We start from the raw sequence: 69,682 nt of genomic DNA on the forward strand, positions 1-69,682 counted from the left end.
AGATCTTCCCCCTCGTGATGGACGTACTTGTCGTTACGAGAGTTCTTCTTTTTCCCCTTCGGATCTGCGTCTTTCGAGGATGGTCTTGCCGGCTTATGTTTTTGCGATAAGACTTTAGTTTCTTCCTCGACTATGATGTAGTCCGTTGCTTTGTGGAGGGCGTCCTGGATCGTTCGCGGTTTGTCGAGAGTTATCCATTTTCTGAATTTCGACTTGTACCAGAGCGTCTTTCTCAGCGCGTCGATGGCCACTTTGTCGCTTATCCCGCTGACCCTGGACATTATCAGCTTGAACCGACTGATAAACTCGCGGAGGGGTTCGTCTTCCCTCTGGGAGAGACTCCAGAGGTCAACATCGGAGGTTTCCTGTCTATGAATACAGAGTACTGTTTGAGGAATTCCGATGCGAGCTGTCGAAAACTCCCGATGGTGTTGCGACGAAGGCGTGCGAACCATTCGAGCGCTGCTCCTTCGAGATTTTCGACGAACAGGCGGCAATAGCCGGCATCTTTTTCGCCGTCCTTCAGTCTTGCTCTTCCCATCGCGATGTGGAAAGCCTGAAGGTGCGCTTTTGGATCGGCCGTACCATCGTACTTCGGTACTTTGATCTTTCCCGGATCGGACACCCTCATGTCCGAAATGCGACTGGTAAAGGGGGTCTTTCGAGCTCCTTCCAGCAGTCGATCGATCTCGGGGGCAGCACTAGTAGCATGATGGATTTGAGACTTTACGGCTCTCACTTCTGCCGCAGTCTTAGTGATGTAGTCGCGAAGATCGCGGATATCCGATGTCTCGTCAGTGGATTTCCGAGCCTGTCGGCGTTTACTGCGAGTGAGCTCGGTTTGCCTTTCGGCCAGCTCCTCTTGTTCGTTCCAATAGGCGACTTCTTCTTCTTCCGTCATTGGTTTTTCGAACGGGGAGCCTTCCCGAGCGGATCGGCTTCTGGTCCTTCTTGGATGTCTGTCGACATCCTCGTCGGTGTCGTTGGAGACATCGCTAGGATCCAGGTCAATGTGTTCGGCTTCGTTATCCTCCGAGTCCTTTGCAGGGGGCGGAAGATTTTCAGGGTTCCCCTTTTCGACGGGAGATTTCTCGCTAGGGTTTTGACCGGAAGGTCGTTCCCGCGCGAGTCCTGCTCTATCGAGTGGGGTGGCGAAGTCGAGCCTCTTCCCGCGGATTTTGGTGGTTCCGCGGGGACGGATAGCTTGGGTCCTTGCCGTTAAGGTTTCAACCTGTTTGGTCAAGGTATTCACGAGCTTATCCTGTTCTTCCGACCTTTTCTCATAGGTGGCGAACATCTTTTTGAACTCCTCGAGCGTCGCGGCGTTGGCTTGCGCGTTGGCCGCGGATACGTCCGCTACTGGAGTGTGGAGATCGGTGCCGCTGCCTCCATTAAGAGGAGTTTGCACGTTATCCGCGTCGTTGGTTGACATGTCAGATTGTGTGTGGCTTTTGCGGGTTAGATTGATCCGTAAGTCCCCCTCCTTCTAGCGCCAAACTGTGGGAACCGAAATTCACACTGTCGATTTCCGTTTAAATAAGGAAACTAGGAAAACCCTAATTTCCCAGAGGACCCGGATATCTGTTAATTACCACACGTCAAGCAATCAGAACACGAGAATAACAACGATAAAATAAGAAATCGAAAAGAGAGAGAGCAAAGTAGATCTTTATTCCGAATCTGCGTATGAGCGTTACAACAAGGTATAAGCCTGGGCTCGAGAGCTGTCGGCGAGATTCCTAGTTCTAGCAACCCTAAGACGGCTAAACCTAATTGAGTCGCAGCTCGAAATAACAAAAACGGAAAATTGCCTAAATTGCTCTAAGTGCTAAGTTTGCTCTGAAAAAGTTCTCTCCCTTGCTCCTCGCCTAGGACTCCTTATATACTAGCTCCAAGGTCGGTTTACGCTTTTACTCTTCTGCCCTTAAGCCGTCATAGCATAAAAATGGAGATATTCCATTTTTCCCGATCTTCACAATTATCTTCAAAACTTCCGTATTTATCCGCGGAAACTTGACATTTATCCTTCCTCGTGGGCCAAGCGTGAACCATGCTGTGGTTCACGGGCTTTTGGTTAGAAAAAATCGTAGGATGGGCCTCGAATCGTGTTTTAGGTCCCTTTGGGCCGTCTTCCGACTTGACACGTTTACTACGAGTTTTCCGCGGTTTCTAATCCGCGAAGTTTTATCGATGGATTAGAATAGCGGGAAACATGGACTGAGCTTGCTACGGTCTTCGGGAGATAGCATTCGAAGGTTTGACGAGAATGCAAGGACTGGTGTCGTATCGATGTTCGGAAAGGTTCAATCGCTACACAGCGACCAAACTTTGGCTCGAGCCCGGTTGCTACGTAGCGACCGAGCGAGACGAGTGCTCGGTCGCTACGTAGCGACCGAGCTTTGGCTCGAGCTCGGTCGCTACGTAGCGACCGAGCTTCGCTCGGGTTTGGTTGCTGCATAGCGACCGGACGGCGTGTATGCGTGGTGACCGAGCTTGGTTTGTTCGGTTTGAATCCCAAAGGATACTTCTTCGTAAAAACTTCGTATTGGTTATTTTTACGAAAATTACATCTCTTCTTTTACTATCTCTTTCGGAAATACGATCTCCGAGGATTTTTGGGTGGTAATTCCGTCGTAACCGTTTTTGACCCCAACATTAGTCATTTGTTAACCAGAGATCTAGCAGAGACAATACTATGACATCTATACGACGGGGAGTATATGATCTAATCGGTTCCAAGGGTGATGCATTCTTGAAATACCATCCTTTAAAGACGCGAGAGAATAAAGAATGTGGCTTCTCAGTTAAGTGCCAGAAGTTTTTCCCAACATTGCTGTATTAAAATTTGTGATATCTTTAAAACTCAAACCCCCTTCATCCTTAGGATGACATAGTATGTCCCATGATTTCCAATGCATTGCCTGTTGAGTTTCCTCCTGATCCCAACCAAAATTGTGCCACTGGACAAGTTAATTTTTTTGTTACAGCTTTAGGTAACCGATAACAGGACATAACATGATTTGGCATAGCAGTAACCACTGATTTGATGATTACTTACTTGCTTTCCTTTGTAAAACAAAAACTTAAATGTCCAACCATTAACCATGTTATACAGCCGGTCTTGTACAAAACTAAATATTTGAATCTTTGACCCACCCAATCTATATGGAATTCCTAGATACAATCTCATGCCTCGTATGTTTTGAATTCCTAAAATGTCACGGAGCTCTTGCCTGGCTGATTCTTCTATCTTAACACCAAATTGAATAGAGGATTTTTTGTAAAAAAATATTTGACCAGTTACCGCCTCATATTCTTTCAAGATCCTCAGAATGGTAAGACATTCTTCCTTTTTGCCTTACAAAAAAAAAGGTTGTCATCTGTGAACAGCATATGAGATATCGACGGACATGGTCTTGCGATCTTCATTCCTGTCAATTGCTTCTCCCTCTCGGCATTCTTGATATTTGTGATTAGGTCTTCCATACACATGATGAATATCTATGGAGAAAGTGGATCGCCCTAACTCATGCCCCTCTAAGGGATGATGTGCCCTCTTGGGTGACCATTAAAAAAAAAATTGATATTGTACCGAAGATATACATTTCATCATTATCTGGATCCAGTACATATCAAACCCCATTTTGTGAAATAGTTCCTTGATGAATTTTCCTCCACCCTATTATACGCTTTATTCATATCCGTTTTGGTTGTCATGAATTTGTTTTAGCATGACTTGTTTGTCCTCAACCCATAAAACATTTCATACACAATGAGAATAAAAGTTTATTCACCTCGCTTAGGACAACTTAGGAAAGAATAAAAGTAGAGAAAAATTAGGATAATGATCTACTTTTAATCAGGATAAATGTTTATTCACCTCACTCTAGTTTTCATTTATATTTTTCCACCCTTTTCATAATTTTATTTTCACAGTTTTACTCTAATTAACGACAATCACAACCAAGATAAGTAAAAAGATGACCATTTCATTATTTAATTTTCTTTTTATTTGGTAAACCATCTCTAAAATATTTTGCTATTTTTTTTCTATTTTGTAAGAATAGAGGAACTATAATAAAGATTTGCTTTAATGTATTTATCTAAATAAGTAGGTCTAATTGGTGGTGACAAAAGAATGACGAGGAATAATGTATTCCTTAATATTCCTATAAAATTTCACCATTTATAAGGAATGGTTTTTCCTTTATATTCTTTCTCATTCCTTTAATTGTAAAGAAATATAAAACATATTTGTTCCTTACTGAACTTGAATAGGAATAATCATTCCTATAATTTTATTCATATCCTTTATTTTCTTATTCATACCTTGTGTTCCTTTGATGGTTACCGGTTAGACCTGTAATCTCAAATATATAGCAAAATATAAAGGAACATTTATTATGCCTATATAAAATAGAGAACAGTAACCAAATGGTAATAGTGTACTGGTAATAATTTAGGGCTCAGTGTTTATCCACGTTGGTTTTGGGTTAAATTCTCCCTATGAACTAAATTATCACTATTTAGCTAGTTTAAGCATGGACTTCGGCTTATAGGGTTAACATGGTAGAACGTAATGGACAATCAGTCTAGCCGTGACATTTGTTGGAATATATTCCAAACTCGGATTATACAATGTGATATCTAGTCTATTTTGTATTACTAAGTGTATTCTTAACATAATCTACTACAGTAGAACCTCTATAAATTAATAATGTTGAGACTTTGAAATTTTATTAATTTATAATGATATTAATTTACAAAAATTTCCTTATTTAGATTTTTTATTTCAAGATATATTTATTCTAAGATAAAAAAAAATAATTAATTTTAGTGTATATACATTAATTGTTATTTTTTTAAATTTGACATTTATATTAATTTTATTATATTATTTAGTGTATATAATATATATTGCATAGAACTTAAATGTGGTTTTAGATATAATATTACTGAATCTTATCAAAAATATATTAAGTGTTAAGAGAATATAAAGATATTTCCATTGTGAATATAAAATAAACAATATAATAATAGATTCTTACTTATATCTTTTATTTTAATTGGACCATATATTTATATAGAATTTTCTTTAAAAAAATATTATCTTATTATTTTATCGATTTATGTCAAATTTTGAACCGGTCCAAGTAAGGACCAGCGAAATTTATTAATTTATAGAAATTATTAATTTATCGAGTATTAATTTATAGAAGTTCTACTGTATATCAGCTAATAAAGTATATAAAAAAATAAAAGAGAATATAATAATTTTTATATTAGAAGAAGAAGTAAAGCAGGGATGGAATAGTTTTAACTTGAGATGGGTTGGAAAAGCTAACACCTCCATCGTGTTACTTCTCACTTTCTGAGGAAGATTCATACACGAGTGACGAGACGCAAGTGGTCAGGGGCACATCATTACAAAGGAGAAGCTATAGACAACGTTAGATGACATCCTTTCGTGTCGATTCGATCCTCCTTTTTATTTTTTTGCCTTAATACTCGACATTCATTTCAATTGACTTCTTCCCATATTTTCCTATTTACTTGTACAGAATATTATATTTTCAAATCCATGTATCTTTACTTTGTGAAAAAATATAACTGATATGTTATGTTTACCGTATTTGTAGATATTCTGCCTTTTCAAACTTATTTACTTGCTATTAAGTTCTAATGTATCCAATAAAAAACATATATTATTTCCATTTCTAATTTCTCACTATTTAAAAATTAAACTCAATTATCAAAATCTAACAAACATATAAGATTCATTTTAACTTATATTATTGTTGTTGGTAATAAAAGGGTCATAATTAATAAAAGATGGATGGTAAACTATAGTTTGTTGACGTGTAAATGAGCTGGCAGAGAATATTATAATCGTTTTTGGCCAATAAATAAAAATCAAACGCAATTATCCAACCTTTTGTCTCTGAACTTTCCGTTTGCAATTGCCGTCCGAATCAACGAGGTGCGTCCTCCTCCGCTTCGTGGATTATTTTTTTTTCTCACATTTTTTCTTTAATTTATCTTTTGCTGCGGAAAATTTGTGAGAAAAAAGAACAAATTTGGTCGGAGGCAGAAAAAAACGCGATTTGATTGTGATTTGGTTACTGAATTGGATAATTAGTTAAGTTTAATATGTTTTGATCTTATTTCTCGAGAAAATCGCAAGGGAACAAAAAAAGCGAAAATGAATTAGAATTGGGCTATATTGAGGGTTTAATTTTGACTCGGTCAACGGAGTTTCAGGGTTTTGTTTCTGGGTTGTTAACATTTGAACATGTGTTCTGTTCTAAGATTTTATGTAATTCCTTCATTTTAATTGGTCATTATGTTTTTTTTTTTTTTGACATGGTCATTATGTTTTTTGTTGGGGGAACCATTGTGATTTGGATTCGTTTTGAATTGTCATGTAACATTGACATGTGTTTTCATATAGACACAAATGTAAGATGGGTTTTGTTCATCTATGCAGAAGCTTGTAAAGGCATTTAATTGTTTGATGGAACAACCCAGTAACGATATCTCTCAAGAACAAGCTCGTGAGTCTCTAATTGCTATCTCCTACACTTCACCAGAGGAGGTTGAAGACTCTCTAACGCCCTCAGATGTGAAACCTGTCGTCAGTACCACAAACGGAGTCACCAAAACGAACTCTGAAGTCGCGGAAAAGCTCAGATCTGAGCTGATCTCCATCTCCTACGACGAGTCACCGTCCCCCTCACCTGATGTACCTGCTGTTTCTCCGACCTTGCCCAACGGTGTCTGATATAAGATAACTGTACAGATCAAAGTCTGTTCCTTTTCCATGCGTACAACTTTGGTTTGGTCTAAAAAGTAGACCATTGTGATATCTTAACGCTTTCTTTCATGAACTGTATGATAAGTTTTTCTTGTTTGTGTTGTTTAAAGTTAAAAGCTCTCTTGAGTCTTATTTGAATGATCATCTTTCAACCAAATTAGTATTACAGAGATACAAAGCTGAGAGAGATAGGGTACGAAACATAGACAGATGAAACCCTCTAGTGAGCAGCATCTTCCTCTTCGCAGAACTTAGTGTATTCCTTTGGACCCATCAAGGTTTCCAACTCTGCAGGGTTGCTTGGTTTCACCTTTATCATCCAACCATCTTCATAGGGGCTTGAGTTGATCTACGCAACTCAAACATATCAGTTTTGGTACGCGGCACACACTTAGTTTACTGCAAATTGAAAACTTACCAAACCAGGTGAATCGGTTAGCTTTGTGTTAACCTCAATGACTTCACCAGAGATTGGAGATAGAATCTCACTTGTGGCCTTCACACTTTCCACAGCTCCAAAGTTCTTTTCTTTGCTCACTGAGCTTTTCTCTTCTGGCAGCTCCACAAACACAACTTCTCCTAAATGGTCCTGCGCAACATCAACATATGTAGTTTCTCTGTTTTCAGGCAAGTACTTATAAAACTGATCTATACTAGTTCTGATGAGCTATGTTTTTGTTACCTGGGCATGGTCAGTGATGCCAACGGTAGCCACCGAGCCATCATGTTTCACCCACTCGTGTGAAGTTGCATACTTGAGTCCTTCCAACACTTGAAACCCAAAACCACCACCAATAATTTTCAGACAGAGCAATGCAACACACAGGTGGTGTAAAAAAATGATAATAGTTTTAGCTTACCTGAGGAGAAGCATCTGGAGATGGAGAAAGCTGGAAGAAGGTGAGATTTGGAGGCAGAAGAAGAGAGCTTGAGAGCGTTTGCTGTAGAGGAAGCCCACATTCTCAGTGCCATTTTGCTCTGTTGTCTCAAAGGAAAGTGGGAAAATGGTAAAGAGAGAGCTCTCTTAGTGGATTTTTATTAACTTTTGTGTGCTATCTTTAGGACGTATGGCAGAAAACGAAAGCCTCATCTTAATGTTGGCGTGGATAAAAGTGTAACTCAAACGTTGACAAGAAAAAGCGTGACTCAAACCTTCTCTGCGAGTAAGAAGGATTTGGAATTAGTCATTGCGCAGAGGGAAATGTGTTAAAAATTAAAATGAAAAAAAAAAGGTTTGGGTGTCTGTTAGGATCAGCAAAATATCCGTAATTTTTTATTTAATTTGTTATTTGTTGGAGAATTAGACGACATGTACATAGCAAAAAAAAAATTAACTATATAACCATTACAACTTATATGCTACGATATTTTTTATAATTTTATGAACTATTCTAACAATATTCTTTATATGCGTGTGAAAGGTTGAAAGTCGCTTTTTAATCTGGCAGTTAGAAAGTGTGTTTACTTACGAACCTGCTGCATGCGAAACAGAAAATCTTAAGTGAATAGAACGATTGTGTGTTAGAAAGAAAAATGGTTGACTCAGTGAATAACGATTGTTCAGAGCGACATCAATTGGCTCTTCAAAGTCACGGTTACAAAGTATCTTCCATTTTCAAAGCAGCGTGAGCGACTGCAGAGCACAAGTCAAGAAATCAAAGTAATTCCTAGATGATTTTATAGCATAAAGGACTAGAATTATAGGGTCAAGCAACAATTTCATTGACAGTAAGGTGAAATTACAGTATAGTATGATACATTTCTCTTTCTCTTCTTTTACAAATTGTATCTCTTACTCTACTTCCTAATTTTTTTGTCACTACTTGATAAATTGCATTGTTTTTTCCACAAAAATCGCCGGCACTCATCATCTCATCTTCTTCTCTTCTTCTATTCTATTTTATAAGCACATATGCTTAACATGGGCAGTTGGCTAGTTACGAACCAACCAGACGGGCGAAAAATAATCAACAATTACTTCAATTTAGGATGGATAGAGATCATAAAATTAGCTCTTTCAGATGCTCAGCATGGGCAGTTGGCTGAGTCGCAGCTAAAGACAAATTATGCTAATGGGATCCCATATTTTTTCAGTCATATTTGTACACCAGCTGTGTCCCGTCAGTTGGTTATTTGTATCAACATTTTATGTACTATCTTCTTGTTCACTATTTATGTATTCTTGTATTATATACTAGTTGTGTCATTTCTATTCTACTATCTTTGATATGGAATAACTTTCAACTGCTTACGCAACAACTAGCGTATATTGTGGGAACCGAAATTTGCACTATCGATTTCCGTTTAAATAAGAAAAGTAGGAGAATCCTAATTTCTCAGAGGTCCCGGAGATCTGTTAATACCACACGCCAAGCAATCAGAACACGAAATTAAGACGAGAAAAATAAGAAATCGAAAAAGAGCAAAGTAGATCTTATTTCGAATCTGTGTATGACAGTTACAACAAGGTAAAAGCCTGGGCTATGAGAGCTGTCGGCGAGATTCCTAGTTCTAAAACCCTAAGACGGCAAAAACCTAATTGAGTCGTAGCTCGAATAACAAAAACAGAAAAATGCCTAAATCGCTCTAAGTGCTAAGTTTGCTCTGAAAAAGTCATTCTCCATGCCTCTCGCCTAGGACTCCTTATATACTCGCTCCTAGGTCGGTTTATGCTTTTCCTCTTCTGCCCTTAAGCCGTCATAGCATAAAAATGGAAATATTCTATTTTCTCTGATCTTCGTAATTATCTTCAAAATTCTGTATTTATCCGCGTAAGCTTGACATTTATCTTTCCTTGCGAACCAAGCGTAAACCGTCATGTGGCTTACGGGCTGTTGGTTAAGAAATCGTAAGTTAGGCCTCGAGTCGTGTCTTAGGTCCCTTTGGGCCGTCTTCTGACTCGAAACGTTTATTACGACTTCTTTTGATAAAGAACGAACTTTCCGCGGTTTTTACCGCAAAGTTTGATTGATTACTTAGAATGGCGGAAAACATGAAATGAGTTCGCTACGGTTTTCGAGAGATAGCATCGAAGGGTAGACGAGAATGCATGGACTAGTGTCGTATTGACGTTTCGAAAGAGCTCGGACGCTACGTAGCGACCGAACTTGGCTCGAGCTCGGCCGCTACGTAGTGACCGAGCGGAACGGACGCTATGTCGCTACGTAGCGACCGAGCGGGACGGACGCTCGGTAGCTACATAGCGACCGCGCTGGAGCCAAGCTCGGTCGCTACGTACGCATCGACCGAGCTTGGCCGAGCTCGGTCGCTGTGTAGCGACCGAGCGAAGCGACCGGATAGCGTGCATGTGCGGTAGTTGCGTAATGACCGAGCTTGGTTTGTCCATGTTCCGATTGTCATACTCGAACCTATCCGTAACTGGTTTGGGTACGTTTCCGACGGCTTATGTTTGATCTAAATAGAATTTGAATGAAACTTCATCTCGAGAACATATGTTGTGATGTTCTCTTGACCGAGCATGATTTATTGCGGAGAGACATACTTGTATTTTGCGGAGATTTGGACGTTAACTGTTTCGTAACCGTTTTCGACCCTAACATATATGTGGGTCTGCTATACTAAATTCCACAATTGTGATCCCCTTACGGTTCGAAGTAGTTTCTTGTGTTTCTTCTGGCGGCGTCATTTACGTACCCTAGTGAATTAAGTAGATAGGATGTTTTGTTTACTTTAGTAGATACTATAATACATACTTTTATAGAATAGTATCGACTAACCTTCTGTTCCGAATGAGGTTATTCTATATCCCAAATTGTGCAACATCATATCTAACTCGCGCATTTTTTTTTTCTTCATTCACCTCGATCCTATTATTGTCACCATTACTATTACTGATTGTTTTGTAGTCGCCGCCATCTTCTCTTCGGCCATTGTCACCACTTGCCATCTCTTCCACGTCCGGTAGGTTCTTTTCCTCCTCCCACCACATATTCTTCTTTGTTACTTTACGTAGCAACAACATCCTTCATCAACCGTTCTTATTTTTATACATTCACTTTTACTGCTATCAATTACAAAATGATTTAAGAAGATAAACTAAATTGTATTTTTTTTTTTCATTCTATTATGATCGGTAGCATAAAAAATTTGGTAAATGTTCTGGTGTGTTTCTGCTTCAACTAACCTATACATTGTATAATCTATAATATTATTGTTGGTGTGGTGTTTTTGTTAACGTTTGTAACATGTTTCTCTTTTCACCATGTATATTTGTATAAGTGCTTCGACTATATTATATGGTTTATAGTATAGTATATTTCAGTCATGTTTACTATACAATGTGACAATTAGACACAAGCCTTGACATTTTTCTCCTTCCACTAGCTCTTATGAATATTGGCCAAATCACTCTTATTTGTTTCAGTTAAACCGAAAAGACTATCTTTACGAAGCAAAAAAAAACATATACAAATATGCGTAAAAAACAAATCAAATCACAAATACTATTTTTTTAGAAATAAATATATGGTCCAATCGATCCATTATATACCTATGTTATATAATTATTGTATGCTATATAAGTTTTCTAAAAAAATCATTTATTAAATTGATTAATTTAGCTATCAAAGTTTGAAAAGTAAATAACTGTTATTTTTAAATAAAAATCATTATTGTTTTGAACAAAAACTATTATTATTTTATATTTTTTAGATTTTTTATTTATTTATTTTTATTTTATTTGCACAAATCGAATCAGATATTTGATCGAAAATATAAATTTTCAAAATATACAAGTAACTATGGATCAATTTAAATTGGATAATTAATTATTCGATGAAACGAATTGAATCAATGAATATTTTCAAAACCTAAATATTCGATGAATCGTACGCGCCCCTATCTATTGTATTAATACTGGAACTTAGTGGGCTATTTAATATAATATATATCGCTGTCTGAAGAATATAATCGATCATACATATGTCTTAGTGACCGCAACAAGTGGCGGGCCAGCCGCACTGTAAGATTTGAGGCCTCAGTAGAGGGGATACGTGGACAAAGCTGGCCCGTGTGACATCTCTATTACTAGTTATCCGTACCAGTAGGATTCAAAGAGAAGACCCAGATTTTTCATATCAGGTGATGCGTCGACGCATTTCCTGAATCTTAATATACGTCTGTGCGACAGTGCAAATAAGACTCGTATTAGCAGCAAATAGGGAATGAAAAAGAGAGCCCGATGAACTGCAAAATAGGGTAGATGACCAGTGTTTGCTTTATATGATAAATTAGGTAGAGAATTGTATCACGTGTTTTGAGATGCCAAGAAAGAGTTAGTGAAGGTTGTTCAAAAAAAAAAAAGAAAAAGAAAGAGTTAGTGAAGATCAAGTGGTCACTGATTTGGACTATTCATAAACATTGTTATTATTTTCTAACACCAAAAAGAAGTTAAATGTAGTGGTAAAGAAAGCTCTTCTAGCAATCTGCCAAAGTTTTCTATACACCCACATCTGTTTCCAGTCTTGACTTCTTAGATCGCAGCTTTACCAGCTCCTTTGGGCATTTTCTTTGATGCATCTGAAATTTTATTTTAACATGGGTTTTGTCGTTAGAGATCGAAAGATTCAATTCTACAAACAACTACAGAGAAATATAAAAAGGTTTTTACCATCTTCAACGTCCTTGCGCTGGTAGTAGTGAGGAGCTAACTCAATCAACCACTCTGGTTTCAACTCCGTTACCTGCAATTTTGGGAGTATTAATTATACAAACAAATGAAACCGAAACAATTGAAAACAAAGATCCAATTATATGATTAAACCTATCAATCATGAAACATAAGAATTACCTGTCGCATATATTCCTTGGAGGTGAGCACTAGTTCATGATATACAACCCATCTTGGCAACACCTACAATAAAGCATTGAGAAGAACTCATCAATATTCAAGATTCTATCAGTACTCGTATATTTTTTTGGTTCATATATAGTGAGAAATAATTGACCTGAGATAAGCCTGAATTGGGATGTATGTGCACTGTCTGGGGATGCTTCACAGTTCGATATGATCCATTCTTCTGCAGCTTCGCAGTGTGCGGGAAGAAACCTGATCAAGGAGATTATTAGCAGAGGTATATACAATACATTGTAAAATCAACAAAAAACGAAAGTGAGAGTACCAGCTACAATGGACTTTCTAACTGAATCCAATTCGTTCATGTTTGAGCTGATTTCTATCTCCACTCTCTCGAGAAGTCCTTCCAACTGGTCACGGATATCTCTGGCTCTTTTCATGCTCCGTACCTGAACATATATGCATGCAACCCAAAACAGATTTCAAACGGATTCACATGTAATCCAATGCAATGATAAGCATAGAGAGCCAGCACCGTACCTGAATGTAGTTCTCATAGCACCACTGTGTAGAGTAGTTTGTTTCCTTCCATGAGCTGTAAACCTTCACAAAGCAACAACAAAAACGATAAACATACAAAGATAATGGAAGGAAAAGAGGAGAGAAAGAGAAGGTTCAGAACCTTTAGCAAAGCAATATGGTCACCGACATTTCCAGTGTGAAAATTCATTCTTGCATTGTCAGCGTGAACCTGTTTGTCCTTGGGACGGTAGAAGATAGACCCTCCAACTGACAACATAGCAGCAATTGATATTATCTCATCTGAGCACTTGTACTTGTCAGAAACAACAATCATCTTCGATAACATCGGATCAAGGGGAAACTCTGCCATCCTTCTACCAGCTTTAGTCAATTCACCGAGCTTATTTAGAGCACCTAGAGCGAAGAGAAGCTCTAAAGCCTTCACAAGTGCTTCAGCAGGTGGAGGGTCCATAAAATCAAAGTTTATGAGATCATGAATTCCAAGACTCTTTAAAGCAAGTACCACACTTGCAAGATTCGTCCTCTGTACTTCTGGCACCGTGTTTTCCTCCAAGTCGTTGTTGTAATTAAACGCTGTGTACAGACGGTAACACTTCCCTGCGCTTGTTCTTCCAGCTCGACCAGCACGTTGAGTTGCTGAAGCCTTGGAGATAGGAGTAATCAGCAAAGACTCCATCCCTGTTCTCGGGTTATATGATTTCATCTTGCTAAATCCAGGATCAACAACATACTTTATACCATCAATCGTCAATGATGTTTCAGCAATGTTTGTCGCTAGGACTACTTTCCGTGCACCTTCTGGAGTTGGCTCAAATATCTTCGCTTGGAGTTCGCTTGGAAGGTTTGCGTAAATCGGGCATATGATTAATTCACGGATCTTTGTACCCAAACCTCTTATCCTTTGCTTCAAGATTTCTTCTGCGGTTTCAATTTCCTCTTGACCAGTTAAGAAGACCAATATATCTCCAAGCGGCTCCCTCACATGGATAGTAAGCACAGTAACTATTGCTGCGTCCATGTAATCAGCTTCAGGTGCACTTGTAAAGTTAATTTCAACTGGATACCTTCTCCCTGGAAAACTAAAAATCGGCGCTGTATCGAAATAATCAGAAAACTTTTCTGCATCCATTGTTGCACTAGATATCAACAACTTCAAATCTGGTCGAAACCGCGCTATATCCTGTCATATAAAGGAATAGCCCAATCAGAATTTATTCAAGGATCTATCTAACCATGATTGCATAAGCAAGAAGATCCACTTGCCTTAACTAATCCAAACAGTATATCGGTTGACAAGGTTCTTTCGTGCGCCTCGTCTACAATAACGACACTGAAAGGTTTTGCAATCAGTAAGCAAAAACGTTTATTTTTCAAAAGTAATTTTTAGAATTGTGAAAGAAAGAATGCCCATTACCTGTAGCTGGCCAGATCTGGTTCCCCAAGCAGCTCACGCAAAAGCATTCCATCAGTCATATACTTCAGAACAGTTTTATCTGAAGTACAATCCTCAAATCGAATGGAATAGCCAACCTGTGACAAGCACCAACCACATTTTAGATTCAAAGATTGAACCCACAGTTGTGTAACGATCAACTTACAAGCAGGCAGCCAAAGGGGGAAAAAGCAAGCATACCTCATGTCCAAGTTTGACACCCATCTCTTGAGCAACACGGGCAGCAACACTCATAGCTGCAACTCTTCGGGGCTGTGTACAACCAACCTGAAACATAATATGAAATCATTATGGTTCTTTACTTGAGAAAGTAACTACTTTGCCAGCCGCTCTATACTTTTGAACCTACTCAACCACAAGGTCATAAACAAAACTAGATCTTTTATAAGGAATCGAACAACTTCGAAGTAAGTTCATTCTCAACAAGCTAACAGCTGTCAACTAAGGACTAACAAGCCATTTTATTAACGAATTTTACATTAACAGTTCACTTTGAAGGAATTATGAGTGTTTAACTATATGCTACAATTACGGGTAAGGAGTAGGTTTGTACCTTTCCGCGCTTTGTGTAACCAGCTTCATGGAGATATTGTGGTATTTGTGTTGTCTTTCCTGAACCAGTGTCTCCCACAATGACAAGAACCTAAAAAATTTAAAGAGGTTGAAAGAAGGTTTCAAATTTAGTTATACACAATTTAACAACAAAAATTTCAATCCACATTTTCCGTTGTACACGACACTGAAATTTGATGCTTGCTATAGTTTATAAGTGTTTTGTTCTCTATTGATCTTGTTTCACTTTCAATAGGGATTGTTAAAATGAGCTTCTCGTAAAAACTGTTATTCGATGTCTTAAAAACTGTAAACATGTTCATTTAAAATCTAGTGTCGCAGTATGTAAACCGACGGCAAAGACATGAGAGCTAGTATCACCTGATGCTCTTCCACGGCCTGAAGCAACTGCTCACGATACCCGTAAATTGGCAGACTTTTTCTGACCTCCTGAATCACAAATAAACAGATGCTAGAACATGTCAGGGTAAGTTTTTTTTCTTTTGCTACGGATATTAATTCAAAGATAACAAACAATCTGAACTTATTCCGAACTGCATCTTAAAAAGAAGATTTGGTTGGTCGAGTTTGAGAAAACAGTCTCAATCGGAAGAAAAAACAGAAAAGTATAGCACCTGAAGTTCTTCTAAAGCTGTTTTTTCAGCCGCATCTTGAGCTTCTTTAGGATGCATATCATCTTCATACTGCATGGCAAAAACAAAAAGTAAGCTACAAGTCCCATATGCCAGGTCTCATCAGGTTTAACAGATATTCATAGGTAATACATTTTCACCAGCCATCACAGATTCCTTTATAAAATTTATTTGGTCCTCGAACACAAACCTACAAAAAGCAAACACTTAGAATCCACAGATCATGGGAATAATCCATGATTAGAAAGCTAACAACGAGTATCCTCAAAGGAAAAAAACAAACCCCAACGTAGTAGAGTAAGAATAAAACAACAAATATGTAACAGGTCTTACTGATAATCGTCTGAGGCTTTTTTGTTCTTTGAGCCAAATTTTAGTCTTGCTTTTCCTGCATAGAAATAACATTTAAATCAGCATAATAAACAGTGTCACTTAAATCAGTGGGAAGCAAAGACAAGACTGGTCAGCTGAAATATAGTTAAAACTTAAAACAGAATTACCAATCTGATGGTCCTCCCAAGCTTCTTGCTCTGCAAATGGATCCATCTTCTCCCTTGAATCCAGATCCCTAAACAAAAAAAGATGATTAAGAATGCTCAAAAGGGTTTTGAAAGATACTAAAGTTAGATATGGGAAGCGCATGCAGATTAGAATGTGTTCTATCTCTAGCAAAGCACTCTTTGTCAACTCACTTGTATCGTTGCACAGCAACAGCAAATCTCTTCTCCTGATCAACACCCCCCTCTTGATCATCATAAGCATCTGGAATTCTATACTGAACTCCGAGAAGGAGGAGTAAGAAGAGTATGGGTTAGATATATAGAAATTTTACAAAACCAGGAGGAAGAAGAGTCCAGCAAGATGCAAACATTACCTCCTCTACGTTATCTTCATCTTGTGTTCTTTTCTTCACCAGATCATAAAGCTCTTTCTTGTATCTATAAAAGAGAAACATGTCAACCGAAGCTCAACTAACCAAAACTAAACATACCTTGTGACATATGAATGCCACCATATAGCTTTTAGAATTGCAAGAAAAAAAAAGAATAAATCATAACTGAAATTTCAATTTTCCTTGTCAAAACAAGCGCACTGCATCAGACAGATTTTGGCAATGGTAACAACAACACTGATGCAAGAAAGATGTAGCAGTTACCTAAACTCACGAAGCTCTGTTTCTGTGAGCTTTTCATCTGCGAAAAGATATTGTTCATCTTCTATCTCATCCCTATGGAAAAGGAGGAAAAGTAGAAACCAATTAACGGGAAGATCGCAATACTAAGAACAAAAAGGTGCAAACATTTACATGTTATGTACCTTAGTTCTTCCAGTTTCTTCTGTTCCCTCTTCCTCAAATATTCTTGTCTTGAAACTTTCCTGCATTAGAACCAACAAATGATATCAAGAGCAAGGACAGCACGAAATAGCCTTCAAAGAGATCATTTCTATCAGTATCATTAGAAAACACTTCAATGGTTATTACACGCTAATGGTTGATAGAGTCAATAATTGGTAACTAATAGTGGCAGGATTAAACATACGAGACACAGGTGATGCTTGGAAACTATACTTCATTACCTTCTATCTTTGTCAAAAAACAATCATCAAAACACATATAAGAAAGAAAAGTTTCATTACCTTAAAGAGTTTAAATCATCCTCCTCCAAAGCGTTCGCTCTTCGAAGAGCCTCCTCTGTTTTCAAATAAAAAATCCAACATGAGACAAATTGTCAGTTGAAAAGACTTATGCCTAGATTACAATGCAAAATAAAAATATAAATGTAGGTTAACGCACAAATTATGACAGAGTGTACCTTGCTCTTTCTTTGACAACTTTTGCTCCGTTAGCTGATCATTAAACAAATGAAAAGAACATGTCACTGACTTTCACATCAACAGAGTACACCGATAAGTGAGCTATGCTAACTACATGTTTCTCATTCTACCAGGGATATAATATAACATATGAATGTGTACTTTATAGCTTAATTCATTTTCCTTAAATGAATCTAGATTTGCCTGTTATGAATCACAAGAAATCTCATTCATTAAGAACTTGCACACAGTCATCGTCAACACTTAGTCCCTGGCCCGCTACAACTACATGACCTACTCGGAGCAGAAAACATAAATCATACCAAGAATGCAATTTTGAGACATACCTTTCGTGTCCGTGCAGTATCACGATCTCTTATATGCTGCTCGAGTTCTTCTTTCTCCTTTTGGTCACGCACTCTTTCCTCTTCTGACTGTGCCAAGTGTAGAAGAACAAAGTAAACTATATTAGCACAGGTGTTATCCACTCCTGTCTATAGTAAATATCCTAGTTACTCCCTTTCTAAAGCAAAAGGCTACGGGGATTATCAGATATACCTCAGAACCATCATCCTCATCTTCAGAAACCTTTCTTCGAACGTGTCTACTGTCCTCTCTAACAGGCACCTATAATGTTGTTCACAGCTTTATCAGACGAGACGCCAGGCTAAATCTTACCATGAAGAAAGAAAAAAAGGCTGGAATTTGGCAATGGGGAAAAGAAACTACACCTCTTCATCACTGTCATCTGACGGCCCACTTTTCTTTCTAAACCTTTTCTTGCCCTTAGATGACTTCTTGGATTCAGAAGCTGAAGGTTTTTTCTCCTTAACCACTTCGTCTTCATCATCATCATCATCATCATCTATAAGAGCATATGTTTGTTGCTTCCTCACTAGCATTGCTGCCTCTGCTTCCCGTTGTTGGTAAAGCTGACAGAGGAGCAGAAAAAAAATCAAGAAACCCAACCAAAACTGCCTTTGCTTACATCCCATCCCATACATACTTCTCTCAGAAAAAGAAAAAAGAAAGTAAACCGCATTTTACTTCAAAGGGAAAACAAAGCAAAGAGCAATATAGTTTAGAGGAACTCACATTCACCGCAGCAGTTTGATGAGGAACTCTAGCAAAAATCTCTTCCGCAAAGGAACGAGTATCACCAGAAGAAGCAAATCCGTTATCCATCAACACTCCAACAAGTTCAGCTGGTGACTTTGATTGCTTAGCTGCACGAAGATAACAACAACCCCACTTGTAAATTATCAAGATAGCAGCAAAAAGAAAGTGGCTGGCTTCATAAGCTCCATAAACTGAAAGCATCAAATTTACCCTTTACAATGACATAGTTAACAAGAGTTATTTGAGAATAGCCAAGCAGCCCCATCAGCTTATCCGAAACCCATGTCTTCAAATCATTGCTCGCCATTCTCACTGCATTGGGTCATAACAAAACTCACATCTTAGTTTATTTATTCAGCTTGAATTCATCAATCAACCGGATACAGCAATCTCTAGATTTATAAGAACAAAGATTCATCCTAACGATCGAGCTAGCGTGATAAGTTACAAACCCTAGATTACCGTAACTAACGTCCAGGTTAGAAACCGAAGCTTACAGAGATATAAAGGATGTCAGTTTTTGCGTAGGCGCGAGAGTAAACGGCGGAATCTATCGAAGTGAGAAGAGTATGCGGTGAGCGTCTCCGACGTCGATGGAGGCTATAGAGATGGAGGAAAGGGGGGCGGCATAAATATCAAAAGTGTTTGTTGTTTTTATCAGATTTTAAATAAAAAGCGTGTGGTTTTTACCTAAATCTCAAATATCATCGTTTTTTAATGCAGTTTTATTGTAATTGACGATATTGAAAAAAACTGCACGCTGTTAAATTCACATAGACGCCAACTGTATGTTGTTTTCTCTAGAATGGGCCAAAACCGAAAAAGATGGGCCTCACATATATGAATCGCAGGAATGACGCGTGAAGACCACGCGATACGTTTGAGGTGATCGTTTGAGTCTTTCAGAGCAAGGACTTGACGTGATTCCTAGCTTGGTCGCGTATTTCCCGATTTGGAAACTTCTCGATCACCTCTGAACCAAAAGAGGAAATGAGAGCTCTTCTTGCAGTCTCCAAGTCGATCCCACGAGCTTGGAAATAGAAGAGCTGGTCTTCTTCAAGATCGCTGATGGCAGCTCCGTGTGAGCACTTGACATCGTCTGCAATGATCTGAAGGTTCGGTTTTATGTTCACGGTGGCTCGAGGTTTCAAAAGAAGGCTTCTTGTTAGTTGTCCCGCGTCTGTCTGTTGAGCATACTTGTTGACTCGGACATTGCCATCAAACACAGCTTGGCCAGAGGAGTGAGCAACAATGCACTTGTGGAGCTGTCGGGAGGAGCCTCGAGGATGGTCTAAGACAATTCTGCTATGGAGATCAAGAGTCTGCTCGTTGACACACATATGAAACGTTGTTAACTCCGTGAGAGTATCGGGTCCGAGCTGCTGCACATGAACATTGTGCCTCCCTAATCTCCCGCCGGTACTCACCTCTACAAGCTCATATTCACTCTCTGCCTCCTACAAAAAGATCAACCACATGGAAATAATTCACTCTCCTGAACAATGCAGCATAAAAACATTCCGGTTTTGAACTCAAATCCATACCCAAACATCCAAAAACTTTAACTAAGCTCTAAACTTTTTTTAACCAAGTCAGAGATGAGAGGCTAAAACTAAACTAAACTGATTCAATCATAAAGATTGCAACTTTTCTCACTCCAGCAGCAACAACTAAAACACTCCCCTGAAAGATTCCTACTTCCCTATTCGATTGATACCAAAACATGTATTTTAGCAACAAGAAGGTGAGCAAAGATACCACTAAATGAAACTAAGCTGGTTTGTCACCAAAGAGACAAGAAGAGAACCTGTCGGACGAAAGTCCACTTGATATGAGCAGCAGCCGTAGACTCTTTCTGCAAGTAGGAATGCTTAACCTTGGCATTCTTCAAGACAACAACTTCCAAAACAGGATTGGTCCAATAAAACCCGTGTTCGTCTCTACCCACAAACTCTTCAACTATACCAACCTCTCCTCCTTCCTCTACCAGCACAAAAACCCTAGGATTCGATACCGGTAACCTTTTCGATTCCCGGTCACCGGTTTGACCAGAAAAGTACCTCAGATGAATCGAATTATCCACCTTACATCCAGCCGGAACGTAAATCACAGTCAAATCCGGGGCTCCCATGCCGTTAATCGACCAGAACAGATCACCGGAATCGAAATCTCCGATGAATTCGGAAACCCGGTTCGTGAGATCATCCGGTAGACCCGAGAAGCTCCCGAAGTAAACGCCATCAGGCAAATCCGATGGGCCAATCGTCAAATTGGAGACGAACCCGTCAATAATCACAGCGTTTGGGAAGTGGGTTTCCGTCAGATTGTCTAGAATCTCCGAGTTACGTTGCTGGGTCGAGACCGGTTCGATTTGGGAGTATCGGATGAAGGATGTGTCGGTGAATCGGAAAGGCTCGTCTCTTCGGGATGGCCATGGAGTAGATAAGAGGGACTCAGCGGAAGAGTCTCGGATTCTCTGGAGAGGTAAAGAAGAAGAAGAGAGAGAGTCTTCGAGAGATTCAGCTAACTCAAGTACGAATGGGTCGGAGAAAGAGGCTTGTGCTCGGACAGAAACAGTTGTTCTTTTGTTTGAAAACGATTTTGGTTTAGAAGATAGGTTCGGTATCAGTGACAAGCGGCTGAGAACGGTAGCAGTCGCCATCTCTTCTTCTCTCTTTTTGCAGCGATCCAACCAGTTTTCTTCACGAATGGTTTCTCTTGTTTGTTCGTTTTGTGTCTATTCTTTCAATCATTGTTTAATTTGGGCTTATTTTATAGACCCGTTTGAAGTTTTACCGGCCCATTTCTCGTTTTGTTTCCTATTATTTCCTTTTCTGAACTCGAGGGACTTTTTCACCTTTTTGTCAGTGTACATAAATAACTATTGAAATTGGAATGTATAGTTTACAATAATCCAGATGAAAAAAAAGGCGGAATACTTGGATATTCCCGCAAACAAAAACCGCGAGAAACAAAATTTTCTGAAAAAAAAAAACAATTTGCAACTACTGTAAAATAAAAACTTCTCCAATCAAGTAACAATAAAAATTACTTAAACTATTATTTTAACCAAAAACAGTGTCATGGAAAGGAATTAAAAAATACAGTCAGACCGAAATTAGAGAGGAAAGCTGAATTTCCTTTTTTTTTTAACTCAGCATTTATGGAAAATTTCTTTTTTTGAAAAACAAGGACGCTAGATACTACAATAAAAAGAGCATTCTCGACTCAAAAAACGAAGAACTCTTACTGAAACTCGAATTAGGAGGTGTTCAAGGATGTTCTTGTAGAAGCAGAACTGAATCCAAGTTCAATCCAAGACTGGCTTTCACTTACACAACAAGGAAACAAGATCGACAATGGAACTCGACGGTCTTATTTATCCATTAAAGTGAAGAAACATCTCTTAGCTCTTGGTTGGGTCTTATCTTACGCTTTTAATGGTAAGAAACGGGAGATGCGCTACAAATCTAACGACGGAAAGTGGTTCCACTCTCTAGTTGATGCTTGTCTAAGTTGTGTCGATGAAGATGTCCCTAGACGACGACAACAACAACAACAAATAGTTCCCAAATCTGACTTGCCTTGCTGTCCAAGAAATCTTGTTGTGTTAAACAAAAAAACAGAAGATGAAGAGAGTGAAGAATTGTTACAGCAAGACTGCGTTTCACAAAGAGAAGACTTGTTCCTTCAAAATCGTACTCAATACTGATGTGTCAAATCAGCAACAGAAGAAGAGAAGGAAGACGACGATGGTTGGATTTGATAGTTCGGCTCCGGGTGAAGATAAGATTGAGATAAGGGCAAGGACATGGAAGTCGCTGAACAAAGTCTTGCAAGTGATGGAGGAGAAGAACAAGAAGTGTGAAAAAGGAGTATGTGAGATTCTGGAGGAAAGACTGTGGTCCGGAGATGAACTATGATGTGTGTTGCTTCTGTCACGGTGATGGGAGTTGTTTCTATGCGACGGTTGTCCATCAGCATTTCACTATACTTGCCTCGGATTATTGAGTCTTCCCAAGGAAAAGCTATGTTTCTATCCTTGTTGCTGCTGCAATGTATGTGGATCAATAGAGACATCAGGAAACAACAAGTTGATGACTTGTGAGCAGTGCCAAAGAAGGTTCCATCTCAAGTGTTTAAAGCAAGATCCCTGTCTTGTTTCATACAGAGGCTGGTTCTGTAGTCGTCAATGCAGCAGAGTCACTTCCGCGCTTCAGAGTCTCGTAGGACGTAAGATTGCAGTTGGCAACGAGGGGGATTTGGTTTGGACACTGATGAGAGCTCCAAATGAGGATGAACACTATGATAATGAACAGGTCTTAAAGCTAGGTTCTGCTGTTAAGATACTTCACCAAGGGTTTGAGCCTACAAAAGATCCTCTCTCCGGGAGAGACCTTGTTGAGGAACTGATATTCAAGAAAGACGGTGTAGGCGTTGGTCGAGGGCTCTACACGGTTATGATCGAGAAGAACAACGAACCAATCACGGTGGCTGCAGTGAGAGTTGAAAAGAATGTAGCTGAGATCTCTTTGGTGGGAGAGGGGGGATGTGTAGAGTGCTAATGGATGAGCTGGAGAAGCAAATGTCTAGAATGGGAGTCTGCATATTGGTATTACCGGCTGCTGCAGACGTTGTGACCACTTGGACTCAGCGGTTTGGGTTCTCAGTAATGGAAAAGTGGTAGAGGTTGGAGCTTGTGAAACATGGGATGCTTCATTTTGCTGGTACTGTCATGTGCCATAAGTCTCTGATGGAGAGAGGACATTCAGGAGAGTCGAGCCTCACAGAATAGGAGTGGAACAAGTCATTTTATTACACTTTTCTAAGACATGTTAGGTCTCAAAAGTATGTGTAATCAATGTTGTATATCTATTAATTGCATAAATAAAGATAAATCTTTATCAAGATTAGTTTAAGGAAGTTTCCATCACAATTGCAATTGTGTGTACAATAAAGATAAACTCAAGTCTAAAAGGCTTTGAGCAAGATGCTAAGCATTTACTTTTTTTTGTACTTCTAAAGTAAAACCTGAAGTTCTGATGATCTCTTTAAAACCAAAAAGAGAAGTTAACTCGTTTTCTTTTTTTCACGAGGTTGCTCCAAATATATGGATTCGCTGCTGAACCAAACTTCTGCAGCATGGACAAGTGACTTTGTTTCCACCATTGTTATTGCCCGAGAAGAAACTATCGCTGCAACTACCACACACGACTTGATGCGCACACGGAAGAAACACCACAGAGACTTCATCTTTCATACAGATTATGCATTCTCGGTCATTGTTTGCTTCACTCTCATAAGAACCTTCAAGCTTACTTGTTCTTCAAGCAGCTTAGTGATGTTCTCTCCTTTCTCGGGTTTCTAAACATTGTTGGGTAAGTGGCTTGATTCAGTATCTGAAGAGGCTTTGAGCCGACAGAGCTCTTGCTCAAGCCTTTGGTGATCGTCTTTGTGTTGTTGGAAGTCTAGTTCGATTTTAAGCGGAGAGTTTCTAGTTTTCTCTTGTTGTGTGCCTCAGCTTCTTCTTTTGAGCAGGTACGTACGGTGGAGGTTGGTTGAAGATGATGTTACGCGGCGTTCAGAACCAGCCTTGTTCTTCCTCCAATTGAGCCAGAGCTTGCTCCTTTTCTTTATGTTTCTACCCCCTTTTCTCCTGCAAATAATATAATAATCTAAATACAACAAAAAAAGAATTAAATAGACTAACTAGAACTAGCACAGGATAAGACAATACCAGTTTGGCAACTAGAAAAATGCCTCAAATGAGTCATTGGTAAATATTTAGAGTAATAAGAGAACGATGCTTCCCACAATTCTAGAGTCAAAAAGTTGTGAGGATCTAGAGATATAAATATAATTAGAGAGAATACACGAACTAATGTACCTCAATTTACTTTTCATCCTGTGTGATCTGAGCTAAAGCATTATAAAGAGCCTTAGTTTTTTCCTTCTCAGCTATAATCTCATCCTGCAACTTCAACTTCTGCTTCTCCCACGCCAACAGCTTCTTTAAACATTTCTTCTCCTTCTTTGATTCTTCCGATATTCTGATGCACTCAATTTGAGACCTTTCCTATTTGCTCGGATTCTGCATTTTGATTCTCAAGCGTTCTTACAATCACATTTGTATGCGTCATACTGACAAGTAGCTTTTATAAGAGTATTTTCCATCTCGGATAGTTTTTCACGGTTAGTTCATCAACATCTAGTTTCCCCTTTGACAACAGCCAGTTCATCGCTGACCTTTTGGGAAACTTGCATTGCCTTCTTCTGAGCCCAATCTTTCCTTTCCTTTAACTTCTTCTCAAGATCCTTGACCTGCTGAACCAGTGTGACTATAAGACCATCCTTATCATCCCCACCCACTGATTCCATAGTATCATCAAGGTTCAGGTCGCGAAACTTCTCCAGCACCGAGCTAACACTCTCTTCTCTCCTACCTGAGATACGTGGCTGCTCACAAGTCTCCACACTTACGCTATCACCACCGGTTTCAGACACAATCTGCTTCACGAAACCAAGCTGCAAAAGCTGCAATTCAGCAAAGACTTCATGGACGGCGAAAGATTAAACCTTCTCCCTGCAATTTCAACTCAACAATGTTCACAAAGACCCTTTTACCAGAAAACCCAGGTCATGCTCCACCATTCCCAAAATCCCAACATCCGTGGAATCTACTCTACACAACGCTGGTGCCATGAAACCAGAAAGATCTATACTACCAACTCCGTCTACATTGTTAGCTTCCTAGCCTTATTCCTCGAAGTTGGAAGATCCATAACTCGCCCTACCAACATGAAGCTCACTCATCAACAAACACATCATTGCATCACCTTTACTCAAACTATGCTTAACTTGTTGCAACAATCTCAGACTGATCCTCACTACCATTCAAATACAATAACAGGTTATTCACAATATTCGACACAACATCAGAATCACCATAACAGTGACCAACTCAACAAGCTTTGTAACAGAGAAGCTGTATAAAGCCTCCAAATCACTTCAAGATGCTCCGCTGTAAACCCCCCCCCCCCCCACATGTTATCCCACTCGTGATTAGGGCTCGAACTGCGGCAGTGACAACACGGTTCCGGGTTCAACCCGGATGGTAAATTAGGTTTTTGAGGCTCGACTCAACGATGGATTTTGAGAAAGCGATTCTGTCGAGTAAACAAGATGGTCGAGGTGGGATTTGAAAGCGGCACGAATCTTACGATTACATGCTTCTCCCTCAAAGTACAACCCATTTTGAAGACTCCTACACAGAAGATATTGAATACACAAAAATGATGTTCTTAACAAAGATCCGAACCGATTGTCAGGAAACGGGATGAGATAATGAGCGGAGATTCGAGGATGGAGACGCATAACTTACTGATCGGCGATGGCTAGCTTGAGAAGACGAGAGTAGGCATGGGCATAAAATCCGAACCCGAACTGAAAAATCTGATCCCTTATGTGTTATTAACCGAACCGAAAAATCCGATCTGTATGTGTTATTAACCAAACCCGAACGGATAACCCGAAACATACGAAATTAATAGTCAATATAAATATTTTGAAATATATATAAGTGTTTGTGGTGATATGATATATAAAAATAAGAACTAAAACTGTAATTAATGCTCTAAGTACACAACTAGTTATAAATAAGTACTTTATAATTTGCTCATTGAAATAACAAGTCTATTCTCTATAAGGTAATGCATATTTTTTACAAATGATGTTTGTTTTCATGTTTAATTTAACATTTTATTATTATTTTATCAATTTTATGTGTGATAGATTAATTTTTATTTAATTAGAGGTTCTTCTTTATGTTTTGTTTTAAATTTTTGTTTTTTTTCCTTTGGTTATATCCGAACCGAACAAATATCACCCGAATCCAAACGATATATGGTTATTTTGCAGATTTTAGGATGCAATACAATTTTGAACCGAATCCGAAGTGTTATTATTCGAACCCGACGTGTGCTAATAACATTTTAGTATGGAATTTAAGAGCGTAAACCTGAAAACTTGAAAATCCGAAAAATCTGATCCGAACCCGAACGGGTATCCAAACATCTAAGCCTAGACGAGAGAGTGAGGGAGAAAGGCTATAAAGGTTACGCGGAGAGAAGCTTTGTTCGGTTTCTACACTTTTGAGAGGTGCCCCAGAATATATTCATGGGCCTTATTCCCATTATATATGCATAATATAATTGACCTAAACATTCGAGACCAAACACTAGCGATTTTGTCTAATTTTTTCCAAAGCACAACAATCCTTCTTTCTATATATTAATACAAATTCACTTAACTAGATTTTGTTTATCTGTGTCATTCATAGCTGAAATTTTATTTTTTTAGGCAAAAGGTGAAATTTAGAATTAATTCTTTTAATTTAATTGGTTGTTGATATTTAAATTTTCATTTATTTAATTAAAGCATTTAAAAAGAAATTAATCATATAATTACTTAATCTAGTCTATGTTACCAAAAAAATAATTAAAAATCTAAAGTATAGATGAATTAACATATTTTATTTATAGAAAAAATTAAATATTATAAATTAAATTATATAAAATTATAATATACATATAAATACATATGATACTATAGAAAAATTATATAAATGATTTTAAATATATATTAATAATAGTGGATATAATAAATCATAGTGATACTCCCTCCGTTTCAAAACGTAAGATGTTTAAGAAAAGTTTTGATGTTTCAAAATATAAAATGTTTTTAATAAGGGCAATTTTTTTAAATAGTCATTTTTAAGTTTTATCACATATATAGCTTTTAAGGAGGAAAATAACCAAAATAGCCCCTTTTTATTTTGAAATTATTAGCTTTTATTTTTTATTTTTAAAAATTTTGAAACCCTATTCTCAGAAACCCACCCCTTAGTTATAAACCGTAACTCTAGATTAGTTAACTCTAGGATATAAATGTATTTTTACCCTTTAATAAAAAAATATTTTGGTCATTTTCTTCCTTGGAGACTATTTTTATGAAAATAAACTAAAAATGGTTATTCTAGAAAATATTTCTTTCAATAATCTAGGTAAATTTTAAATTTATTAAAAATTGTACAACCAATTATATATTGTGGTGTATTTTATAATTGGTTAGTTTAATTTTAATATATTTTTATTGATATTTTGTAGGTAAAATTATTTTTCTTAATATGTGAGTTTTCATCCAAAACATCTTACATTTTAGAACATAGGGTGTATTTCTTAAACTCACTCACTATATATTAATGTTTTCTAAAATGTGTCAAATGTAAAAAAAAAATAAAAGTTCCATTCATTTTTCAATGACAAATAGTTATATTATAGCTGAGTTATCATTTCCAGGAATGATTAAAGTATTTGTATTTGTATAAAAAAAATTAAAAGAGTATTTGTATATTTAAAAATAGAAATTATATGGTAAGTCGTTTAAAATAATATTAATCAATGAAAAAGTTTATTATAATATAAAATTGAAAATTCAAAAATATTATAAAATAATACTCTATTAATATAATTCATAAAAATTTGATTATAATAAAATTAGAATGATTATGTTTAGTAAGAAAAATGAAAAGATACATAAATAAAAAAAAATACGAGTGAAGAATAAGAAATATTTTTATTGTATTCTTGTTTATTTTATATACATATAAATACATAAAACAATTATCTTACGAATTTTAAATATCCTCCTATATATTAAAACGAAGTTACTAAACTGATGTTTCCTTACATGTCGATCATCAATGAAGTTTTGATGACTTTGATAAAGTATTTATTATAATCAAAACGAAAAATGAACAGTAATTCTAGAAGCGATTAATACAAATCACCAAACAACCCAAGTAATGTTACAAATAATGATTTTTTTTTTTACAACAAGACATTTACAGATTCATATTGAGTCTGTAAACCAGATCGGCAACTCCGCATCCATATGAACGACGAAAGATGGTTGTTTCCTAGCACTACGTGCCAAGCTATCCGCCCGTAAGTTTTCCGTTCGGGGTACATAAATGATATTTGAGTTGTGGAAGCTTTTTCGTAAAAGCTTAATATCTTCCAGGTAGCTTTCAAATAATATAATGACTAATTTCATTATGGAAAGAATATATGATGTTTCATCAATGTGTTTATTTTTATCAATTATTTATTTTTAATTATATGTAATAAATCGATATTTTTTATAGAAATAAATATATGAGAAATTTCTTGAAATATGCAAAATACCACTTTTCAAAAGTACACCTAATGAAAAATATCATAACATTTAGGTTTATAGTTTAGTGATTATTATTTAGGTTCTTGTATTTAGGGAGTGGGGTTATTTTATAAACTTCTATAAATAATTATTAAACATTTATAAATGATTTTGGAGAGATAGTAAAAAACATTTCATAATAAATTTGATGTATTTATGAAAATGATTATCATTAAAGGTAAATTTGAAAAGTGGTATCAAATTTGAGGTAAATATCTTTAAACTGAATTAGATTTGTATGTAAGGAATTTTTTATTCTTGCTAAAACTTTTATTAATTATAGTTTTGAAATCATTTATAAAGGCTTATAAATTAATTTATAAGACATAAAAGTTTATAAAATCAAAAGTAAATTATTAAAAAAAAATTCTATATTATTTATAATTTTCTAAATGTATATTTATAACAATTTATAAAAAAAAATTAGAATAATTTACTTATGATTTTATTAAATAATATAGAATTATTTCACACTTATTATTGTATATCAAATACAAAGTCATTTAAATGATTTTGGTTATTACACTTATAGGTGAAATCTTAAAGATTGGCATAACTTTTGATGAGATTTAATATTTTGTCTAATTTATAATTTTTTAAAAACAATTAATTCCAAAAATCAACTATCATTAACTTTTAGATTGAAGTAAATTTAAGATCTAAAAAGATATTTTTGATTGGTGGATTGTATTATTAAGTTAGGTAATAATAAAATTGTAAACAAGGTGAACCACAAATTTTTAATAAATAATTGCTTGTAAAAGTTTATAAATATATTCATAATATCATATTTATAAGGATTTATAAATCATATAAAATAATATTACATTTTTTATTGTATATTAAAATATAAATTATTTAAGTGATATTTGGTTACATGTACGTTCGTAGGTGAAATCTTAAAAAGTATTGCAATTTCAATAGTTGATGATTTGAAAATTTTATTTATTTTTATTAGTACTAAAATAAAAGGTAATTATACGATCAATTATCTATAATTTTTAGATTTGAATACCTTACTAATATCTAAAATTAAAATGTAGTTGTTTTTAACCATATTCTAAACTTTTGTTCTTGCCAAATCCTTAGAAAGAAACCCATAGAAGAACAATTGATTTTTTGTATTATATTTAAAATAAATTCAAAATAATCAAACAAATCAAATAGTCATAAGTAAAATAAATTAGCAAAGCCGACACTGAAGCAATAGAAGCCTCCAGCCATCGTTTTGGAGCTACACAAAAACACATTTTTCTCTCTTAAAGGCTAAATTATTTCTGTTTTTACAAGTATTAAAATAAAATAAAAAGTATTTCTACAACTATTTATAATTTTGCTTCCATGCAAGAAAAATATTTTTAGTGACTTAGATTTATGTCGTTGAACTATCTCAAATCTCACAACTCTTCTAAAAATATATTATAAAGTTTTGATTATCTAACTATTTGACGTTAAAATTTTAAATTTTAATATTTCTAATTATTATTCAAAATTATAACATTAATAACATAAAATCTATTTTTCGTATAATATTACTATCTGTGAAATTGTAAGCAAACACTTAGTGATTTTTTTAACTAGGAAGAGTTTGGATTTTGAACATTAATCTTTCCCATGAATGCACTATTACCAGAACATGGTATAAAATATTCTTTATATCGACTTTTAAAGTTAACAGCACAACAAAACCCACTAATGAAATCAAACCACTGATATACCACATCTTGTGATAGTATAATGACAATAATATTTGTGAAAGTCAAAGATATTAGAAACAAAAACTCAGAGAAAATCTCTCTCTCTCTCTCTCTCTCTCTCTCTCTCTCTCTCTCTCTCTCTCTCTCTCTCTCTCTCTCTCTCTCTCTAACCCGTGAAAACAACGAGAAGGAGAAACCCTAGCTCTGGATGCCGTTGACGGCTCTAGAGGCGAAACCTTCCTCTCCTATCTCGTTTTCTTCTTTTCCTTCACCTCCTATGTTTTAAACTTGGGTCGATATGTGCGTCTCTCTCAGCTGTTGAGATCTCATCCGGAGATTCACGTGGTCGACGGAGACAGTTACCGACTTCTTTTGGAGAGACGGCGAGATTCAAAGAGGCAGACGGTGATGAGGCTCGTCTCTTAGAACCGAGGGTTTTGTCAGATTCATTTTCTCCTTTTTATATCTTTGACGGATCTCTCACGATGACAGCGCATGGCAAGGCGAGACGCCTCCTAATAGCGGACCTACCTTCCCATGGGACCGTGAGACAACAAACGGACTGGTGTACCGGGCGACAGAATGAAGCTTTGTTTCTTAGGTTTTCGGAGACAACGGCTTTGTCATCCGAAGGAGGGTCCTTTACGGGTGAAGCGCGGCGGAGACCTACATTCCCGAACCGTTGACCGTTGAGTGGTTGTGTGCCGGTGGTATTTTCTATGCACTTCTTGAAACGCGATTTATTATCTCTCTCTCTCTCTCTCTCTCTCTCTCTCTCTCTCTCTCTCTCTCCCCTAACCCGTGAAAACAACGAGAAGGAGAAACCCTAGCTCTGGCTGCCGTTGACGGCTCTAGAGGCGAAACCTTCCTCTCCTATCTCGTTTTCTTCTTTTCCCTCACCTCCTATGTTTTAAACTTGGGTCGATATGTGCGGCTCTCTCAGCTGTTGAGATCTCATCCGGAGATTCACGTGGTCAATGGAGACAGTTACCGACTTCTTTTGGAGAGACGGCGAGATTCAAAGAGGCAGACGGTGATGAGGCTCGTCTCTTAGAACCGAGGGTTTTGTCAGATTCATTTTCTCCATTTTATATCTTTGACGGATCTCTCACGATGACAGCGCATGACAAGGCGAGACGCCTCCTAATAGCGGACCTACCTTCCCATGGGACCGTGAGACAACAAACGGACTGGTGTAACGGGCGACAGAATGAAGCTTTGTTTCTTAGGTTTTTGGAGACAACGGCTTTGTCATCCGAAGGAGGGTCCTTTACGGGTGAAGCACGGTGGAGACCTACATTCCTGAACCGGTGACGGTTGAGTGGTCGTGTGCCGGTGGTATGGTCTCTGCACTTCTTGAAATTACGATTTATTATGTCTTGTTCCAGTTGTAGTAGTCAAGGTTCGGTTCTCACTGTATGGTTCTTCTTCTCCTCTGTCTCTTTGTTTCTTGGCTTCGAGTGTTCTCTCGCGCCATCGCCGACCTGATTCATTCTGCCTTGAACTGCTCTTTCCGTATGTCGATTCACGGGATTGGTGGTGGCTGTGACCCGGTTTGTTTTGATGCCAGCGTCCTCCTTGGTTTTGTTTCTTGGAGTTGTATTCCTTGACTGTGATTTGAGGTTTGTTCTCTTTTGGGGGTTGTTAATTCAGTTTCATTTGCTGGATTAGGGATTGTCTAGCTCTTCCTCTGTGCTTGCCTTGTCCTGAGGAGTCTTGTCTAATGCTGCTGATCTTGGTCGAGTACTTGCATGACTAACTATGTATCTTCCTGGGGATGGACATTGGTTTCCTATGCTGGTCTTGGATTTCATATTCTTTTTATCCTTCGCGTTTATGTTGTAGCTTGTGGTTAAGTTTCCGGTCTGTAGTTGTTATGTTGCTTTGTAGCCTTTGTAGTTGGATGATATATTTAGTTTCGTTTCTGTTTAATCCGCTATTTGTCATCTGTGTACTTCTGTTTTTCTTTTTACATCAAACGACTGTTCTATTGCTCAAGTTTTAAGTGTTTTGGGAACCAGACCGGAACATAACAACCAATGTAATACTTGTTCCTATGAAAGGATCTTGCTATCTTAGCTAATGAATGGAAAATTCAATGAATTTACTCTTCAGCTCCATCAGCTCCTTTAACTCTATAGAAATGTTAGGCCATGCTCCGGGGCCTTCAATCATCGAGATTAGATCTTTGCAATTGGTGCCAAAAGCCTGACACGTCAATATCTGAAGCATGCACTCCATCACCCATGAAAGGGCCTCCAGCTCCGAGTGAAGTAGTGAGATTCTTCGCCACTAGTTTCGTGCCCCCAATAGCTGAGTTACTCCTCTAGAATTTTTCCATGGCCATCCATAACCACTAAAGAGTATGTCATGTGTCCTATGATCCATATACCATGCATCTCTCAAAATTTGCTACATGTTCGGGGTTTTGAGATACTTATGGTTCTTCCTGTTTGTGATTTGCTTCAAACCAAGCAAGACACTCTGGCTCAGCATGTTGGACAGTTTCCAATGGGTTTTTGACGGATCTCTTTGAGGGATCTCTTACGATGACAGCGCATGACAAGGCGAGACGCCTCCTAATAGCGGACCTACCTTCCCATGGGACCGTGAGACAACAAACGGACTGGTGTAACGGGTGACAGAATGAAGCTTTGTTTCTTAGGTTTTTGGAGACAACGGCTTTGTCATCCGAAGGAGGGTCTTTTACGGGTGAAGCACGGCGGAGACCTACATTCCTGAACCGGTGACGGTTGAGTGGTCGTGTGCCGGTGGTATGGTCTCTGCACTTCTTGAAATTACGATTTATTATGTCTTGTTCCAGTTGTAGTAGTCAAGGTTCGGTTCTCACTGTATGGTTCTTCTTCTCCTCTGAATCTTTGTTTCTTGGCTTCGAGTGTTCTCTCGCGCCATCGCCGACCTGATTCATTCTGCCTTGAACTGCTCTTTCCGTATGTCGATTCACGGGATTGGTGGTGGTTGTGACCCGGTTTGTTTTGATGCCAGCGTCCTCCTTGGTTTTGTTTCTTGGAGTTGTATTCCTTGACTGTGATTGGAGGTTTGTTCTCTTTGGGGGGGTTGTTAATTCAGTTTCATTTGCTGGATTAGGGATTGTCTAGCTCTTCCTCTGTGCTTGCCTTGTCCTGAGGAGTCTTGTCTAATGCTGCTGATCTTGGTCGAGTACTTGCATGACTAACTATATATCTTCATGGGGATGGACATTGGTTTCCTATGCTGGTCTTGGATTTCATATTCTTTTTACTCCTTCGCGCTTATGTTGTAGCTTGTGGTTAAGTTTCCGGTCTGTAGTTGTTATGTTGCTTTGTAGCCTTTGTAGTTGGATGATATATTTAGTTTCGTTTCTGTTTAATCCGCTATTTGTCATCTGTGTACTTCTGTTTTTCCTTTTACATCAAACCACTGTTCTATTGCTCAAGTTTTAAGTGTTTTGGGAACCAGACCGGAACATAACAACCAATGTAATACTTGTTCCTATGAAAGGATCTTGCTATCTTAGCTAATGAATGGAAAATTCAATGAATTTACTCTTCAGCTCAATCAGCTCCTTTAACTCTATGGAAATGTTAGGCCATGCTCTGGGGCCTTCAATCATCGAGATTAGATCTTTGCAATTGGTGCCAAAAGCCTGACACGTCAATATCTGAAGCATGCACTCCATCACCCATGAAAGGGCCTCCAGCTCCGAGTGAAGTAGTGAGATTCTTCGCCACGGGTTTCGTGCCCCCAATAGCTGAGTCACTCCTCTAGAATTTTTCCATGGCCATCCATAACCACTAAAGAGTATGTCATATGTCCTATGATCCATATACCATGCATCTCTCAGAATTTGCTACATGTTCGGGGTTTTGTGATACTTATGGTTCTTCCTGTTTGTGATTTGCTTCAAACCAAGCAAGACACTCTGGCTCAGCATGTTGGACAGTTTCCAATGGGTTTTTGACGGATCTCTTTGACGGATCTCTTTGACGGATCTCTCACGATGACAGCGCATGACAAGGCGAGACGCCTCTTAATAGCGGACCTACCTTCCCATGGGACCGTGAGACAACAAACGGACTGGTGTAACGGGCGACAGAATGAAGCTTTGTTTCTTAGGTTTTTGGAGACAACGGCTTTGTCATCCGAAGGAGGGTCCTTTACGGGTGAAGCACGGCGGAGACCTACATTCCTGAACCGGTGACGGTTGAGTGGTCGTGTGCCGGTGGTATGGTCTCTGCACTTCTTGAAATTACGATTTATTATGTCTTGTTCCAGTTGTAGTAGTCAAGGTTTGGTTCTCACTGTATGGTTCTTCTTCTCCTCTGTCTCTTTGTTTCTTGGCTTCGAGTGTTCTCTCGCGCCATCGCCGACCTGATTCATTCTGCCTTGAACTGCTCTTTCCGTATGTCGATTCACGGGATTGGTGGTGGCTGTGACCCGGTTTGTTTTGATGCCAGCATCCTCCTTGGTTTTGTTTCTTGGAGTTGTATTCCTTGACTGTGATTGGAGGTTTGTTCTCTTTGGGGGGTTGTTAATTCAGTTTCATTTGCTGGATTAGGGATTGTCTAGCTCTTCCTCTGTGCTTGCCTTGTCCTGAAGAGTCTTGTCTAATGCTGCTGATCTTGGTCGAGTACTTGCATGACTAACTATATATCTTCCTGGGGATGGACATTGGTTTCCTATGCTGGTATTGGATTTCATATTCTTTTTATCCTTCGCGTTTATGTTGTAGCTTGTGGTTAAGTTTCCGGTCTGTAGTTGTTATGTTGCTTTGTAGCCTTTGTAGTTGGATGATATATTTAGTTTCGTTTCTGTTTAATCCGCTATTTGTCATCTGTGTACTTCTGTTTTTCTTTTTACATCAAACGACTGTTCTATTGCTCAAGTTTTAAGTGCTTTGGGAACCAGACCGGAACATAACAACCAATGTAATACTTGTTCCTATGAAAGGATCTTGCTATCTTAGCTAATGAATGGAAAATTCAATGAATTTACTCTTCAGCTCCATCAGCTCCTTTAACTCTATGAAAATGTTAGGCCATGCTCCGGGGCCTTCAATCATCGAGATTAGATCTTTGCAATTGGTACCAAAAGCCTGACACGTCAATATCTGAAGCATGCACTCCATCACCTATGAAAGGGCCTCCAGCTCCGAGTGAAGTAGTGAGATTCTTCGCCACTGGTTTCGTGCCCCCAATAGCTGAGTTACTCCTCTAGAATTTTTCCATGGCCATCCATAACCACTAAAGAGTATGTCATGTGTCCTATGATCCATATACCATGCATCTCTCAGAATTTGCTACATGTTCGGGATTTTGTGATACTTATGGTTTTTCCTGTTTGTGATTTGCTTCAAACCAAGCAAGACACTCTGGCTCAGCATGTTGGACAGTTTCCAATGGGTTTTTGTCTATTCTTCAAAATATTTTATCATTCCTTGCTTTCCAAATGTACCACATAATCTAAGGGTATGGGTCTTTATTCATCTCAGGGTCTTTAATATCGTTCTTTCGCCAAAAAAGATGATCTATGTTTGTGTAATGGCTTGCACTGGGGAACATCAATGGTGGGGTTGGGGTAGCTGCATGTGCACATGTCTCTAGAGCCGGGGGACATTCAAAGATGGTGTGGTTTATAGTTTCATCCTCTGCTCCACATCTAGGGCAATGGTTGTCGCATCGCATATGACAATGTGCTAGGTTGGTTGTTACTGCTAAATTTCCAGAGATCGTTTGACAAATAAAGTGTTTTAGTTTTGGTGGAGCTTGTATCTTCTAAGAAAAGGGTTAGAGTTTTGTAATACTCGGCTACCTGGGCGTTCATCGTATCCCTGTTGAGAAGGTTTCTGACTACCCATTATCCTGACATAATAGTGTACATCCCATTCTTAGTATAGCTCCAACAATACTTATCCCGATGATATCCTTGACTTATGGCTAAAGATTGAATTAGTAGGATATCCTCCGGACTGACATAGTTTTCAAGCATCTCCAAGTTCCATCTCTTTGGACTCCCTATCATTAGATAACGTACTGGCATCATTGGGTGAACCACTAGTGCTATTGGTCTAGTTGGCCTTGCTGGTATCATTGCTGCCATTATACTCGTCCAACCATATGAGGGCCTATCAGCCTTGTTTAGCCGCAAGGGCATGCTACATCTGAAGTATTTTCTCCTTAGAACTCTAGCTATTAATGAATCTAGGGATTGCAGTAAGCGCCATAATTGTTTGCTTAGTAGAGCAAGATTGAATTCATGAATCATCTTGAATCATATCCCTCCTTCTTCTCTTGATTTACATAGCTTTTTCCATTTTACCCAATGTATACTTTTTTTAGGCAGGTTTGAGCTCTACCAGAACTGTGCAATGGCAATAGCTAAATTTTCACATGTCTCTAACGGTAGTAGAAAAGTTGACATTGCATAAGTAGGTAGAGCCAATAGGATAGACTTTATGAGTACTTCCTTTCCTTCCTTTGTTAGCCATCAGCATGTCCAACCATTAACCAGATTTTGCAACCGATCCTTCAACAAAGCGAACAGCTTCTTTTTCGAGCCACTAATGTCCTCATAGATTCCAAGATAAGTTCCCATCCCCCCCCCCATTTGTGATTCCCGTTGAGATTTTGACAGCCTCCTTCACGTTTCTGGGTATCCTCTTACCAAAGAGCAAGGATGATTTTTCAAAATAAATACACTGTCCAGAAGCTTTCCCATATGTCTTAAGAACTTTCATGACTTCATTGCATTCACGGGGTTGCGCCTTACAGAAGAGCATGCTATCATAAGCAAAGAGAAGGTGTGATACCGGAGGGCTAGCGCGTGAGATGCGCATCCCCGTTATCTTACCTTGATTTTCTGTGTGATTGAGAAGGCTAATGAGCTCTTTCGTGCATAAGATAAAGATGAAAGAAGATAAAAGATCTCCTTGAAGCAATCCCCATTCTAGGGTTATATTTACTCTAGGTGGCCATTGAACAGGACATGATATTTCACCTATGTTATGCATCGTATTATCCACTCAATCCATAAGGCTGAGAATCCCATTTTATTCAAAACAGCACCGATAAAATCTATTCTAGCCGATCATAAGCTTTACTCATGTTTGTCTTTATTGTCATCCTCCTATTTCTTCCGCCGGGATCTGTACGAAGAGCATGGAACATCTTCTATGCTATTAGTACATTGTCGGATATTTGTCTTCCAGCAACAAAGGTTGAATGGGTTTCAAATATCCGATCCGGTAGTATTTTCTTTAATCTCTTTCATAAGACTTTGATATTATCTTATAGTTGATATTGCAAAGACTGATGGGTTGAAATTAAGACATTTCATTTGGTTTTTCTTTCTTAGGCATGAGACAGATATTGGCATCATTGAGACCATTAACCATAATTCCGTCGAAGAGAAAATCATTAACCGTATGAGTTAAGCCGTTTGTTTATGTCAAAAACTAAAAGTTTGGTATAATATTTTACAGAAAAACCATATTTTCAAATATATCGATTTGAAACTTATGTTCTTTCTACTGCTGGCTTAAGTTTCTAGGAGTTTCAATACTCGCTAGCTCAGTGTATCAACTTGTTCTTCATCAATGAAATATTTTAGAGGAAAAGAATATGTACTGATGCAATGGTTGATGGCGCTTGTTTTTTTAAAGGCTTTCATATTAATAAGTTGTGCATTGTTACAAAAAAAAAGGTGTGCATTGACCAATGACCACATTACCATATAAAGAAAAAAACTAATTAATAAGGGTTATTGTATGCATCTTCTTCATCTAGGCCATCACTGTTTTAAGTAAGATGTGGACAATTCCATAGCCGCTCTTTAATGGCTATCTAAAATCATCTCCAACCTACCTCTATATTTAACTCTATAATAGCATTTAGAGGTAAAATCATTTCAACTCTACTCTATTTCTTCCTCTAAAATAGATATTGTTATTTTCACCTCTATATTTAGAGGAAGAAATAGCATTCCTCTATAATAGAGACATACTTTTTTATTCATAAAATAATCTTTTAACTTTTTACTTTAACAATTATAACCAAAATAATTATTTTTAGTGAAAATGTACTGTTTATATAAATATATAATTATACTTTTTATTTACATAATAGTTTCTATAAAAATACTCAGCGAAAATAATATCATAGTTGTATGAATGTTAAACTAAATTGGATTGGTTTTTAACTTTCACAAATAAATTGTACTATTTGTAAAATTAGAAAATATATCAAAAATATTCCTTTTTAAAGGAAGAAATAAAGAAATACATTGGAAACAAATTCATCTATATTATATAGTTTTCTTATTTTAGAGGAAAAAATAGGAAAATACACTGGAGATGGTCTAACCGTCTTTAGAGTCTAGACTACAATGTCCAAAATGTTCTAACATGACCCTAGCTTTAGTGTTTTTTTATTTATTTATCAAATCATAGCTTTTGCGTTTTTTATCTACGTTTTATCATTTTATCAAATCATTTGTCCTTTTATTACTTTTCTCCCATTCCTCAAAATCACACATACATGCATACATACATACATACATACATGTGTTGGCTTGGGAGTCATGAATGAGATTGAGAAATCCTCATGTGTGTTTGCTTGCTTCTGGAAATGGCATATTCTGTTGATATGTCTTTTACAATTTCTTGAAAAGGACGTTTGGATTTTCCACTGTGGCTCAGATCTCTTGATCCCTAACAGAATGGACCCTTTTGTCCAATCTCTTCTTAATTAGATACCCATATTTCCTCCTTTTGAATCAGAAAAGTTTGTTCATACTATATATCTTTCTTTTTTTTGACAAAAACATACTATATATCTTTCGTTTTGTAATCTTAGAAATTTCTATTTTACATTCGTTTAACTTCTTTTTAATGTTTCATCGGAAGTCTTAAATTACTAATTTGTTGATTTCTTAACAGTAGTTAATAATGCTATTACTGAATAAGTTAAATTATCAATTTGTAGGTTAAGTTCATTTTTTTTCCTTGAAAATATTATGAATACGTAAATATACATAATATATTTAGAGTATGTACCTCACTTATATAAAAGAAAAAAATTAATAGAGGTGGCATTTTCAAATATACCATCTTGTTCATTTGAAATGTAAAACTTTTTTTTGTGTGTAACACATTGAAATGTAAAACTTATTCAGTAAAAACTGATATACAATCAAATGCATTGTTTATAGGGCTTTTTTTGCTAAATGACCAAAAAAAAAAGAGAAAATAGATTTTGGGAGAGAGAGTAGAGAGAGAGATAGAAAAGAGAAAGTAAGAGAGAGAGGGAAATTTTGGTTAGATTTTTAATTCTGTTTTTTTTTCCTTAGCTACTTGGCCTAATTTCCCTTGTTTATGTTTATACCCTTGTGTATAAAATCAGTATTCTCAAAATTATTAAATATAAACTATTTATCATCAAACTTATCACTGTAGGTCACAATGGATTCATGACAGAGACCAAAATTTTGATTTCCATCAGGAAAAATATTCAAAACCATCAAAATGTTTTAAAATATTCCATATAATTTTGAAATTCTATAAGTTTAGAAATTTTGTTTTATTTTTTTTTAATTTGTTAGATTAAGGAATCTATATTTTTATTAAAAAATTATAAAATATTTATATTTTTGGTATATTTTGTTACATAAAATTAATTTTTAAAAATTTTAGAAAATTAGAAACCTTTTTTATTTATTTTTGGTTAGTTTTTAAAAATTCTTGATGAACTCCTGACAACCAATTCCTAGATTTTTTTGATAAATTTACGACAGTTTGTTTCTAACAAAAGATATCCGGCGACATGTTTTTTATTGAAAATGGTCATTTCGATGGATTCCCAATAAAAACGCCGCTTGGAAATGAGATGTTTTCTTGTAGTGAATGGTTGTATCAAAATTCAAACGAGACCATTTCTTCTTCTTTTCAAATCTTCAGAACTTTCCATTGTTGGTGGTTTATGGTGTTCATATGAAAGATATCACATTTTTATGTTTAAAAGATGTTAGGAATTTGGTCCGCAAACATATATTTCTGGTATTAGGTTTTATGACTATCCGGCTGAATCTTTTATATATGTGTATACGACAATGTACATACAGAACCAGTTATGAGTTATGATAGATCTCAAAATTTACTCGCAAATTAAAGTACATAATTACATAAGGATTCAGCCGGTATTAGGGTATACGACAATCCGGCTGAATCCTTTATATATGTGTATACAACAATGTACATAAAGAATCAGTTGAGAGTTATGATAGATCACAAAATTTACTCGCAAATTAAAGTACATAATTACGATAATATAAGAAGTAATGAAAGCCTTTTCTTTGCTGATGATACCCTTTTGTTCTGTAAGACGGAGCCCCGTGAATGTGAAGAAGTAATGAAAATAGTCAGGAAATATGGTAAAACATCAGGCCACTGTATTAACTTTGATAAATCTTTTTTACTCTTTGGTAAAAAGATTAATGCAACTGTCAAACAAAAGATTAAATATGCACTTGGAATTCAGAATGAAGGAGGGATGGGAACATACTTAGGTATCCCATAAGATATTATTAGATTCAAATGCAAACTCTTTGCCTTTCTCAAAGTTAAGTTAATGCACAGAGTGAATGGATGGATATGTAGATGGCTTTCAAAAGCAGGGAAGGAAGTGTTGATTAAATCCATCTTGCTTGCTCTTCCGACATACATTATGTCTACTTTCATGCTCCTATTGGAGATATGTGAAAACCTTGCAAGTGCCATTGCACAATTCTGGTGGAGCTCAAATCCCACAAAAAGAAGAATTCGCTGGGCGAAATGGGAAAATGTATGTTTATCACGAGAGGAGGGTGGGATTGGTTTCTGTATGATCCATGAGTTCAACCTGACACTATTTGCAAAACAATTATGGAGGCTAGTTCAATATCATTTTTCGTTGGTTGCCCGAGTCTTGAGGAGAAGATACTATAGACTGAGTTCGCCACTAAGAGTAAATTCTGCAAGCAGTCCATCCTATGTGTGGACTAGCATTTTTGCCGCAAGAAAGCTATTACTACTGGGAATCAGATAGAAGATACATTCTGGATACGAAGTCAAGATGTAGGAGGATCCGTGGATTCCTACGACACCTGCTAGACCAGCTACCCCTTTAGCCCCATTTATGCATCCGAACATATGAGTCATCGATCTTATTAATCAGGTATTGAAGGATTGGGACGTTGGTCTACTGGAGAATTTTTGAATCCTGATGATATACCACTCATAAGGAGTTTGGCCATAAGCTCAACTCATCGTCTTGATACATTCTGTTAGAACTACAATAGGAATGACTAGTACACAATTAAATCTGGATATTGGGTACCTCAGAATTTATTAAAGACTAAGGAAGAAAATGAAGTATTGGAGCCAAGTATCACTAAGCTTCAAGCCTTTACTTGGAAGATAAAAGTGCCTAAAAAGATATGCCATCTTATATGGCAATTGATAACCGATCATGTGGAAGTAACGAGAAACTTAGTAGGGCGTAATATGAGGTGTGATAACTATTGCCCAAGATGCGAAGAACAGAAGAATCTGTAACCCATGCTATATTCGAATGCCCACCAGCTTTACAAGTTTGGTCCTTATCAGCAACTCCAACAAGTCCAGGTATATTTTTGGTACAGAGTGTCTACGCAAATATGGATTACATATTATGGAGGAAGAACATCATTAGCAAACCAGAGCTAGACAAGGATCCTTATCCCTGGATAATCTAGTATATTTAGAAAGCTCGGAATGATAAATTTTTCAGGGGGATAGAATGAGTTCCTCTGTAGCTAGTTCGATATACAAAGAGTGAATGTCAAGTCTGGCTTAATGCAAACGAGATGGTACAACCAGTGCTACAAGGTCACAATATTGAGGAACCCCAAGCCATAAGTTTGGGTAATATTTGCATGATAGATGGGTCTTGGATATCTACTGCTCAGTTTAGTGGATATGGATGGGTCTGAATTAATAGCTTTGGGAACATTCAACTTATGGGGATACGGAATATAACTCGACGCGAATCAGCTTTGCATTCAGAAGTAGAAGCACTGCGATGGGCGATGGAGAATATGCTTCAACATTCGACATGCCAGAGTTTTGGGACAGGCTGCAAGGAGCTGATCGCTATGATTAAGGAACCTCATGCTTGGCCAAGCTTTGCAACAGAATTAGAGAGAATAGAAACTCTGCAGATATGCTTTCCGGACTTCAAGATCACTCATGTTCCACGAGCGCATAACCAGATTTTTGATTTTTTAGCTAAAACTGCTAGATCCTTCCATAGGGAGTTATATTTTATTGGTTGTTCTATTCCGGTATAGTTATCCAGACCACCTCAAGTTTGAGTAATAGAATGACCGTTTGTTGTAAAAAAAAAGTAATCTAAATGTAAAAACATTTATATACTAATTTAAGTGGACCTTCAAATATATATTAAAAAATGTGTGAAATAAAAATTGGACTTTTTCCAATTTCACCATGTGCACTTGCTTAGAGTCGGTACTGATTACATATAAGCAAGCAAGTATATGAACTATGTTGATTAACGAGAAAAGCCATTTTCACATCTCTTTTATTCTATTTTCATTCTTCACCATGAACTTGGTTTTCTAATAACCCAAAGATTTAAAAAGTCTAAAAAGGGAAAGACATAAATATTGTCCATCATAATATTAACACACAGCTCCATATTCTTTTTTTTCTACGTTCTTGTAGTGTAGATAATTAAGAGTGCATTTTTCTCTCTTTTTTTATAAATATTTCTTATATATGTTTTATCGGTTGATCTGGTTATTTCTGGTAAGAACGTACTTAGTGTGGACTTAGCTTGAAGATATTATCTCTCTGCCTGTCCGAGTTTGAAAAATCTTATGACGAAGTAGGAATTGGACAATTTGTCTGTTACAACACATCATGTAAATCACTTGGGTCAAAATCCAAGCCGAGACTGGACAAGTACCAATAATTTAGTTCTCAGCAAAAATCGAACTCAGAACTGACGTGGATACATGCTAAAATAAATAGTTTTCATGCATAAAAGATAAAGTTCTAGAACTATCTAACCTATCGACTTGATCACCAAAGTGATAGTGGACTCTTCCTGTTTGTGTGGGTAAAATACTCAATCTAGATTTTTATTTAGATTCCATTTCTATTTGCACCTTAACTGAAATATTCTTATATGTAAACTAAGAATTTACTTTGTGTATTATCCTAAATATATAAATTATTATTATTAGTATTTTATATACAGTCTACAACAAAACAAAAGAAGATTTTACGATGGAGATCGTGACTCAGGAACTCACATGTGAAGTGAAGTTGACATAACAATATGAAAAGTTAATATTGTTATTTTATAAAGAAGCATTAACACAAGTAAATTGGGCCCATCAAATAATTAAATAATGGCAAACCAAATCTAAAGCTGTTCTTGATATGATATGCAACCTAATAAATCAAAATTATTGTTAGTCTTGCCCACTACATTTGATGTCTTTCTTATGTGCACATGCATACAAAAATTTCACTTTTATGAATGAGCATGTAGATGAATTCAATGAGCTGCCAAACAATACATTGTAGGTTTGGTAAAACAAAAAACACAGAAACCAAGTTTCCGGCTTCCGCAACTGATTGGGTAACTGAATTTCCTGTGTGCATGGCCCATGGTAAGTCTTTATTTTGTTTTATAGTCTGGACCAATATAATCTTACCGTATTATAATGCAACATCAGTAGTTTATAATATTTTGTTTTCATTAAACCGTTCATTATAAGAATAATGTGACCAATACAATCATATACGAAGTTTATTCAGGTTATAATACTATATGATAAACTTTCAAAATTAAATATATATATATATATATATATATGTGAGAATCAATATAAAACAATTCATTTTTTTCTTTTGAACACAAAATATAGAACAATTCATCTATTTAAATATATTGATATATTTTTGTCAAGCTAAATAATAATATATCTGATTTTTAATATTTAATTTTAAGAGTTTCCATTTATAAATTAAAAAATAAATTTATATTAATTTGAATATAAATTAACATTCACTTATTTAAAATTTAAAATTGTTTTTATAACTTAAAATTGTGTTTTCTTTGTACAGATAAACTTAAATATAATTTTATAAATTTAAAACATATTTGTTTTATTAAATCATGTATTTTTATCTGCGATTCAATTTGATAATGTAATTATATTTATATAATATATCAATACACAATAATAAAATTTCTTTTTTAATTTAAATTTAAATTTTAATATAATTCTAATTCATAATTAAATTATAATATTATTGAAGAACTTAAGTACCTCTTTAAAGTAGAAAATAAGATATTTATAAGATTTGTTATGAAAAATTATATATATATATATATTTAAAACAAAATGAGAAATATATAAAAATATATTATTTGTTTTTTATAATTAATATATTTTCAGTTAATTAAATGGAATTTTATTTGATATTTTTATCTTCAATGAAAATCACAAAAGATCATAAAGGATAAATCGTTAATAACACGTCAGATAAAATTTAGTTTTAATAAATTTAGTTTTTATCTTTATATGATATTTATATTTTAATAAGTTATATTGTTTCAATTTTCATTTATTCTTTTATGTATTTTCTTTTAATTTTTTTACTTTTTGAAACACTTTCTTTTTAATCACAAAATCTTGGTTGACCTTTTCATACAATTACGCTTCCGCGTATCTTTTTTGATTCCATGTAATATAGGTATTTAGAGTAAAATGTTTTACTCGAATAAACTCTCTGTTTTTACCAATCAAAGCCTGAAACAAATAGATTTTAATTTTCTTTCATATTCTCTCTATTTAAATGATAAAATGCAAGTTGCAAGAGAGGTGTGTGTTTGCCCCACTCCTCGCATAATAAAACAATCTTCAAACGTTTCACAATTCACATCTCTCTTTTCGAATTTCCGGATACATACACACAAACGTTATGTAACTGCAAAAATACATCAAAACGAGATTCCACTATTAGCTATGTACTAGTCAAAGAGCGTCATGGTGATGGTGTGACCCCAAAGTTAGTCTTCACATGTTTCTTAAGTTTCAAGCATTGAATTATGTTTTGATATTTTATCCAAACAAAAAAAGAATTGATTTCTTTCCTTTTACATTTTTATATATTCTTGAAGATTTATTACCTTCTTAGTAAAATTAAGATTTATTTTCTCTTTTGTGTCATTGTTTTCCTTTGTGCTTGTTTGTATAGATGATGAAAGTGAGGAAATGGGAGAAGAAGAATTGAAGAACACAAGATGTGTCTTCTTCTTCTAAGGCATTAAGAACATCAACAAGGAGAGAAACCATTATAGATTTATATATATAGAGAGAGAGAGATAGAGAAGAAAGAGAGTTATAAAATTATTTTTCCTTTTTTTTTTGCAATAATCCATTGAGCGAATAATGCCAGTCCCCCTTGCACCATATCCAACACCTCCGGCGACGCCACTGGCTCCAGCATATACTCCTCCGTCGCCTGCAAATGGTATAGACTCTTTTCAAATAACAAAACTTTAAACCCAGATGGATCCTCTGTTTTCAGAACCTAAACAATCCAGAGTTCGAATCATGACATATGTTTTAGCTTTTTAGAAAATAATTAAAAAGCCATTCTAAGATTGTTTCAAATTCTTTTCTTTTAACCGATCAAATATTTTATAGACTTCTCTTTGTTTATAACCTCATGTGTTCTTCGTTACATTTATCGCAAATACTTGATCTGTATGGATTCAAATTCCCAGAAACCATTTGTTTAGTCCACATGAGTTCATCGTTGATCCATAATTCTTTTTTTTTGCAAAAATAAGTAGATAATAATAATGGTTTAGAGATTTATAGGTAGTACAGGTGGACAGAGCCAGTTAGTGTGTTCAGGTTGCAGAAACCTTCTGATGTATCCGGTCGGAGCAACCTCTGTCTGTTGTGCCGTCTGTAACGCCGTCACGGCCGTTCCTCCGCCGGGTAATTATCAGTCAACTTATTTGATGAAAAGTCGATTAATGAGATTTTGAGTTTATATATATATATATATATATTTTTTTTTTTTTAAATAATAATAATTGGCAATGCAGGAACGGAGATGGCTCAGTTAGTGTGTGGAGGATGCCATACACTTTTAATGTACATTCGTGGAGCTACAAGTGTTCAATGTTCTTGCTGTCACACCGTTAATCTTGCCCTGGAAGGTTTGCATTTGATATATAAACATTTTCACACATGCATATTGATGTTTATGTTAATCCGATCTCGAATTAATTTTAGTTTGGAGTTTTGGTTAAGAAATATGAGAAACCAAAACCAATATCAAATGTATCCTTTGTTTTTTTTCCATTACCATCCATTATACAGATTTAACCCGAGTGGTAACATAGTGAAGCAAACCATGGGTTACAAGTTCTTGTCCTTTTGTGAGTCTTATTTGGTTTAGGGCCTTAGATTTAAGATAATACAACCAATTTCAAGTGTTGATTTCTTTTCAGTTATCTGTAGTCTAGTTTGGTTTTCGGATATATAATACTAAAATCAGTAACGCCGAATTAAGAATCGATAAGACAGCTCTCTGTTCTTTTTTAGTTTCAAGTTATGTTAGATCAATTGGTTTATAAACAACAATATGACTAACTCTCGTGTCTCTTGCATGTTGAATATTAGCGAATCAGGTAGCGCATGTGAACTGCGGAAGCTGCAAGATGCTACTAATGTATCAATATGGAGCAAGATCTGTGAAATGTGCCGTTTGTAGCTTTATCACATCTGTTGGGGTAAATATTAGTTATCTTCATAAAAAGGGAAAACATGGATTTTAAATCGTTTGCAAATGACTAACAAAATGACTTGCATGTGTTTACATTAGGATGCTTCTTATATAATGTTTTGTTTTTGGTGGCTATGGTTTTGATAATGCTTTGTAGGGTTCGACGAGCACGACTGATCAGAAGCTAAACAATTAAAAGTTGGTATGGATCGTTTATATATTGAATTGTGAGCAATATAGAGGAAGAACCAAATCCTTTTCCCCCTCCCCGAAGTAACTTGAAATATGTATAATTCGTCGAAATTTCTGACTTTGGTCTCTTTGTCCGTTTGTATAGAGTTGTCTCTCTTCAATGTTTCTGTTTAAATTACTGCTTCTTCTTCTTTTGAGAAGAAATTGATTCACCAGTTTGTAAAAGCTAAACTTTTATGGATGATATTTCGATTGGGTTAATGCATTAACGCATAACACAAAGTAAATCCCATTTTTAAAGAAAAATATTTTTTTTTCACGCGCAAAAGTTATCTTTCCCACTAATATTCACGAAAAAGTTTTACATGTAAGCAAATTCAAAACTTTTTATTTGACTACTTACTATATTATCCAGGACCAGTCTAGCACAGGGAAACAAAACATTCGTCTTTGTTAACATATATAAACCATTTTATTTTCAAGTAATAGATATATATAAGTACGGATTATTTCAATAAGTAAATCCATATATTGTTAAAAATGAGTTAACAACTTTTTTTTTTTTTATATCAAACGGTCATTCTGTTACTCAAACTTGAGGTGGTCTATGTAACCAGACCGGAATAAAACAACCAATAAAAAATAACTTCTTACGAAAAGTTCTTGCAGTCTTAGCTAAAACATCTAAAGATTGGTTGCGCGCTCGTGGCACATGGATGATCTCGAATTTCGGGAAACAAATCTGCAACGTCTCTATCTTCTCCAGTTCTGTCGCGAAGCTTGACCACTCCTGAAGTTCCTTTATCATTGCGATTAGTTCTTTGCAGTCTGTTCCAAATCTCTGGCACGGTGAGTGTTGAAGCATATTCTCCATCGCCCATCGCAGTGCTTCTACCTCCGAGTGCAGTGCTGATTCACAACGAGTGAAATTTCGTGTTCCCATAAGTTGCACGTTTTCCGCGCTGTCAGTCCAAACCCATCCACATCCACTAAATCTGTCAGAAGCTGTCCACGATCCATCTAGCATGCAAATACTACCCAAACTTATGGCTTGGTTCACCTCATTATTGTTGGCCTGTCCTACTGGTGCAATCATCTCATTTGCATTAAACCATGCTTGGCATTCACTCTCAGTTAACATCGTTTAAATTGCAGTATTAAGCTTACTTTTATATGTTTGTGTATCAAACAGAAATTGTGTACTATGTTGTGTTTTTAGTAAATGTTATTAGCCTTATTTTTTAATTTAAAGAAAAAACAAATCGCTTATAAATTCAGTGACACTTTCTCACAAGCTGTTTTTAAAGATGAAATGTACCTCCAGACTTTTATAATGTATATATAAACTCAAAATTAATAAATTACTCTAGGTTTAGTGGTCTGAAATCTTTGAAATCTTAGGGCATTTCCAACCATTAACATTATTTTAGTGTCAAAACCACATTATTTTAGTATAATTTCATCACTAAAATCAAGGTCTTCTCCAACCATAACACTAAAATTAACACTAACACTATTTTATAATATTATATGTATTAAGTTTTTTATTTATCATTTATTTAATTGTATGTTTTAGTAATAAAATAAATGAATAGTGATTTAGTGTGGTGAATAGTGTCACACCAAATTTGGTGTCAAATTTTAGTGTTGCACTAAAATGGTGTGATTTTGGCAGTTCCATTAGAAAAGATTTGGTGTAAAAATCACACTAAAATAGTGTTTTGCAGTTGGATTGGAGATGGTCTAAAAAAAAGTAAAACTACAAAACAGTAGTACCACGGATATGTGATCAATAAACAAAATCCAAAATGTTTTGTCTCTCGATTAGGACCAGAGTCTGAATAATTCCACTAATCTAGTCTCAAGATAATTGGGGTGGAGTTCACGGGTTCGCCTATGAATCCTCTTTGGTTGGTTTAAGTGCTTGTCGAAAGTCTTTTCACTTCTTGTATCACGGCAAGATTAATGACAATAATTTATAGAGAAAATTACTAGAATGTTACACATTTTATGGTTTATTACTAGAATGTTGTACATCTTTATTTTATTACTAGAATGTTTTCTCTTTCCTAGTAATTTACAATAAGGGGCTTTTGTTATGTTTTATTTTCTGAAACTAATTTTAAAGATCAAAGCCACATCAGTTATTAAAAATCCACATCACATCAGTTATTTTCTGAAACCAAACCGTCTCTATCACTATCACTATCATACATACGGTTTTGTCAAAAAAAAAAAAAAAGAACACGAAGAACTGTGTTGTGTCGAAGAAGGAACCGCAAACCGAAATCCTCTCACCCTTCGAAACCCTCGTCGACATTGTTCTTTACTTCTTCGAACTCTCTCTAACTCTCTGTCGTTGAACTCTCTATAACTCTCTGTCGTTGAACTCTGTCTCGTCGGAGTTTTTAGAAACCGTCGTCTGTACGAAATCGCCTTCACCGCATTCTCATCAACGAGTTCATCTTTTCCGGTAAGATGTCGCGACGTTATATATTGTATTTTGGTTGAGTTTGTGGGTCAGTTATATATTGAGGCTGTGATATGGGTGTGTCGAGGTTTTTGTTGCGACTGAGTTAGGGTTATGTTGACTGTGCTATGGGTTTGTCGAGGATTTTGTTGTGTCTGAGTTAGGGTTATGTTGCGGCTGAGATATGTGATTGTCTAGGCTTTTGTTGTGTCTGAATTAGGGCTTTTTGTTGTGGCTGAGTTATGGTTATGTTATAACTGAGTAATTATTATGTTATGGCTGAGTTATGGTTATGTTATAACTGAGTAATTATTATGTTATGGCTGAGTTATATATATGACCTAATATATTTTAATATTATGATATGGCTGTGTTATTTTTATGTTGTGGCTGATTTATTGTTGTGTTATATGATCAGATGGATGTTAGTCAAGTCGAACCACGTGATTACCCTCCAAGACTTTACCCTTCTAACCTAGAAGGTAAAGATATCAATCATAATTTCCGTGCAGGACATTTCCCCCACATTAAAGAAACAATAGGACTCGATGTGTGGGAAGAACTGGTGAACTCTCCCATTGGAGTAGTTGCTAGGCTACTTTCACGCGAAAGCATTTGGTCTGGTAGGACCGTACACTATCTGCTATGTAGACAGCTGCGAGTGCATAAAAAGGAGATATGGTCTGTTGTGGTTGATGATGTTATCAGGTTTAGCTTGCTCGAGTTTGGTGAGATCACTGGGTTAAACACAGGTCCATTGCCAACAGAAAGTTTTGAACCTGATCAATACAAAGAGTTTTGGGAGGAGTTGAAGGTGCCGCTTGGGATGGGACCCAAGTATGATGAGCTGAAGGCAGCATTAGAGTTCTGTCCTGGTTGGAGTTTTGAAAAGCGTAAGTGGTTGGGGATGTTATTTCTTCAAGCCATGGGACTGTACTGTTTGCATCACAATTCAAGGATACCCTTTCAAAGTGCAATAAGGGTATTCGACGATGAAGCCATGAGGTCGTATCCATGGGGTCGGACTGCATACGAAGTTCTTGTTGACTCTCTGAAAACACTGTCTCCAGATGGAAAGTCATACACAGTAAGCGGCATGAAGGACGTTTTATTGGTTTGGGCGTATGAGTCCATCGTCTGTTTCGGTGAGAAGTTTGGGAGAGTGGTCAACAATGAAGACGTTCCTCTTTTGCGATGGGGTGGAAGGCGTACACGTTCAAGTTTTGATACTGTCTTGTCTGACGAAATCAAAGATCATGGCGAGGTAATGTTTAACTGCTACTTATACGACTGAGTTAACAGCTACTTAATGGTTGAGTTTATTTTATATTGTTGCCGAATTAGTCTATTTGATGGCTGAGTTTATTTTATATTGTGACCGAATTAATTTATTTGATGGCTTGGTTTTGTGTTATTTGATGGCTGAGTTTATTTTATATTGTGACCGAATTAATTTATTTGATGGCTTGGTTTTGTGTTATTTGATGGCTGAGTTTATGATAAACTGGTGTTGCAGGTCCGTTTGAGGAGAATGGTTATGAAGGAGTCAATTGAAGAGATGTTTCCTGTATGGTCGGATGAACCTGACGACCCACAACTCGTTAGGTTGGTAGAAGACATACACGCAGGTAGATACGTGAAAGGTTTCTGGGAAGTACAGAGGGATGAGCAGGGGAAGGGGAATGAGAAGAAGAAGAAGAAGAAAACGAAGGGAGTTTCATCAGAAGCTGAGCCATCAACAAAGAAGCAGAAGAAAGAAGCTGCTGAAACGAGAAAGGGTTCTAGCGAGGAGGAAGCTGTATTGGACAAAGCGACTCTGACGAATCTTGTGAGTGCTCTGCAGAATATTTCAGCAAAATTTGACGCTTACGATTTTGACCGGAACCGGCCAGTGATGGACGAGAAGACCCTAGATAACGTGGTGAAAGCTGTAGTGCAGCAGAGTCTGAAAGTTTTGGGGGAAAGGAAAATTCCCGACAACGATGCTAAACTCTCCTCCGCCGGCGTAGAAAAATCTTTATCGGTGACATCATCACCTCGTAGGAGGTCGCCACCGGAAAAGTCGGACAAAAGTCCAGTGGTAGAACCGCAGGCCCAGGAGGAGAAGTCTGTAAAAACTCCAGTGACAGAACCGCGGCAGCAGAAAAAGCCTGTCAAAAGTCCAGAGCCGCCGCAGCAGAAAGAGAAGGCTGTCAAAAGTCCGGTGCCGCCGCAGCGGAAGGAGAAGGCTGTCAAAAGTCCGGTGCCGGCGCAGCAGAAACAGCAGAAGTCAGTCAAAAGTCCAGCGTTAGCTGAGACCCCTGCAAAGAAGAATTCGGAGCTTGAGAAGGATACAGTGGTGAGAAGGATTTTGGGTGATGATTTTAATGAAATTGATTTCATCAGTGTTTCTCCTGCAAAGATTACTAAGGATGCTAAGGATGGTAAGGATGCCAACGTTCCAGCCTATGGACGCGGCTTACGGGGCAAGGCCAAGCGTACTGTTACTGTAAAGGATGAGGCTATCGAGGATAAGAAAAAAGCACAGCGGGCAGAGGCTGCGTTGAAGAGGAAGGAGAAGCAAGAGGCTAAGAAAAAAGAGAACGAGGAGAAGAAACAGAAGAGAAAAGCGGCTGAGTTACAAAAGAAACAAGAGGCTGGGTTACAGAAGAAAAAGAAGGAAGACGAGGCTGAGTTACCGAAAAAAAAGAAGGAAAAAGAGGCTGAGTTACCGAAGAAGAAGAAAGAAGAAGAGGCTGAGTTACAGCGGTCTGAGGAATGTGTTGTGACCAACGACGAAGTTCTTGCGGAAGATAACGCATTGGCGGCGGAGTCTGATGTCGAGCCAGCTGAATTGATTAGATCTTCCGTGATAAAGGAACTTCGGGAGAAATCAGTTAAGTTATCTCCACAAGGGTTTTCATTGACGAACCTTGATTCAGCACCAGATTTTCCGTACATTGGAGACAATGGACAGACGACTTGCATGAGGAAGAACATTACGCCTTCATCAGTAATATACGACCCTTGCGCACCTGTTGATCCGGCGCGACTGGAAAAACTGAAGCAACACATTAAGGCAATTCCACCCAAACCACCAGCACCTAAAGATAAACCAGAAGAACCCTCAGCTGATCATGAGAGTGACTTCTACAGCATACTCATGCATGAAAGACCGTGGCCTGACAAAGAATATGGATGGGTGTTTGATAATGTAAGTCTTTATTAAGGCTGACTTATATATTCTATAAAGGCTGACTTATATATTTAATTCATTATATTACGGCTGACTTATTATTTTTCTTTGTCTAGCATATCGCTGCGTATATGAACGTCCTCATACAAAGGTCCATGCGAGATCCCACTCCATTCTGGTCCAAGCGGATTGGTTTCATAGACCCTTGGTTGTTAAGTTCTTGGGCTTCCCTCGATTACAGGCAGTTCAGGATGAAACCTGCTTCGTTCAAGTTCAAAGACTGTGGTTATGAAGCGTTGGTAAACGGGAGATTCCCCGAAGAATTTACAACAAACTTGAAGTGGTATGCAGATGTGGATCACGTGTACGGATGTCTTCAAACCGGCGGTAATCACTGGGTGGCGTTTCACGTGGATCTGATCAAGGAGAAGATAGATTGCTACGATCCAATCTATGGAGAGTCAACACCCGAAAGTGAGCAAAAAATGCTAAATGCTTTTAGACCTCTACTGGAGATGCTTCCCTGGATGTTGAATGAGCTTATTCCTGCCGATCTCCGAAAGCATTCTAGGAAGAGGTTCGCATTCAGACGGAGGAGCAAAAGATACATTCCACAAAACAACATGTCAGGTGATTGTGGGGTTTATTCGTTGAAGTTTGTGGAGTGTCTAGCGCTTGGTGTAACTTTTGATGGCATAAACGATAGTAATATTCAAGGGTTACGGGTGAAGATGGCAGCAGATATCCTCGAGGAAGGAGGAAATGTTGGAATGAACAATTTGTTTTCATAATGAAACTGTGTTTGTTTGTGAACCTGTGTTTGTTGTTATGTTAACTATTTGACTTTGGATAACTGCTGTAATAACTCAGTCGTATCGATTAGTAATACTCAGCCAGTACTCATTGATAACTCAGTCATACCTCAAACATACCCTAGAATCAAAATAATTAATAATTTTTCATTCGAATGTTATATATAAAGTCCAATTATCAAAATAATTAATAATAACTCAATGTGTGAGCATGATCTTTGTTGACTATACGAGTTTGGAATCGATTATAATCTTGAGGTATATGTTGTCTCTTACGAGTACCTAAAACTCTAGGCAGTGATATGAGGTGTGAGCATGATTCAAAACACGTAAACTGTTATTGTGTTATTTATTATGAATTTGTGATATTTATCATATCTTGTGGTTCGTACATCATAAATCATAACCCTAAACAATCTTATTCGGAACCCAAACCCTAAATAACTAAACCCTATACCCTAAACGGCAAACAACAAATCAGCCGTAAAGGTCTTAATAACTCAGCCTGTTAGTGTAAGTTAATATTTACATATGGCGCGAAAATTTTAGATATTTTATCTCGCGACCTTTAATGTTCTATACTTCCCCTATATATAGCCCCCTTCTCTTGCACCTTCTCGCCTTATCTCACTAGAAAACCTAAACAATATCTCTATATCGCCTTACAAAGTTATGATTGTTCCTGGTTATTCAGAAAGGTTAGAGAACAGAGTCAATGAGATACTAAACTCTGAAAATCGTGAAAACCTTCCCGTTCTATACCCTGGCCCGGGTGTCTTGCTTGACAGCGTAATCTGGTTTAAATTTCTAAGCGATCTCTCCCTGGCCATCCCGTCGATTTTAGCAGAAGGATGGGTTCATGATTGGCCGACATGGCGCGCCATTCCCGATCATTTTAAGGAACGCTGGTTTCTTCAACTCGCTGTAAGGACAACATCTTTGAATTGTTTTTGATATTAGACATAATAACAGCACTTACATTTGGAAATTGGTTTTTTGTTGTAGCGCAAACGCACGTGGGCACGAAGATATAATTTTCAAGTTTGGACAAATTTTAATCTGGTGGCCAGAACGGTGTTTCGTTGTCAGATGCGCCTCTTGAAGAGGAGGTGGGCACATGGGGGTGAGAAGCCTGCGTGGATGCTAACTAGAGTTTGGCGTGATCTTGTCCACATGTTTGAAGAATTTGGTCCTGATAATTTTGGTTTTAGAAATTGATTTGTTGTTTTTGTTTGTATTCAGCCGTCAAGTTTTTGTAAAGTTGTTTAACTCAGCCGTTAAGTTTCTATAAAGTTGTTTAACTCAGCCGTTTAGTTTCTATAAAGTTGTTTAACTTAGCCGTTAAGGTTTTATAAAGTTGTTTAACTCAGCCGGAATTGTTTGCGTCAAACGTCAGTGTTTCAGTTAAGTAACTCAGCCATAATACGAATTAAGATACTAATAACTCAGCCTTATATTGTAAAAATACAAAGCCATAGTTAACGCTATTTTCAATGTATTATTATGGCCGCCATTACTTAATCGAGACCAGTATTAGAGTCCTTTATTCTCTTATTATTATACGTGCGAGAAATTCCATCGTCATTGAGAATATCGAGACTCATTATTATGGCCGTCATTACATTATCGAGACTACTATTATTAGAGACCTTTATTCTCTTATTATTATGTGCATGAGAAATTTCGTTTGCATTGAGAATATCGAGACTCATTATTATACGGCTGGCACGCATGTATCGGATTATTTACATAATCGAGGTATTGTTATTTTTAATGTAACTCAGTCAATACGTCTACGTTAACTCAGCCAAAATATAGACGCTAACACAGCCGTAATACGAATTCAACTTAAGTGTTTGATAAAATAATAAAGAACCTTTCGTATTTCTTGATTTGATTGAGTATTCGTCATAATTAAAGTGCATCACGTGTGTGGAAAAATACGGCTCAAACCTAATATCGAGGCATTTAATAGTTTATTAATTTAAATTATTCCTCTTTATTTGAATTTTTAAAAAAAAATGATTTTATATTACTACCACTATTGTTTTAACTTTGTCTTTCACACCAATTTCTCTTTCATTCAAAGAAAATGTCTTCTTCATCATCTGTGTCTGGTAACACTTACTTTCACCGCCGGCATGTGGAAAGAGGAACGCCGAAACAGTGTTGGTGTGGTGAACCCGCTGAATTATGTACATCTGCATCACGGGCTAATCCAGGAAGACTGTACTATTGCTGTCGCAAAGGATATATTAAGGTTTGATTTTTAATTTTATTCATTATACTGTCAATGTGATACTAAGAGCTGGGCATGTTGGTGAAATCAGAGACATTTATTCAAATGGGCGGACGAGTGCTTGGTGGAAGAGGTAGAAGATATGAAATCGGTGATGAGTGACATGACCAAAGGCATATCAGATCTGAGAGTAGACGTTGGTCGGTTGGAGAAAGAACTCGGTAAAGCGGAAAAGATGAAGTGTTTGATGTTTCCAGTGGTGGTTTGTGGGTTTGGTATGGCCATATTTTGGCACTATTTCTTTGCGTAGTCATGTGTTGTAATCATAATTTAGACGCAATGTTTTTAGTAACTCAGCTATTACGTTCAATGCAACTCAGCCAGTACGTTAATTAATTCATAATCAAACAATAACCCAGCCATAATACGAGTATTCGTCAGTCATAACGTTTTAATAACTCAGTTATAACGTTCACTGCAATTCAGCCGTTACGTTAATTAAGTCACTATCAAACAATAACCCAGCCATAATATGAGTATTCGTCAGTCATAATGTTTTAATAACTCAGTTATAACGTTCACTGCATCTCAGCCGTTACGTTAATTAAGTCATAATCAAACAATAACCCAGCCATTATATGAGTATTCGTCAGTCATAATAAGATAGTAACTCAGCTATAACGTTCAGTGGAAGTCAGTCATAATCAAACAATAACATAAACAATAACTCAACCATAATATGAATATTAGTCAGCCATAAAAAGAGACATACATAAATTTCTGGTTCGACATACATAAGTTTAGGTTCAAAATCACTCTTCCCTTTCCGGACATACACACATTAGTGGAGTAGTTTTCCCATCTCCAACCACATTGAACACAAATAAGTCTCCTATGGCGCATCTGTTAGCACGACAGAACTTTCTCCAGCCTCTTCTGATGTAATACATGCCGTCTGCTTCGCTAAATCGCAAACTCACAGTCCATGAATTTCCCTCTTTGTTGACAAGTATTATCTCTTGGCATTGTTTGTTCAAAGCAGTACAAGTCGTAGCTCCCTCAGGAAGATACTGCAAACACAGAACGTAAAGACACAGAACAGATCAAACCATATGTTAATAACTAACTAAATACTGCAAACACAGAACGTAAAGACACTGAACAGATCAAACCATATGTTAATAACTAACTAAATATGGTCTATAACTGAAAATCGACTCACAAGTTTGTCTTCTTTTAGATTCGAAGCAGTGACCTCAGCCTGAAAACAATAGTCAAATGAGAAAGAAGGAGCATCATCCGCATCGGCTTCTTCCTTGATGATGTGAGGATGTGTATACTGAATCTCACAACAGCTAGGACCAAATGGTGTGACATGAAACACCATATCTCCTTCGTGTTTGAAGATGACAATGTCACCGATTTGAAGGTCATGTGCTGTGGTGAAATCTTTCCAACCTCCGGTGAGTCTCCTGCCTTCTTGTATCACTTCCCAAGTTTGATCTGTAGCGTCCGATCTTAGTTTCCATGTTTTCCGGTTTGTCTTCCCTTCTATGTGCTGTGAGAAGAAGCCAAGTGGTATTGTCTGCAGGTCAGAAAAGCCAAAGTTAAGCAAACTCTAAAATAGGAACATATACACATGAGAAATAGAGAGTGTGTGTCTACCACGCCACTGTGGAAATCGGGAAGCAGAGGCTTCAAGAAATGAGGTTTGTGCGAATTAGGCATCTGCAAACAAGAAAAGAATGGGAAGAAAACATCATCGAACCTAAGCTGAATCCACAAATCTGCAAAAGAGAGGCTTCGGTTTTACCTTCGTATCGAGACGCTTCGAAATCGCCTGTCGTCGAGAGCTTTTCTTTTTTTTTCGCGTTGGGACGAAAATGATTTCTTTTTTTTGCCTTGTGTAAAGTAAATAATGCCGGAAAATATAACTCAGCCGTAACATTGTTAATAATTAATAATGCCGAAGAATAAAACTCAGCCGTAACATTGTTAATAATTAATAATACCGAAAACTAAACCTCAGTCGTAAAATTGTTAATATTTAATGATGTCGAAAAATAAAAGTTGGCCAAAAGAGTCATACATAATTTAACTCAGTGTCGAGTTATGTCCTGACACGCATGTCCGAGTAATTTACGATATCGAGGTCATTATATGTTTATTTTATTTGGACACGCGTGATCTTTATATTTAATATGATTTCCCTATTATATTTCCAATATTTACAAGTAAAAGATAAAGGAAAAACCAGAGTCGACTTCTAAAACCTAAAGTAAGTCTCTTTCGTCCAAAATCGATTTTGAATTATTTTTTGTATTTTGGCCTTGTTCGATTTTGCATTATTTTTTGTGTGCTATGATGTATAAATTAGATGGATCTACAGCGTGGAATTCCAAGGACGTGCGACTGTGGAGCTGCTACCATTGTGTTAACGTCAGGTACAATAAAGAATCCGGGTAGAAGATTTTATCGATGTGGAGCAAATTCGGGTCAAAACCATGTTTTCAAATGGCTTGATGAAGCACATGATGAAGAGTTTGTAGTTGTGGCAAACAAACTCGCGACGATAGAGCAGGATTTGGCCGCTATAAAAGCAGAATTAGATGATATGAAGAAAGACATAACTGAGATCATAAAAATTATTGAATGTCTTAGGATGAAGTCTTAAATGTATTAGTTGCTACTACTACTTCTTTGTTTACTCAGATTCTGTACTCATAAGTCAGTCTATGTTTATGTAACTCGGATTTAACTCAGCCGTTGTTAATTTCTTCCGAAACAACAACTCAGCCGTAACATGTAATAATATCAGTCTTAACGTTTAGGTGAACAATCAAAAAACAGTCATAAGATGAATAAATGAGAATAACTCAGCCGTAAGATGAAAATAACTCAGCCGTAAGATGAAAATAAGTCAGCCATAAGATGAAAATAACTCAGCCATAAGATGAAAATAAGTCAGCCATAAGATGAAAATAACTCAGCCATAAGAAAATAAGTCAGCCATAAAAACAGAATATATAATTTTTTGTTCGACATACATAATGGCATAGCAAAAAACATAAAAAAGATAAGATTCTGATGCAGAGACATCTTCACCACTTACTTGTGTCCCTAAACAGGCTTATCGGTTCAAAATCACGAAAGAACAAGGAAATCTCTTTGATCCAGAAACAGCGCTCACACATGTTGTCGTCCTTAGTCACATCAATGTGCCATAGGCAGAGACATTGTCGGTCCACAACATTTGCACATTGGCAAAGGTAGAAGGACGGAACATAAGTAGAAGTGAACATGGCCTTAATTTGACGGAACTCGTCAGTATGCCACAAACCCCATCCCCATTTCGCATCTCGAACAAGTTTCCCGACCCTGTCAACAGTTGCTCTTGGAATTCTCCGAAAATACTGCGCATCACCGTAAAAGATTGCTTGAGTCATAGCGTGTGTATACACTGCACGCTCATATCCTGCATCTGCTGCACGCTTGAGGAGAGAAAGGCCATAATCTTGCTCATCGTATGAGTAGAAAAACTGTACACCCTTTACATAAATTGTGCTTGGATTGTTCTCAGCGTAGCAAGTTTTCAACAACTGAGATGGCATAATGAGACCCCAGGGAAAGGATAACACATCGAAATAATGGTATACCCTACGCATCTCTGCTAACGCCTTCATCGACCTGGACGATGCTCTGAGGCGGTAGAGATCTTGGAAGGAGTTACGGGCCACACGTTCAACCACCATTGCCTGAAGATCTTCAGGCAATTCAAGCAGAGGGAAATATTCCATTTTCTCTGAGAGGACAGTTGTGTAAAAGATAGAGAGTTGAAGATGTGTAATTGTTTGAGAAGTACCTTATTTATCTGCAGTTAACGGTTGTAGTTTCGTATCGCGGCGTTTCTTATTTCTTATTTTGAGCGGGAATTTAATCCATAACTCAGCCGTGTATTACAATAACTCAGCCTTAGTTGACTTCGCGACGTTTCGTGTTTCTAGCGGGGAAGTTTTTTTCAACTGCGTTTGAATAAAAGAGCTGACATTAGAAATCACGACAATTATTAGGCGTGTGAGTAACATTATCTCAGCCAATGAAGATTAATTTCTCTTAATTTAATTCGCTACTTTCGTATTCCACTTTATAATCAATAATTACGTAGGGGCTATTACGTAACGTAGGGCAATTAAGTACGGACATTTCGTTTTTCGATGTCTGTGTCTCTCTTGAGTAATGGGAAGCGGGCAAATCAATGAAAATAAAAACCCAACCACAATACAAAATTTGAAAAACATTAACGCAGCCGTCATAGAACATTAAAACAAAAAAACCCAGCCGTATTACAACACAAAACCCAGCCGTATTACAATTAATAATCCAGCCGTTGTGCAAATCAATGAAAATAAAACCCAGCCGTATTACAACACAAAACCCAGCCGTATTACAACACAAAACCCAGCCGTATTACAAAACAACATGAAAAGCAATTGCTTATATCGGACAAGTTCTCGCATTATGTCCACTTTGACTGCAACGAGAACATATGTGCTCTTTCCTAGGACGTTTGTTTGCAAGTGCAACTTCTAAAGCAGATTTCATCCTATTTTTTTTAGGTCTTCCCGGTTGTTGACGAATAAACGGTGGAAAGCACTGTACGTTAGCCACGTTATCTGGAACAGGTAGCGCTGAGTCAACCGGCATGACCGATTCAGCGTATGCGCTAGCTAAATAAGTGCTTTTATAGTAAGGACTGCACAGTGATATACGAGAAACATTTCTTTCCTCTGCAGCTGCGATTGCGTGTACACATGGTATTTTCTCGACATCGAAACGCCGACATGTGCACTTTCGCTCAACCAAATTAACAACATTCAAAGACTCGCCAGCAGCGCCATATTTAACTTCAGTGTGATGGTCATCAATCCTTTGAACCGTCCAATCCCGGGAGGCACTTACACGTCCCTATTAACAAAACCCAATATTCGTGAAACGGCTTACTTATTATTTATAAAGCTGGCTTATGCAATATAACGACTGACTTATTAGATTTAAAGACTGACTTATTTTACTGTTACGACTGACTTACTTGTAATAGTTTCTCCACACCGCGCGTGAGTGTGGTTGACTGCGATCTGGCATCCACTCTTCGTTCAGCAAACCATCTGGTCATCATAACCCGTATCGATTCCAATATTCGAACAATGTTAAGACCTCTAGCATGCGATAATGCTCTGTTCATTGATTCCGCTATGTTCGTAGTCATCAAATTGTACCTCTCGCCCGGGAAATAAACACGTGTCCACAGTCTGACATCAGCTCTTTCGAGGTAGCCGTGGAGATCAGGATTAAGTGCTTCAATCTCCTCGAAAATCATATCAAAGTCAGACATTCTAAAACATCTCGCCGCTTTCTTCACCAGCCGAAATACATCTTTTCCTTTGTACCGTCCCAATATGTTTTTATACAAATGATAGGTGCATATTCCACGAGCAGCTAACGGATACACATTTGTAATTGCTTTCCCTATCGAGTTATGCCTATCTGATATTATCGCAAGACCCTCCTGGTCAGGAATCAACACTTTTAGTTGCGTAAAAAACCAATTCCACGAATCATCATTTTCAGTGTCAACCACTGCGAAGGCTATTGGAAAAATCTGAAAGTTACCATCCTGAGCTAGTGCTGTGAGTAGCGTCCCTTTATATTTACCATTAAGAAACGTACCGTCGACGACAACAACTTTGCGCATGAAAGGAAACCCATTAACGCTCGCACCAAACGCAAGAAACACATACATGAATCTTCCAAGCTCATCGATTTGAAGACGCGTAACTGTATTCGGATTTGCCCTTCTTATCATGTATAAGTAAGAAGGCAAGAGTTCAAAACCACACTCAGGTGTGCCCTCATCGATTTCCCTTGCACATTTAAGCGTCCGGTGTGATTTCCAATATTCCATCTGCTCACATGAAAAAACAATTTACATAACTCAGCCACATCATATCATTAAGACGGTCACAACGTAAACATAACTCAACCATAGTTTTGTAACTCAGCCATTTCTAACATAAAATAACCCAGCCTATACTCTACCATAACTCAGCCGTTGTAACATAATTACCTTTACACCAAACTGCTTAGTGATAGCTATTCCGACACTCTCAGGGCGAACGGCCGGACCAACGTCGCCGAGAAAGTTCTTGTACAACTCTCCTAAAATATCCGGTGTTGCATTTCGAGATCGATTAGAACGCTCAGTTACAGAACATGCATGATCCGAGTCGTAAATACGAATATAAAACTGCGGGGACAATCCTTCGGTAGATGCACGAACTCTCCATGTACATCCATCAACCCAACACTTAACAACGTATGTTGTCAGGTTTGATATTTCTACATCAAAATCAAATTGATGCCTCACTGTAAAAAGTTTCAGTCGTCTCTTCAAATGCTTTTTAGTCAAGTATCGTTGTCCTACCGCAAGGTCTAACGACGACATCTCCAACTTCAAAACCTCCAGATTCCCTTTAGATTCGCTCATCAAGAAGTTCTGATATCTCTTCTTGGAAGGTAGCGTTGGTGAATCTTCGTCTTCTTCGATAGGAGACTCACCGTATGTGCTGAAGTTATCATCTTCAGATGACGCACCGTCCGAGTCATCGAACATATCAAATCGACTTTCAAATTCATCATCTTCTTCGTTTTCTTTGCCTATTTCATCTTCTCCGGCTACGTCGTGTATTTCAACGTTACTAAAGCAGTCATTCTCAATTTCATCTTGTTCATCCTCCAAACTGCAACCATCGTAACTCCCATTCTCTATAGACTCAACTTCTAAAGCTTCTTCTTCTAAAGCTTCTTCTTCTGAAGCGTCTTCTTCTGAAGCTTCTTCTTCTGAAGCTTCTTCTTCTGAAGCTTCTACGTCTGAGCTGTCATCCTTTTTCTCTGTAATCTCCACACAGAGACGTAGTTGTTCGCTTTTCTTTAAGCTTAGAAAACATTGCAATTGTCGAGTGTTGGACACGTAAACTGGTGGAGTGTTGTGCGCCATTGTTTTCAATGTTTTATTCGAAAACATGTAGCTAAGCAGAATATGAACCTTCAAATCATTCAAACCGTAATCGTCGATGACAGACTTTGTGAAATCTTCAAGTTTAGTTTTCTCACCTAAATGAAGAACTCTACACCCTCTACTGTCGACGTTGAATACATATCGTTTTTTCATAATCCATTTACCGGAAACAATAATAACGGGATCCATTACCATATGAGAAAGATGAAGAGGATAGATAACTGAGATGATGAAGAAGAAAAGAAAGGCTGTGTAATCATTCAAAAATAAGATGAAGAAGACAACTGAAAGGTCTCGTAACTCAGTTGTAAATTGGGCGACCGTTAGTGATGACATGTCAAATCCGAGTTGATGACATGGCAGATGACATGGAACATCGATTAATCAGCCGACAAACAAATCAGTAACTCAGCCAAAATAAGTCAGCCATCATGTTTACACTTTGTCAGCCGATACATGGAAACATTCTAGTAATTAATCTTTTGACGGTAAGTCAGCCGCAATAAGGATGAACAACCATATGTCAGCCGTATCGTTACGTAAATCAGCCATCAAACGAGAACATTCTAGTAATTAATCTTTCGCTCATACGTCAGCCGCAAAGCAGCTGAGTTTACTGTTTATCCATGCTTTAACGGCTGACTAATACAAACCCAGTCGTAACAGCATCCCATAACTCAGCCGTGGCTTCAATAACCCAGCCCATCCATGTTCCTTTACTCAGCTGAAAAAAAGTTTCTCAGCCGTTTCTTAACCACGACTCAGCCAAATTTTCCAGAAATCAAACCGCCGATGTATAAGTCAGCCGTCATTTGTATCATTAAGTCAGCCGTGATCACATAACTCAGCCGGATTTCTGTAAATCAGTTGTATCGGCAAGCTGACTTATAGTTTTAAGTCAGCCACTTTCACTTAAGTCAGTCGTATGTATTAAGTCAGCCGTAACGTAAAGATAAATCGGCCGTAACTACGTATCTATCGCTTAACAGCTGACTTAATGAAAATACGGACACGAATTCCTCCGTGGCGCCGGTTTTTTGCCTACGTGGCAGCGAAAAGTAATGGCATTCTCGTAAATACGTTTTTTCTCATAACGTAAAAAAAGGGTACGCTTGGTATCGAAAATATTCTAGTAATAAAAAAAAGATCTGTATCATTATAGTCAATACACCTAAAATATGTAACATTCTAGTAAACTTCCCTAATTTATATATAAACATCTTCTTGGAGAATTCAAATCCTTTTCTCTTATAGGATAAGATTAGTTTCTTTTTCTTGCCTGTCGATAAGAATTAAGAAGATCCACGCAACTTTGAGATAGATAAGATCCCTTGAACTTTTTTTTACTTCTTTATAACTTAATGCTCTCTTTGATTTATCAATTATGGTGTATTACCAAACATTAATTCCTATTACCAGTGGTTTAGACGAGGGTGAAGACTCAATAATTTCGGCAGCCAAATCTAATCCATATACGTCTCCTTTCACATCACTTACCATATCAAGTAGTATTTGACACTAACTTTATCATATACAACTTTGGTCCACATTTAGCGTAAAAACGTTGTCAATAATATGGCGCACCAAAAGGTCCAAAACACTAACTCTATAACAACTCAGCACTATATACCGATATATGAAACAATAGTATTATGGCTGTTAAGAACTTACACACTAGATGTTTCGATATATATATATATATATTATAACCTATAAGATAGAAGTTAAAACCCATATCTATATCAACAGAAGATGGTAGACTGGTCTGTATGCTAAATTAAACATCTGTCACAAATCCCGAAAATTTTTGAAAAAAACTAGACATGTATATGTTCCTAGAAAATGTTTTTTTAAATCACCAAATATGTAAAAAGAAAATTTTAGTTGAAATCTTAATAAATTGCTATGGCCACCTACATCTCAGGGCTGGCCTTGGTGGTGAAAATACTTAATAACTTTGATACATTTCATTTCAATATAAAGTGAACTCACTAAAAATAGAAATAATAACATTTACAATTTTTTAAAAAAAAAATTAAACTGCAGCAAAAGTTACTTCTTTAATTTTGAAGTTATCAGATTTTATTTTATAGATTATATCATAAATATATATATTGCTTTATAACAGCTTTTCATGGGTTGAAAAGCTTAAATGTTCAAATATATTTTAGAAAAGCACTCAAAACTTATAATTCAATACTAATCTTCTTTTATTTAGAACAAATGATCCTATTCTTATCTTATAAACTACATTGAAATTCTAAAACACCCAATTTAAACAGCAAAAATGTAGAAGGCGGCGTACATTTAACCTTAGATTTTGCTTTCTGTGAAATAGTATTATTTGAAAATTACACACAACACGGAAGTAGAAAACAGAAACAAACGTAAAAGACATTCGGACCACAAATTACTATGGACGAGATAAAATGCATCACACTCAAAAAGTACATGGAACATCGAGTAGTCCATTGAAAATCTGACAGCTTTTCAGCAACTGCCAAACCAAATCAGGCCAGAATTTTCGGGTTTTTTGCACACAGAAATTGAGACAGTAACATTTCATTATGGAAAGGTTTGGTGTGTGTTTTTCAGTCGGTTTTCAACTTACTGTCGTTATGTCAAAATAGGTCCATTCTACGAAAATATCAATTAGGTATATTCTTATGCAAGGTTCTAGACTTCTAGTAAATAAATCATTAAAGTTTGGTAGATAACAAAGGAACAAAAGCATGATATACCAAAAGCATATCATATGCCCACACGCATTATTATCTCATATCGCCTCTTATGGTCAAGAGTGCATTACCTTTCCCTCTCACATGGACCACACATGTAATTATGTATTCCTCTACATCCAAGACTATTGTTTGTAACCATTTCTTAGGATAGGGCCAAAGGTTGTAGTCACTAGAGGCTAAAGATGTACGTGCAAACGCAAACTATGTTTGAACTTGGAGTTTTGGTTGAAAGGTTCATAGATTTTCCATTAAATGTTGAATTTATCGGATTATGTCTCACTACTGACTTCTAAGACCAAGAGTTCGCAACTTCGCACTTTATTTTTACTCGTCTGCCACGGCGAGTTCAAGGGGGTAATCGTCTCTTACCTGCCATGTAATTAACATCGGTAAAACTGATAACGGCCCAGTGACATAAAGGACAAATAGTTCTAAATCATTTGATTTTTTTTTACGCCAAGAGATACTTTTTTCACATTCCAATTACACATCGGTAAAGTTCATGCGATTGTCAATAGGATCTGGTCCTTCCCAGATAGACACTACAAGAAAACGTAACTTTAACGAGGAAGTTTAACGAGGAAAAATAATCCTCGTAAAAAAACGTTGATTTTGCGAGGAAAGTACGTGGAGAAAGAAAAGTATCGTTATTTCGTCGTAAGGTAACGACAAAACATATTCGTCGTAAAGACGATGTAAATTGACGTGGCTTTTACGAGGAAATAGTTTTTCCTCGTAAAAGCCACGTAAATTTCGCGAGTGCTTTACGACGAAATATTTTACGTGTACTTAACGAGGAAATTTTGAATCCACCAACTTGGTAGGTGGCTCACGTTTTTTTTTGGCCATACAATTAATTTTCGTCGTAATTTCATAGTAAAATTACAACTACCAGATTCGAAATTTTCTATAAATATGGATGTTGGAACATCATTTTAAACACACCAACAACAAAAAACGTGAAAGAAAAAAAATGGCTGGCTCTGGGACTATTTACGAGTTGCGGAATTGGATGTATATGCATAGAGATGCTAACGGGAGAGTGACGAAAGAATACCTTGCGGGGCTGGAGACATTTATGCACCAAGCAGATTCAACACCGCTCGCCCAAGAAAGTGGTAAGATGTTCTGTCCTTGTCGGAAATGCAACAATTCGAAATTGGCAAACCGTGAAAATGTTTGGAAGCATTTAATAAATAGAGGTTTCACGCCAAATTACTATATCTGGTTTCAACATGGGGAAGGTTATAATTATGATCAGAATGAAGCTAGTAGTAGTAATAGCAATTTTCAGGAAGAACCGGTTAATCATCATTTGCATAATGAACATAGTTACCATCAGGAGGAGATGGTAGATTATGATAGGGTTCATGATATGGTAGCTGATGCATTCGTAGCTCATGATGAAGATGAAGAACCTAATATAGATGCAAAAAAGTTTTACGGAATGTTAAACGCGGCGAATCAACCACTTTACAGTGGTTGTAGAGAAGGTCTCTCTAAATTGTCGTTGGCTGCTAGAATGATGAATATTAAAACTGATCACAATCTACCTGAAAGTTGCATGAACGAATGGGCGGACTTGTTTAAAGAGTATTTGCCGGAAGACAATGTGTCTGCTGATTCTTATTATGAGATTCAGAAATTAGTTTATAGTCTTGGGTTGCCTTCGGAGATGATAGATGTCTGCATCGACAACTGCATGATCTATTGGGGAGATGATGAGAAGCTAGAAGTATGTCGATTCTGCAAGAAGCCACGATTCAAGCCGCAAGGACGGGGACGTAATAGGGTACCGTACCAAAGGATGTGGTACCTACCAATTACAGACAGATTGAAAAGATTGTATCAATCAGAGCAGACTGCTGCAAAGATGAGATGGCATGCCGAGCATACTCAGACGGATGGTGAGATGACTCATCCATCAGATGCAAGAGCCTGGAAACATTTCAACAAAGTACATCCGGATTTTGCTAGCAATAGCCGGAATGTGTATCTCGGATTATGCACAGATGGATTTAGTCCGTTCGGAATGTCAGGGAGACAATATTCATTGTGGCCAGTCTTTCTTACGCCATACAACCTGCCACCGGAGATGTGCATGCAACGGGAGTTGCTATTCTTGACGATATTGATACCTGGTCCGAACCATCCAAAAAGGTCCCTGGATGTTTTCCTACAACCACTGATAAAAGAGTTGAAGGATTTGTGGTCAACAGGGGTGAGGACGTATGACTGTTCAACGAAGACGAATTTTACGATGCGAGCTATGCTTTTGTGGACCATAAGTGACTTTCCTGCATATGGGATGTTGTCTGGATGGACTACACATGGGAGATTAGCTTGTCCATATTGTAATGGAACGACAGATGCGTTTCAACTGAAGAATGGTAGGAAGACAAGTTGGTTTGATTGTCATCGTCGATTTCTTCCCATTGGCCATCCTTACCGAAGAAACAAGAATTTGTTTAGGCACAAAAGGGTTGTGAGAGACACTCCTCCACCATATCTAACTGGAGAACAAATTGAAGCACAAATCGACTACTACGGAGCTAACGAAACAGTTCGTTGGGGTGGTAATTGGCATGTCCCTCGTAATATGCCTGATTCTTACGGTGTTCATCACAACTGGCACAAGAAGAGTATATTTTGGGAGTTGCCATATTGGAAGGATCTTCTTCTGCGCCACAACCTCGATGTGATGCATATAGAGAAGAATTTCTTTGAGAACATCATGAATACAATATTGAATGTCCCAGGGAAGACAAAAGACAACATAAAATCGAGGTTGGACTTGCCGGATATTTGCTCAAGAAGCGAGTTACATATTAAAAGCAATGGACAAGTTCCCGTTCCGATATTCAGACTGTCTTCAGAAAAAAAGTCGGTGTTGTTCAACTGGGTGGCATCAGAAGTGAAGTTCCCCGATGGGTATGTTTCAAATCTCTCTAGATGTGTTGAAAAGGGTCAAAAGTTCTCTGGGATGAAGAGTCATGATTGTCATGTCTTTATGCAACGACTACTGCCCTTTGCATTTGCGGAGCTACTTCCAACAAACGTACATGAAGCACTTGCAGGTTCGTAGTGTTTTATATCACAATAATTTTATAACGGTCTAGTTTGCAAAATAATATACGACTAACAATGTGTTTAATTGTTTTTGGAATATAAAAGGCATTGGAGCATTTTTCAGGGATCTGAGCACACGCACTCTTAAAGAAGAAGTTGTAGAACAGCTTCAGGAGAACATTCCCATCTTATTGTGCAACTTGGAGAAGATATTTCCTCCTGGATTTTTTGACGTCATGGAGCATCTAGCTGTCCACCTCCCATATGAAGCATTGCTTCGTGGACCTGTACATTACGGATGGATGTATCAGTATGAGCGAGCCA

The 69,682-nt window shown here is 37.1% G+C and overlaps 9 protein-coding genes and 1 pseudogene across 13 annotated transcripts; 4 read left to right on the top strand and 6 right to left on the bottom strand.

The window, feature by feature from the left end:
• Positions 1-5,886: 5,886 nt before the first annotated feature.
• On the top strand, positions 5,887-6,952 carry LOC106445606. Its single transcript, XM_013887187.3, has 2 exons — positions 5,887-5,980; positions 6,488-6,952. Exon 2 carries the CDS (start codon positions 6,515-6,517, stop codon positions 6,779-6,781), a length of 267 nt encoding a protein of 88 aa, XP_013742641.2. The 5' UTR covers positions 5,887-5,980; positions 6,488-6,514; the 3' UTR covers positions 6,782-6,952.
• On the bottom strand, positions 6,918-7,897 carry LOC106445605 (glycine cleavage system H protein 3, mitochondrial). The gene is made up of 4 exons (XM_013887186.3): positions 7,675-7,897; positions 7,497-7,585; positions 7,233-7,403; positions 6,918-7,163 (listed from the first exon to the last, which is right to left on the bottom strand). The coding sequence occupies exons 1-4, from the start codon at positions 7,784-7,786 to the stop codon at positions 7,035-7,037; spliced, it is 501 nt and encodes a 166-aa protein (XP_013742640.1). The 5' UTR covers positions 7,787-7,897; the 3' UTR covers positions 6,918-7,034.
• Positions 7,898-12,027: 4,130 nt separating this feature from the next.
• LOC125608905 (pre-mRNA-splicing factor ATP-dependent RNA helicase DEAH1-like) lies at positions 12,028-19,446 on the bottom strand. Its single transcript, XM_048779535.1, has 28 exons — positions 19,262-19,446; positions 18,975-19,076; positions 18,741-18,871; positions 18,377-18,577; positions 18,204-18,272; positions 17,993-18,079; positions 17,645-17,678; positions 17,469-17,523; positions 17,148-17,207; positions 16,987-17,058; positions 16,705-16,768; positions 16,523-16,605; positions 16,331-16,398; positions 16,164-16,218; positions 15,963-16,020; positions 15,813-15,881; positions 15,559-15,627; positions 15,179-15,268; positions 14,806-14,892; positions 14,587-14,702; positions 14,436-14,502; positions 13,312-14,352; positions 13,170-13,232; positions 12,955-13,078; positions 12,781-12,881; positions 12,624-12,686; positions 12,444-12,516; positions 12,028-12,352 (listed from the first exon to the last, which is right to left on the bottom strand). The coding sequence occupies exons 2-28, from the start codon at positions 19,069-19,071 to the stop codon at positions 12,306-12,308; spliced, it is 3,144 nt and encodes a 1,047-aa protein (XP_048635492.1). The 5' UTR covers positions 19,072-19,076; positions 19,262-19,446; the 3' UTR covers positions 12,028-12,305.
• Positions 19,447-19,507: 61 nt separating this feature from the next.
• On the bottom strand, positions 19,508-21,506 carry LOC125608906 (protein ABCI7, chloroplastic). The gene is made up of 2 exons (XM_048779536.1): positions 20,572-21,506; positions 19,508-20,221 (listed from the first exon to the last, which is right to left on the bottom strand). Exons 1-2 carry the CDS (start codon positions 21,424-21,426, stop codon positions 19,667-19,669), a joined length of 1,410 nt encoding a protein of 469 aa, XP_048635493.1. The 5' UTR covers positions 21,427-21,506; the 3' UTR covers positions 19,508-19,666.
• Positions 21,507-22,369: 863 nt separating this feature from the next.
• On the top strand, positions 22,370-23,559 carry LOC125608606 (annotated as a pseudogene).
• An 83-nt stretch (positions 23,560-23,642) lies between these two features.
• On the bottom strand, positions 23,643-34,562 carry LOC106448034 (MND1-interacting protein 1). The gene is given in 17 exon segments (XM_013889970.3): positions 23,643-24,086; positions 24,089-24,247; positions 24,250-24,300; positions 24,357-24,420; positions 24,652-24,812; positions 24,815-24,853; positions 24,856-24,995; positions 24,997-25,278; positions 25,280-25,306; positions 25,308-25,347; positions 25,350-25,443; positions 25,446-25,635; positions 25,637-25,724; positions 25,727-25,771; positions 25,774-25,845; positions 25,848-25,979; positions 34,283-34,562. Coding segments are annotated over 17 exon segments (2,097 nt in total). The 3' UTR covers positions 23,643-23,853.
• Positions 34,563-45,653: 11,091 nt separating this feature from the next.
• Positions 45,654-48,042, top strand: LOC125575114 (protein LOL1). 3 transcript variants are annotated; one of them, XM_048779538.1, is made up of 6 exons: positions 45,654-45,851; positions 46,041-46,316; positions 46,670-46,792; positions 46,903-47,016; positions 47,483-47,592; positions 47,743-48,042. In XM_048779538.1, exons 2-6 carry the CDS (start codon positions 46,235-46,237, stop codon positions 47,779-47,781), a joined length of 468 nt encoding a protein of 155 aa, XP_048635495.1. In that variant the 5' UTR covers positions 45,654-45,851; positions 46,041-46,234; the 3' UTR covers positions 47,782-48,042. The 3 variants fall into 3 exon arrangements, with proteins under 3 accessions (XP_048635495.1, XP_048635494.1, XP_048635496.1); XM_048779537.1 differs by having other exon boundaries at positions 47,483-47,826; XM_048779539.1 differs by having other exon boundaries at positions 45,683-46,316.
• Positions 48,043-55,687: 7,645 nt separating this feature from the next.
• On the bottom strand, positions 55,688-64,550 carry LOC106448037 (B3 domain-containing protein REM7-like). 3 transcript variants are annotated; one of them, XM_048779540.1, is made up of 4 exons: positions 58,287-64,550; positions 58,139-58,201; positions 57,696-58,058; positions 55,688-57,543 (listed from the first exon to the last, which is right to left on the bottom strand). In XM_048779540.1, the coding sequence occupies exons 1-4, from the start codon at positions 58,419-58,421 to the stop codon at positions 57,286-57,288; spliced, it is 819 nt and encodes a 272-aa protein (XP_048635497.1). In that variant the 5' UTR covers positions 58,422-64,550; the 3' UTR covers positions 55,688-57,285. The 3 variants fall into 3 exon arrangements, 1 of the variants encoding a protein (XP_048635497.1); XR_007339484.1 differs by having other exon boundaries at positions 55,688-58,058; XR_007339485.1 differs by having other exon boundaries at positions 57,696-64,550.
• LOC125608607 (uncharacterized protein At4g04775-like) lies at positions 56,327-56,783 on the top strand. The gene is made up of 2 exons (XM_048779030.1): positions 56,327-56,494; positions 56,565-56,783. Exons 1-2 carry the CDS (start codon positions 56,327-56,329, stop codon positions 56,781-56,783), a joined length of 387 nt encoding a protein of 128 aa, XP_048634987.1.
• Positions 60,968-62,435, bottom strand: LOC125608608. The gene is made up of 2 exons (XM_048779031.1): positions 61,563-62,435; positions 60,968-61,438 (listed from the first exon to the last, which is right to left on the bottom strand). Exons 1-2 carry the CDS (start codon positions 62,433-62,435, stop codon positions 60,968-60,970), a joined length of 1,344 nt encoding a protein of 447 aa, XP_048634988.1.
• Positions 64,551-69,682: the final 5,132 nt, after the last annotated feature.

The sequence above is a fragment of the Brassica napus genome, chromosome A5 (assembly GCF_020379485.1).
Source record: "Brassica napus cultivar Da-Ae chromosome A5, Da-Ae, whole genome shotgun sequence".
Lineage (NCBI taxonomy): Eukaryota > Viridiplantae > Streptophyta > Magnoliopsida > Brassicales > Brassicaceae > Brassica > Brassica napus.

What these genes read in the sequence shown, in the direction of transcription:
- LOC106445606 (XM_013887187.3), top strand. Translation starts at nt 6,515, where the DNA reads ATGGAACAACCCAGTAACGATATCTCTCAAGAACAAGCTCGTGAGTCT.
- LOC106445605 (XM_013887186.3), bottom strand. Translation starts at nt 7,786, where the DNA reads ATGGCACTGAGAATGTGGGCTTCCTCTACAGCAAACGCTCTCAAGCTC. An exon ending in CTCCAGATGCTTCTCCTCAG is followed by an intron (nt 7,586 to 7,674) that starts GTAAGCTAAAAC and finishes TTGGGTTTCAAG; the next exon opens with TGTTGGAAGGACTCAAGTAT. An exon ending in GCATCACTGACCATGCCCAG is followed by an intron (nt 7,404 to 7,496) that starts GTAACAAAAACA and finishes GATGTTGCGCAG; the next exon opens with GACCATTTAGGAGAAGTTGT.
- LOC125608905 (XM_048779535.1), bottom strand. Translation starts at nt 19,071, where the DNA reads ATGGCGAGCAATGATTTGAAGACATGGGTTTCGGATAAGCTGATGGGG. An exon ending in ATGAGGATGATGGTTCTGAG is followed by an intron (nt 18,080 to 18,203) that starts GTATATCTGATA and finishes CACTTGGCACAG; the next exon opens with TCAGAAGAGGAAAGAGTGCG. An exon ending in CAGCTTTAGAAGAACTTCAG is followed by an intron (nt 15,628 to 15,812) that starts GTGCTATACTTT and finishes TTTGTGATTCAG; the next exon opens with GAGGTCAGAAAAAGTCTGCC.
- LOC125608906 (XM_048779536.1), bottom strand. Translation starts at nt 21,426, where the DNA reads ATGGCGACTGCTACCGTTCTCAGCCGCTTGTCACTGATACCGAACCTA. An exon ending in AGTGGACTTTCGTCCGACAG is followed by an intron (nt 20,222 to 20,571) that starts GTTCTCTTCTTG and finishes ATCTTTTTGTAG; the next exon opens with GAGGCAGAGAGTGAATATGA.
- LOC125575114 (XM_048779537.1), top strand. Translation starts at nt 46,235, where the DNA reads ATGCCAGTCCCCCTTGCACCATATCCAACACCTCCGGCGACGCCACTG. An exon ending in CACGGCCGTTCCTCCGCCGG is followed by an intron (nt 46,793 to 46,902) that starts GTAATTATCAGT and finishes TTGGCAATGCAG; the next exon opens with GAACGGAGATGGCTCAGTTA. An exon ending in CGTTAATCTTGCCCTGGAAG is followed by an intron (nt 47,017 to 47,482) that starts GTTTGCATTTGA and finishes GTTGAATATTAG; the next exon opens with CGAATCAGGTAGCGCATGTG.
- LOC125608607 (XM_048779030.1), top strand. Translation starts at nt 56,327, where the DNA reads ATGTCTTCTTCATCATCTGTGTCTGGTAACACTTACTTTCACCGCCGG. An exon ending in GTCGCAAAGGATATATTAAG is followed by an intron (nt 56,495 to 56,564) that starts GTTTGATTTTTA and finishes TGGTGAAATCAG; the next exon opens with AGACATTTATTCAAATGGGC.
- LOC106448037 (XM_048779540.1), bottom strand. Translation starts at nt 58,421, where the DNA reads ATGTTACGGCTGAGTTATATTTTCCGGCATTATTTACTTTACACAAGG. An exon ending in CGAAGCGTCTCGATACGAAG is followed by an intron (nt 58,202 to 58,286) that starts GTAAAACCGAAG and finishes TCTTGTTTGCAG; the next exon opens with ATGCCTAATTCGCACAAACC. An exon ending in CCGATTTCCACAGTGGCGTG is followed by an intron (nt 58,059 to 58,138) that starts GTAGACACACAC and finishes TCTGACCTGCAG; the next exon opens with ACAATACCACTTGGCTTCTT.
- LOC125608608 (XM_048779031.1), bottom strand. Translation starts at nt 62,435, where the DNA reads ATGGAATATTGGAAATCACACCGGACGCTTAAATGTGCAAGGGAAATC. An exon ending in GTGTGGAGAAACTATTACAA is followed by an intron (nt 61,439 to 61,562) that starts GTAAGTCAGTCG and finishes TTTTGTTAATAG; the next exon opens with GGACGTGTAAGTGCCTCCCG.